We start from the raw sequence: 72,089 nt of genomic DNA on the forward strand, positions 1-72,089 counted from the left end.
CAAATGAGTGATTCCTTGTTGTGGGCATCTAGGTGGATGAGGCCAGTTTTGTAGAAAATTTTCTCTGCAGGTTAACCTGATAATGCAATATAGATCAAAGAAAAATACTATAATGTACTTATACTATCAATTTGCGGAAGCTTAAAGATCGAGCAAGATTGAGGTGAACACATATAACCATAAGAAGAAGAATCAATGCACAATACACATGAAAATACTTTGGGGAAATCCTCAGCTAAAAACTCCACTATTTGTATTATCATACAAGATGGAAATACATAGGAATCATACAAAGCCGTAGCTCTCACAGCTAGCCGGCTCTTAGTACAATCCTCACAGATGCTCACAGGCAATCTTGGCTTCTCTCAAGCTTTCTCCTCTGCCCTCCAAGCTCCTATTTCCTTGCTCTATTCCTCTGGGATGATTCTCCTTCAACCAAGTGGAAAACTCATCTACCTAGTGGATGATCACCTGATCTCACACACTGTCTGAACTACGCAATCCTCAAGGAATTGTTCCTTCTGCATGCATGAGTTTTCTTTGTAAGAAAACACATGCAACTAATAGTACACTGTCCTTGACTTTAATATCAACTGGGTCTTTCTCAGAATAGACATGCATGAGTTTCTGACGAGGGAATCTTCAGTTAACTGGAGTATACTAGTTGAGTGCATGCATGCATCAACTGACTGTTAACACTCTATTAGTTCCTCAAACAGTTTGGAACTAATTTCACTGGACTTAATTCAGTAAACTGAGTTAACTAATTACAACTCAAATATAACTCAATCTTATCTCCTTAATTTAAGGGATAACTCTTCCATGATTGCAGAAAGACTTCTAACTTGAATTTCTCTAAATAATTAAGTCAAAATAACTTAATTAATTATTTCCAAGTAGCTGTTAAGACTAAATTCAATTTTAATTCACAATTTAATTCAAGGACAAATTAAATTGGAATATTCTTGTTGCCACATTTCAACACTCCCTCTCAACAAGAAAGGGATTATTTGCCACCCCGATCCTGTCTTTATGGAACTCGAATTTACACTCTGACAATGCCTTTGTCAAAATGTCAGCATCTTGGTCCTCTATCGAAATATACTACAAAAACATGATCCTCCCATGAACAACAGCTTGCTTTACCTTGTAAAGCCAATAGGAACTCACAATTGACTTATTCTCCGGTCTTGGAACCACATCCCAAACACTGTTACGAACTATGGAGTCATACTCCTCCACCATAGCATCAACCCAAATCGGCTGCTACACTGCTTCCTCAAAGGAAGATGGCTCGGTCTCAACACATTCACCAACAAGGGCCATGTATCCAGTGTACCTCTCAGGTGACTTCCTCTGTCTGCGTTGAGAAGATGGTGCTCCCATATTCTCTCTCACATCCCGCAACAATCTGTCAGCTTCTCTTGTGCGCTTCCGTCCATCTATGGAAGACTCTACTTGAGTGGATGTCTCTACTCCTGGAACCTCTGCATGCGGCTGCTCCGCATCAGTCTGAGGCTCCTCCTCCTTAGGAACCAACAGTTCCTCCATAGCCTGTAGTTGGATCTCCCTCTCAAGGGAAACTTGCATGGCCTTCTGCTCATCAAACTTGAGATCTTTGCAAACCACTGTCCTCCAACTAGTAGGCAAGTACACCCGGTAGTTGTGAGGTGTATCAGTGTACCCCATAAGCATCCCCAACTCTGTTGTCAGCTCAAGCTTCTTCCGTGCATCATTTGTCACATGGTAATATACCGATGCGCCAAAGATCTTGAAGTGACCCACATCTGGTCTCTTACCGGAGAAAGCTTCCTCTGGTGTCTTCATCCCAAGTATGCGATGTGGGCTTCTATTCTGCAAATAGACCGTTGTGTTGCATGCCTCAACCCACAAGTGAAGTGCTAGGCCTTGGTCATGCAGCATCACCTGTGATGCCCCTACAATAGTTCTGTTCTTCCTCTCGGCCACCCCATTCTGCTGTGGGTTATGAGTGTTACAGGGAAAAGTGTCTATTTAGAACTGCTCTATCCCACTAAGGTGTGACAGCTGTCTTAGAAACAAAAAGAAAAAAACTACTTTTGTATTTCCTTTATGAATTATAGATAGAGAGGAATAGAAAGAACCAACCTGTGTCTTGCGCTAATCCTTTGATCCAATCCCTCTCTTCTTTGATAGTCTCCAGCTACCTGCTCCCTTGCATGCTCAGCTTCACAAAGTACCTGTAAGATCACATAAGAGGAGCACTATACAAAGACATGGATCTATATTCATAAACAAGTTAGGATCAGATTTAAGTTAACCATACAAATGTAACAAGCATCAATGATACAAAAGCATGGAGGAGAACTCAAATAGTTTTTTATTGATAAACAAGAAAAGATCCAGGAGGAGTTACAACCAGTGGTTCCGACCCAGCATCAACCTCCCAGCAAAGAAGCCCCTCTTCACCTCAAACAAAGCATAAATCACCCAACAATCTGATGTTTGTCTCTAGAAACCAACAACAATTCCTTACAATATGCAAAATTCCAGCCTCCAACCTCTGGATCTCTGGGATGAGAGATCTATATATAGATATTTGCAGAGGTGTGAGTCAGCTCTGGGTTTTTGATTAGTGTCTTCTCTCTGATAGTTCTTGATGCCACTTGGAGATCTCATTGATCTCTTACTCATCCTTGGGCGATTCTGAGAGGCAAGTGTCCCAGGAGAAGTTTCTGGAAGATTCCATGATCATCCACCTCGCAAACTGTCTCCGCCACTTGTCTTTTCTCGTCCATCGCACCCCATAGAAGGGCTTTTTGAAATGCAAAGCACTTCCCGTGTGTACAAGGTCCAATGCATCGCACTCTGGCCATGGAGCAAGTGCAATGATCTAGTTTTGACCAGTTCTGAGTAGTTTTTCATGGAGAACTTCTGGGAGAAGTTGTAATCTGTTGACCTTGTTCCTTTAGGGGTTAGAACAACACTTTTAGGGACTTAGGAGCCCTTGGTTTATGGACATTTCATGCTTGGGGTTGTAGGGCCCAAAAATGTCTATAACAGTTGCCCCCTAAAGCATGAGGTCGTTAATCTTTTGGTGTCGGGTGAAATGCTTTATTATGAGGATCCAAAGTTCTTTCAATGCTGGGAGGAGACCTGTAATAAGATACAATACAATACATTATCTTCATACTGTTTTCATGATCTAGCTGAGGCGGGCATTCCCATGCTCAACTTTATAAATTCATTTTAATGTACATAGGACAAACAATCGTCTAAGTGTAGACTGATGATTTTGATAGAGCCATCATCCTTTTGAGTGGATGATTATCTGTGCAGCAATGATGTACATTTAATGTCTTTATTTCCCTAAATATATATCGCAGCCCGGATGGATGAAACTAGATCAGGAGTCTTCAATCTCATCCGATCTTCACTCAAAGTACAAGTCGATCCATGTGAGAAATGTTCTGAAGTCGAACATGGAAAGACATCGCTTGATTACCAGTCGATTAACAAGCGCGAGAGGAATCACCGATAATGATAATGACCCTCAAGGTACTGCAGTATAATTCACGTGGTGTGAATAAAGGACTTGGCGTCGAACACCACGCAAAATCTTTCGGTCGAAGGCCATTGATGTAAACCTGTCGCCGGAAGTGAGAAACTTGCCATTGAGGCATGCAAGCTTCAAAGTACTGAATGGGGTGTTCCTAGACCAACTTCTTGAATAATGAGCTGATGTCGACAAGAAGTGATCCGTCGCAGGAGGGCCTTAATGAATCCCACATCAATGACACGGAATGGAGCAAATGATTTTAATGGAGGTGAAAACGATCTAGTGATATAAGGTTCAGGGTGGCGGTCATGAAAGAATGGAGTATAATGTATGGTAGTGGGTGAGACATAGGTGAATTCTCTGAATGACTTCTCTTAAACATATCGACGACACTGATGTGATGGATTGGTAGCATTAACCCCAAATGTGGATGGTATGGCGTGACCATGGTGATGTGACCGGTGAATGAAACAACCCAACCTGACTCGGACACGGAGCAGAAGTGTCATGTTCAAGAGCGACTTGCTACCAACAAAGTTTCTTTAAGTTTTCTTCCCAATTTTTCCCCAGTCATTGCTGACCAGTACCTCTTTATTTTTGTCAAGCTTGAGGAGGATAACATATGCTTGTTCTATAATTTTCCCTTCGGGCAAACCCATCGCTATGTTTTAACGAGCCTAGCGATAGTGAAACTCGTTCTCGTCTATAGACAAGTTTGTCGCTATTAATCTTTTTAACGAGTTTAATGACAAAGATAACTCGGTCCTTTTCAATTTTAGAAAGTCTGAAAAGGGACGTAAAGGTAACTCCAAAATTTCTTTTTCGTCATCTAATCCCTTAAGTCCGAAAAAGTATAAAACAATACAGATGGGATGAATTTTCGATAGTTTTAACGAGCCGAACAAAACAAGCGCTCGATCTTTTTGTGTAATAATCCCTCAGGTCCAAAAAGATTAAAATCTAGAGGAGGGATAGCACTTCCTGTCCCTTTAACGAGCTGGAGAGGCCAATGGCTTGGCAATCTTTTCATATTTTACGAGTCAGTTGAAAAGAGCTTAAAGGAGACTCGCCTTTTGAGGAACGAGTGATAAAACGGGTAGCAGCTAATTCCAGGTAAGGTTTGGAATTTTCCAATCACGGCAGTGTCACAAGGATGGCTAGTGAAATCACTCTTCGCAGCTGTTCCTCAAAATGGGTAAACAATCAAATGGAGGTGAATGATCGACCAATGAAAAGTGGAGGTGACGGTGCAAACACGACCAAGGCTTTAACGACTGAAGTACTACATTCACGATGGTTATTTACCGGGGAATAGTTCATTTTTTAATGAGCTTAAACGCGGGTGGAAACATTTGCTCATGGCTTATGTTTATTTTTTAATGAGCTTGAACTATGTGCTAAAACTGCTTGATGCGGGTTTATTTTTTAACGAGCTTGAACTCTACTATAACACTGCTCGTGATAAGTTTGCATGCCCCCAGCATAATAACGCAAATCGAGGTGCATGCCCCCAAGCTTCATTGCATTCAACTCGGTGGTTGGAATGAAGGTTTATCTTTGAGATTTGGAAAGGGGATTTGTTTCATTTTTTAATGAGGTTGACATGAGATAAGAATGATCCTCGAAATCCACTGTATTTACAGTATTTGATAGAAAATCAAAAACTGATGGATGATTAAGGTTGCTAGAATAATCTTCGTGGTAATCCGGAAGATGGGAGCGATGGTGGTAATCTTCCCATGGTGCCTCTCCTATCATCATTAATTGACTGATTCCTTCGTCTGTAGAATGTACATGCGACCAAGGATTTGAAGAGGTGCCATATTCCTTAGACCTATCTATCCAAACACTCGATGAGCGCTGATTTGGGTTTGCCCCCCAAGCCAAGAAAATTGATTGCTACAATATTTCTAAAATGGCGATGATCTATGCTGACAAAATGTTTAGGAATCTTTCGAATCCATTAGATATAGAAGATTTCATATTGTAGGTTTTCACTGTGGCCACTTCCGCCAAATTACTCGGAGGCGGTAGGGCAAAAGTACCCATTAAGGTAGGGTCTTTTAGGAGACCTACTCCAATATTTTGAAGCGCATGATTGCTTCCATGGATCATTGGAATGCTTCCCGTAACTTGTGAACTGTTGGGGAGAAATGTTTGTTGGTCGACGATTGTAATTCCTCCTTGAAAGGGAAATGCAATCTTTCTGAAGTAGGTCGACACAACTGCAGCCATGGCATATATCCAGGGCCTTCCCAGTAGGATGTTGTAATCGAGGTTTCCGTCGATTACTTCAACATCAATTTCTACTGTCCCCCCCCCCAGTTCAACTTGCAAGTTACTTAAAATCCCGTATGGAGTGTATGATCGTCCATCAAATGCTTTTAACGTCGTTGACGATCTCGACAAGGGTGGTGAGCCTAAATTTTTCCAGCAACTCATCGACATAATACATGTAGATGCCCCCTCATCAATAATTGTTCGATGAACAGTTTTGTTGAGGGATTTCACTTGAATAAGGAAAGCTAGTTGAGCTGGTAACTGTGGGTCATATCCTTTATGATCAAAGGCCACAAGATTGGAATCCATTGGGCCAATCCCACCTATCGCTGATAATAAAGCTTGCTTTTGGGAGGGGCAATTTTGCGGTACCTCAAGTGTCGACATAGCGGACGGAGATTGGGCAAGGTCCTCTACTATATTATAATTCTGTGCTACTTTTGCACGAGGGTTAAATTTCGATTTGTGTACTGCTCCCTTTGGCAACTTTACCATTGTTTCAGGAATGATGGGTGGCACAACTTCGGTCGAAGTTGTTGTCGAACTACTAGGTTGATCTTTATCCTTGTTGTTTGACAGCTGTGGATTCCCGTAATCTTTATTCCTTGTCAAAGCATCATTTTGCTGCTTTGAGATAGACAACATAAGCACTTGGGATCGGGAAGCATTTTGATTATCAACCAGTTTGGTGCCTGGGTTTGGAAACGGATCAGTCAATACTGCTGAGGTTTTTGAATTCTTAAAGAGTTTCTTAACTTCAGCTTTATGTGGACAATCTCTCGTCCGATGATCCTCATCGCATATATGACACCCCGTAGGGGGTTTCCTTTGCCCAGAAGGGTTTGCAGAAGGTTTTTCAGGAGATGAGTCATCTTGCTTCTTTTTTCTCCCTTTCTTTTTCTTCTTGCCCCCTGGTTGCTTCAGTTGTTTGCCCTTGTCGGTTGACATGGCATTTACTTCTGAGGCAAGAAGTTCCTCATTTGCATTTTGACTAGAAATCTTACGGGCCTTTTTAGATGTAGCCTTTGTCGATCTCGTGTCTGTTGCGCCAATCACGCCATCGCCGGCATGAGAGTCATTGTTTGATTTAGGAGGAGGTGGAACGGAAAATTCTGGTCTGGGAGCGTCAGGTATTTTATCGTAGAGCGTGCCGGACTGAGTGTAAATCAAGTCCAAATATTGCGCACAAGCGATAACTTGCTCTTCTGTTACAACTCCCCCCTTTGCCACATATTTCGTGATGGAAGGTAGTAATGACTTGATAAACCATTCAGCTAGGAGCTGATCGGGGACATACGTTTTTACCATTCTACGACGACGTTGCCACTCATGTATATGATCAGATATGTGAGTGGCCGTCGTTTGTTTGAAGTTGGTAAGAGGTTCTGTTCCCGTTTCGTACCTTATCGGTAACTGAAAATGGGTTAAAAAGGTTGTGGCTAGGGTACTGAAGTTGTCGAATGAAGCTCTAGGCAATTCGATATACCATTTTGCTGCCGAACCAGTTAACGTCCTCTGAAAAAGGCGAAGCCTAATCGAATCATCGTTTAAGGTGTTTGATGAACACCACAGATGAAAGGTCATCACATGAATCGACGGATCTTCACCCGGATTTCCATTAAATTTAGGAATATCTGACGGAAGTTTATGCGGAATCGTTGGCCACCAAGGGGCATAAGCAATTGTATCATTCATCAGCCGGTTTAGATCTGGTAATTCTAGAGTTGCTACAAAGGGCAACTGTTGATTCAGGTTAGGCGAAGCATACCCAGGATAAGATGGAATCGCCTGAGCAGTGGGTCTTTGCATACCAGCATAATATATATGATGCTGGCAACTTTGACAAGGTTGATGGGCATAACCATTATAATATGGTTGTTGATAACTGCTTTGGAAATGCGGTTGCCCATTACTTACAAAGACTTGTTGCTCAGGTCCTTGATATGATTGCTGGAATGGCGGTTGTTGAGATTGAATCAGCCATGGTTGTTGGACCATTTGCTATTGCCCAATACCGGATGATTGACCAAGATGAGAAGTCATAGTACTTATCTAGGGCTATGAGAAGTCATAGCCCTAGATAAGGAGGCACTAACCTGAGGTTGTGATTGAGTCGTTGAGACAAGAGGCTATTGTATTGCAACCTGAGAAACTTGGGGTTGACATACAACAGGTAGCGCTTGTACTTGCGACGCAGTCACCATAGCAGGTATAGTGGGAATATTCGACACAGGGTGGACTAGTTGCATTGAATATACAACCCTTGGTTGCTGAGGCAGTATTGGTACCCAACCGCTGGATGTAATTCCAGTTTGACCTGAACTTTGTTGTAAACTCCCACATGGTTGTTCTCCGGGAGGGAACAATGAAAAGGCATACTGCCCTCCATATGGTGGAAATCCAGTACTTAAAGGGTAAATTGGCCTTTGAAGACACATTGGATCAATTTGTTGAGTTTCAACATAAGAAATACCAGATGATAATCCGGATGAAGAAATAGGAACTGACCATGTCGTTGAAACAGTCCTTGATTGGACTCCGGCTTGTTGTTGATAACTTGCCGGGACAGATGGTATACCATCGAACATCGTTGGAGTAGCAGCAGGAGGTTCTGCTGCTGCTGTGTCGGATGACACAGTCCTAGATGTCGACTGTTGTTCAGACATATCTAGTCTATCCAAAATATTTCCTAGCGATTCTACAAGAACTTGCGGTGAAGGGAGACTAATTTCGAAGACCAACGAGGGAAAGGTGATGATTATTCCGTTTAAAATAAATTTTAGACGCTTTGACACAACTTGTTTTTTCAATTTTTAAGAGTCGAGAAAAAACAAAAGATGACTCTAGTCTCCTTCGATTTTTAATGAGCCTGAAGTGACAAGTGCTCAGATGGACCTTTTCTGTTAAGGAGTCTGAAAAGGAACGAAAGGGACTGCTCTGGAAATCTAGGTAGAGGGATTACCAAACCAATCGCAAAACTGCAGAATACTTTTTATGGTACGACAGTCAATCTTCCCGAATGCTGTGTTCAGTGCATTGCGATCGATAGGGCGGCAGACACGGCTTCCTATGGATAAAGAATTAAGCCTATTGGGGTCTCCCAAAATATACTCGATGGTACGTGGGAGCACAAGTCCGTACTGGCACTTATCGTCTCAAAGTGGAGGAATCACCCAACCATCAGTGAGAACAACAGTTACCAGGCTTTACGACGCCAGAATACGTCTCTAGCCTAGACTTCTAAATGTTGTGCGTTAAGTTCCAAAGCGTTGTTAGATTCATTGAATTTATTTTAAGTTGATCTTGTTTATGAAGTTTGCCTTTCAAGTTCACCGCGAGATGTAGATGTAATTCCTAAAATGCAATCTAAGATGATAAACAAACTTTTATCTCTTTTGTGCAATGAAAATCCTAGCTACTAGGGGAAAAGAAAGACAGAATCTTTTCACAAAGAGCAAAGAGCACACTGTAAATGCACTTTCCTAAATCAAGCCAAACAGACTGTCTATATGCAAATGCACATGCATGTATTTGTTTTCGACTTTCTTAGTATTGATGCTAAAAAGAAAGTTGATGTACAAATCTGAATTTCTTTTCAAGCAACAAATATAAACAAGCTCTTTTTCGAAATAAAAAACAGAGATGATTGTGACACCTTACGATTTTGAAATGAACACTCGTTCTTGACACTAGAAAATTACAAATTCAGACCAAAGGCAATAATAATAGGATAATCGACCATCAACAGCAATCAAACTTTCTCCTATGATCGAAATCGACACTTGCAACAGATTCAAATCAAAGGACGACAGTACGACTATGCTACTTTTGCAAAGGAAAACTGTAAACGACTCAACAAACACACAAAAACATTTACAATTCTTTTGTACAAAGGAGGCGGAATAACAACAAGGAAAAGAGGTTTCAAATAGACATATACTGATCACAGGCAGCAAAATTCAAGGATAGAACTGGAAAGAATGAAGCACAGGAACCACAGCTGCACAGAGCTAGTCTGATCAGCGCACCTGTAACACAGAGAATCTGAAATGCAGCGCAGGTTGCCCCTTCAGGAAGTGCGCTGAAATTCAGGTTCTCTGAGCAGTACCTGTGCTGGTCCAGAAACGAGACTCTGTCCGGGTTCCGGGTCACAGTTTGCAGTTCAGTCCTTGGTTTTTGGCCGAGTAAAAAGCAATCAGTAATGCAAAAATCAGGGGTAGATCTAAGGAGGATCTAAGAGCTATCACAAGGGCAATCAGATAGTTTGTGAATCAGCTGTTTAAATCATAAACAAATCCAGTGAATGGATTGAAGCAGCAGTTATCTACTTTGCATTTGTTATGGCAAATGCAGTTCGAAAGCTACTTATAAGTTTATGAAACAAACAACAAAGAATGATACACAAACAAACTAATTAGACACTCCCCAGCAGAGTCACCATTTTGTTACAGGGAAAAGTGTCTATTTAGAACTGCTCTATCCCACTAAGGTGTGACAGCTGCCTTAGAAACAAACAGAAAAAAACTACTTTTGTATTTCCTTTATGAATTATAGATAGAGAGGAATAGAAAGAACCAACCTGTGTCTTGCGCTAATCCTTTGATCCAATCCCTCTCTTCTTTGATAGTCTCCAGCTACCTGCTCCCTTGCATGCTCAGCTTCACAAAGTACCTGTAAGATCACAGAAGAGGAGCACTATACAAAGACATGGATCTATATTCATAAACAAGTTAGGATCAGATTTAAGTTAACCATACAAATGTAACAAGCATCGATGATACAAGAGCATGGAGGAGAACTCATAGTTTTTTATTGATAAACAAGAAAAGATCCAGGAGGAGTTACAACCAGTGGTTCGGACCCAGCATCAACCTCCCAGCAAAGAAGCCCCTCTTCACCTCAAACAAAGCATAAATCACCCAACAATCTGATGTTTGTCTCTAGAAACCAACAACAATTCCTTACAATATGCAAAATTCCAGCCTCCAACCTCTGGATCTCTGGGATGAGAGATCTATATATAGATATTTGCAGAGGTGTGAGTAAGCTCTGGGGTTTTGATTAGTGTCTTCTCTCTGATAGTTCTTGATGCCACTTGGAGATCTCATTGATCTCTTACTCATCCTTGGGCGATTCTGAGAGGCAAGTGTACCAGGAGAAGTTTCTGGAAGATTCCATGATCATCCACCTCGCAAACTGTCTCCGCCACTTGTCTTTTCTCGTCCATCGCACCCCATAGAAGGGATTTTTGAAATGCAACGCACTTCCCGTGTGTACAAGGTGCAATGCATCGCACTCTGGCCATGGAGCAAGTGCAATGATCCAATTTTGACCAGTTCTGAGTAGTTTTTCATGGAGAACTTCTGGGAGAAGTTGTAATCTGTTGACCTTGTTCCTTTAGGGGTTAGAACAACACTTTTAGGGACTTAGGAGCCCTTGGTTTATGGACATTTCATGCTTGGGGTTGTAGGGCCCAAAAATGTTTATAACAATGAGGTGCCGTCAACTCTCGTTTAATTCCTTATGCTGCACAGAAGTCCTTAAAATCTTGAGAGACATATTCTCCACCATTGTCGCTTCTCAAGGACTTGATCTTCTTCCCTGACTCCTTCTCGACCAAAGATTTGAACTCACAAAACTTTGTGAAGGTTTGATCCTTCTTCTGCATGAAATAAATCCAACATTTATGAGAATAATCATCAATGAAAATCACAAAATACCTTTGCTTTGTTGTGGATGCCGTCGAGAATGGTCCACACACATCAGTATGAACTTGTTCTAAGATAGCCTTTGCTCGAATGTCTCAATCATGAAAGGAAGACTTGGTGTACTTTCCCAAGGTACAACCTTTGCATGTGTCAACTTGCTCAAGTTTACCTTTGGGAAATCCTGTAGATATCTGCTGAATTATCTTCAAAGCCCCATGATGCAAATGGCCCAATCGCCTGTGCCACAACTCGCCAATGTCTTGGCTTTGCACCAATTGTTCTTTCGTACTCAATGCTGCACAATTGTCTACCTCTAGTTTATAGAGATTCTTCACCCGAATCCTTATCCTCTTGGTCTGACCCGTGACTATGTGTCTTAGGAACACCTTTCCTTTAGTGAAGACAACATCGTAGCCTTTGTCCTCCAACATCGCGACCGATACCAAGTTCTTCTTCAATCCAGGCACATACATCACATGTGTCAAGGTAAGAGGAGCTCCATGCTCCCTCTCAAAAGCAACCGTGCCCACTCTTGAAACACTATACCTTCCATCGTCACCCATATCTATGTGCATCTTGAGTTCTTTCTCCTCTAAGGCACTGAATAAAATTTTATCACTGGTCATGTGGAATGAGGCTCCACTATCAAGATACCAAACACAACCCATCATTGATGACACCATGCATGCGATGAGGGTAAAGTCCATTTCAAACTGAGAGACTAATGCCTCACCTTCCGATCCTTCTGAGGATCCCTTCTTGGACTTATTCAATGGGAAATTAGTCACATAATGTCCCATCTCGTGACAATTAAAGCATCTCACTTTAGACTTGTCACCCTTCTTCCCTCCATGAGAAGAATTCGATTTGGAATGGGAAGCCTTTCCCTTCCCTTTCCTTGCCTTACTCGCTAAGGCCAAATTTTCTTCATCATCATTCTTTGATGAAGAACCATCTCGTGCGCTCCTCCTGATCTCCTCCTGCATCAGATCCGACCACAGTCGTTCCCAATCCGGCAGTTTCTCTCTTCCATTCACAGAGTCTTGGTATCTATTCCAGCTCTTTGGAAGGCCAAGGAGAGTGAGGCTCACCATATCATCATTGGAAATAGTTATTCCCACACTGATAAGCTCATCTCTACAGGTGGTGAGCTTGTTCAGATACGTGGAAATAGTATCACTCTTCTCCATCTTGATTCTTCGAAGCTTATCCTTGAGCGCCAATTTCCTCTGGTCACTACTATTTTGGTAGAGGTCCTTCAATGTCTTCCACATTGAAAATGGAGTATCCTTCCCATGGATACTTGAGACAATATGGTCTCGAACTCCCTCAAGGATGATTTGTCTCGCCTTCTCCACACACTTATTCTACTTAGCCAACTCTTGTGCATTAGTTGAAGCTGGATTTTGGATTTCTTGATTAATGAATTCTTTCAAGCCGTTGTCTTCTAATACAACCCCGATTCTATCTTTCCATGCTATGTAATTAGATCTACCTTCCAAGGCATACTCGACACCATTGGCCAATCTTGAAGTATGATATGAATTCGATTTGCACCTGCAACCCCGAACTTCAAACTTCGAATTCTTTTCTCAGTATATTGTTCACAGCTACGATAAACTTGGCTCAGATACCATGTAGAAAATCTGCTCTGCAGGTTAACCCGATAATGCAATATAGATCAAAGAAAAATAATATAACCTACTTCTACTATCAATTTGCGGAAGCTTAAAGATCGAACAAGATCGAGCTGAACACATATAACCAGAAGAAGAAGAATCAATGCACAATACACATGAAAATAATTTGGGGAAAGCATTAGCTAAAAACCCCACTATCTGTATTATCATACAAGGTGGAAATACACAGGAATCATACAAAGCCTTAGCTCTCACAGCTAGCCAGCTCTTAGTACAATCCTCACAGATGCTCACAAGCAATCTTGACTTCTCTCAAGCCTTCTCCTCTACCTTCCAAGCTCCTATTTCCTTGTGCTGTTCCTCTGGGATGATTCTCCTTCAACCAAGTGGAAAACTCATCTACCCAGTGGATGATCACCTGATCTCACACACTGTCTGAACTACACAATCCTCAAGGAATTGTTCCTTCTTCATGCATGAGTTTTCTTTATAAGAAAACACATGCAACTGATAGTACATTGTCCTTGACTTTAATCTCAACTGGGTCTTTATTAGAATAGACATGCATGAGTTTCTGATGAGGGAATCTTTAGTTAACTGGAGTACACTAGTTGAGTGCATGCATGCATCAACTGACTGTTAACTCTCTATTAGTTCCTCAAATAGTTTGGAACCAATCTAACTAGACTTAACTCAGTAAACTGAGTTAACTAATTACAACTCAAATATAACTCAATCTTATCTCCTTAATTTAAGGGATAACTCTTGCATGACTGCAGAAAGACTTCTAACTTGAATTTCTCCAACTAATTAAGTCAAAATAACTTAATTAATTATTTCCAAGTAGCTATTGATACTAAATTCGATTTTAATTCACAATTTAATTCAAGGACAAATTAAATTGGAATATTCTTGTTGCCACATTTCAACAAATTTCTATGTAGTTTCTCACATAGTTCTCTCATTATATCCTTGCTAAGAGGAATTTGATATTTGTTTATCAAACACCACCAAGTATTCCCTCCTAGATATTTATTCAAGATGAGAGTGTCTCTAATTAAGCCTCCTTGATAGGTTAGCATGCTTTCTCCTAGGCCAATAGTGCCCATTTTTTCTTGATCCACTCCTCGCCATAGAAAATCTAACGGGAGTCCTTTGATGGAATTAATTATTTTCTTGGAGGTTGCTAGGGCTAAGAAGAGGTAGAGTAGTAAGGATAAAATGTAAAATTTGATAAGGGTGACTCTGCATACTAGAGAGGGGTATCTAAAATTTCAATTTTCAATGTGCTAATTCAACTTATGGAGAAGTTTCTCCTAATACGTGTGCACAAGGGTAGACTGAGGGAGGGGGATACCTAGGCATTTGGATGGGAGAGTCTCCTTTTGAAATCCTAGGTAAGTTTAGTGTTAAAAGAGAAGAATTGGGATTTGACATTGTTGATCGATCATCCCAATAATTGGAGGAAGTTGTCTAGGAATTTTTTAAAGGTTGATGTATCTTTAGAGGTGAAGGACCATATGATGGGAGAGGGCATCTCCATCCTTTGAGAATTTGAGACATTGGATAGCTTTTGGATGATAGCTTTGAAGACGATTTATATTTCCATCATGAGAAGGAAGAGGAAGGGGTAAGAGGGCCCCTTCTTGGAGATGAGGCTTAGTATCTCAACATTCCATTTAGAGGAGAAATTGAAGGAAAACAAAATGCTTTCCATAAATTTTCAATAAAGTATATTAAAATATTTTGACATAGCATGTTTGGGTAGCATACCTAGTCTTTTGTTTCTTTTGAGTGCGTGGATCGCTCATGGCTACAATTATTCCAATAAAGAAATTTACCATCAATGTATCTACCCTATTCCAGTGATATGATTTGTGGCATACATGGCTTAAGGTAGGTTGCTATGACTTTTGTGATTATCTTATAATTGTAGTGTGAGATGAGATGGAATTTTTCTATTGAGTTTGCCTTTGTCTTTAGGGATAAGAGTGAGGAATGTGGTGCTGAAGAATTTGAGGAGATCCCTTGTACATCATTATGTATTTATTACTTCATGTACTTCTTTTCATATTTTCTCCCAATTGGCTTGGAAAAATTTCATTGTGCCTCTCAACCAAGTACAAGGGAGATGTTGTAATGATGCGTTAGAAGAGATGTTTTAGTGAATCATTAGATCAAATGATAATAATAATTAAACATGGTGTTGACTCAATTAAAAAATATATATGAAGTAAAAAGTAATAATATAAATAATAAGTTGATTTGGTTCAACTTTATATTGTAAAAGTTTATTTTTATTAATAAAATTATAAACAATTTCTTTGAAGAAAAAAACATAATATGCATATCACATTAAAAGAAATTTAAATAACAATGATTCATATTTGTAACCATGCTATTTTAGAATTTCATCTTTAAATTTAATTAATCAACAAATAATTAAAAGTAAGAATATTTTGATATATAGATATGTGAAATATATATAAAAAATATAAATAGTAGCTATAAATTTAGATCCATTTTTACCATATAAAGTAGAATAATTATAATTCATATTAATAACCTTGATATTTTACAATTGCATATATAAATTTAATTAATAAATAGAGAAAAAAATTCTACTTATAATAAACTAATTTTCTAAGAGAGAGAGAGAGATCCATTTTTACCATATAAAGTAGAATAATTATAATCCATATCAATAACCATGATATTTTATAACTGCACATATAAATTTAATTAATAAACATATAAAAATTTAATACTTATTATAAACTAATTTTCTAAGCGATATATATATATATATATATATATATATATATATATATATATATATATATATATATATATATATATATATATACCATATACTATGCATGCCACAAAAAAATGCCAAGCACATATGTATGTAAATATATGCATTATCAAGATTTTAATAAAATAAAAAATAAGAATATTTCTAAATATAGAGATGTGAAATTTATATATAATATAAATAGTATTATTAAGGACTAGCATATATCCATCTTAACTCAGATCTACTAAGTGTTGTGAGGAATCAAATATTTTGAATTGCAAAAATCATTCTGAAGTTTTTCTTTCAAAAGAGGTTTGCATCTTGACAGATTTGATCCCTCCAGGAATTTGGTAGATTCAGAGTTAAAATGGATCTATGCTAGTTGTACATTTGTTTAGGCTTGGGCATTTTCCTATCACAATATCTTTCACTACCTCTGTGACCTCATAGGTTATTTCTTGCATGATTATGGTTTTTTTCTCTTCTATGACCAATAAAGAAATATTGTTGGTGATCTCCTACATGGAACTTTTCTTGTCCTCAAGAAATGTTGTAAGGAGATTCCTATCATATGTGGTTGATGTGTTTCCAAATTGTATCCCTAGGTGTTATGTAGGAAGTGAATTTGTTGTGGTTCCTTCTATGTAAGGTATTTTAGTGAAATAATCTTCTCTTTATAATGCCCTTTTTCATCCGTTGGACTATGTACTTCTACCTCCATATGAAATTTTTCCTTTTTGGTTATAGGATGCTATTTTGTCTTCGATGATGATTTCCTAGGGCTTGAGGTCCTGAGTCATCCAAGTACTCATGATTTCCTATTTTAATATTTTGATTTTCTACTCCAGTTTCCATTTAGCTTGAAAGATATTTCCAAAATGTTCTTTGTTCCATTGTTTGAGTCAAACCTTAATGTGTTCACTTGAAGCATTTGTCGTAGGGTATATATTTTCGTTCGTATGGATATATTATATTCCTTCCAATATGCCTTCATTTTTTCCTTGAGCTTGGGATGAATGAGCCAAAACTTTTCAAATTGGAAGGGAATCAGTTGTGGGCTGTCATCATTGTCCCATTGAAGTGAGATTGACAAGTGGTTCAAGTCTACAATGGGTAACACTTGGTGGAAATAGAATAACTTTTCTCCATAATTCTTTTGATATGCGGAATTGTCCAACCAAGTTGATATCATTAGATCCCCCCCTCTTTGATTATTACACGCATTAAGGAAATTTGTGGTTGATATGCTTATTAGCCCTACAATTTCAATGACATTCTTGAAATTATGCCTTCTTCTCCAAGTTTCCTATTTCCCCCATCTTCTTAGATAGAGATGTCGTGAGCTTGAAATCCACTCCATGATCCACAAATTTCCTTTGATATAATCCCAAAGTCTTGTATAGGGTCAAAAAATTCCCCTTTTAAGTGGCATATTGGTGGACCGTAGATGTTGGTTATCACATCCTTTTCCTTGGATCCTATTTCCGAGAAGGCTCTTGAGATTGAGTAGTTATTTATTGCCATAATTGTTAAGATAACCCTATTTGTACTATATATCCATTTAATTTCCATTCTTATTTTTATTTTGTTAAACATTTTGGCTAGCACATTGTTTCTTGGCTCACATCAATTTATTATATTTGCATGTTATTAGAGATGCACCTAGTTTCTTGTAATAACATAATAGCTAGATTTTCTTTGAGTATTTTTTTAAGAGGAACAATTTTAATTTTCTATTGACCCACCTTATATTCCATGATATGATTCACATAATTAACTAGGAGGGCGTTGGAGCATGCACTTGTCAAATAGTGCTTTGGTTTAGCCCGAATTTATCTAGAAGGAGTTCACTTCTTGCAACCTTGGGCCTAGTTGGACTTCTTTCTCCTCCTTACCTTTTTTGACACCTTGTTCTCTCTATATTTGGGGGTTATTGGAGTTTTATTGTAGGATATCCAAGAACTCTTGCTCAAATCCTCTTGAAGTTGGAGGGTTATCATGTCTTCCATTTTGGTTCTTTTTGGCTAGTCTTTGGAGTCCTCCTTAGTCTTACTTAGAACCAGTCATGCCTTTGGCTAAAGTCCTTGGCTCGATTTTGTTTGGAATGGCTTGCCCTTTTCTTTCCTTTCTTCTCCTCTTGTCCTAAAATATCACTAATTCCTAACTAAACATACCCCAAAATTGATAGAAATGAGATCACCCTCCACTTATTCAACTTTTTTTCATCCCATAAACTTCTTATGCATTGCTCCATTATTGTCCCCACTCATTTTCCCCTTATACATAAAAATTGTTTAATTTGTAGCCACAATGATTGACATAGAAGCAATTAGTAAGCATATGATCTATGTTTTCATTATTTTCCTTAGATAGGAAGTAGATATGTAGACCCCATTTTTTGCTTTTTTGCATTTAATTTGAATGACATGTGGGTGGGACCACTTATGTGTGCATAAGTCATGAGATAATTTAATATGGTGCTTTTTCATGTAACTACATGTTTTACCTCGAGGTGACCCGATGGATCTAGGACCAACCCTCATGATAATTGAACCTTGCAAAATGGAGAAAAACTCCTTGAACCTATAATCATGTTATTCATAATATTGTTGAAAATTGTTCTCTCAATTAGACTAAGCATGGAAAATCATTGTTAGTATACCAAGCCACTAGAACCAAAAGGAGAGTAAGTGAGATAATAACAAGTTTTCCATTGCCGTTGAATGACCTCTTTTCTTTTGTAAATTTGAATGTATTACATGTTAGGTTCTATGATGTTATCATTAGAATGGATTTCTTAGAGTCACATCATGTAGTGCTTGATTTACACAAAAAAAACCTTTGATCATATTGACGATGAAGGAAACACTAGGACAATAAAGGGTATTACAAGGCCATCTCCATAAGATATATTTAGTCCTTGTAGTTGAAAAAGTATCATACAAATAAATGCCAATCATATGTAGCACGTCTCAGATCCATCAAGGACAAAGGTCCCAAAAACAAATCATTTTATAGTCTTACAGAACACAAAGATGTATTTCTAGATGAACTACCTAGACTTTGTCTAACAAGAGACATTGATTTGTCAATTGAACTTGTCTGTAAAGCTAAATCTATGCCCAAAACTCCCTACTAAGTGTGTCCTTCAAAATTACAAGAGAAAAAAATTAAGTCATGGGACTTTTTGGCCAAGGGGATGTTGTAGCCACAACACCCTCCATGTTATATATATATATATATATATATATATATATATATATAGGCACCCTCCATGTAAATTTTGGTCAAATCATTATTTTAATGCTTTGATTTTGTTAATTTTGTGAAATTTTCACTTTTATTGGATTTTTGTTTTGATTACTCTATTGCATGCGTTTTGTTGCTAACTTTCCAATTGTTCAATTTTTGCTTCATTTGGATTTATAATTTGGAAATTATGTTGGGTCAAAATTTAGTTAATTTTGCTCCCTAAACATAAATATGTATTTTATTTTTTTTATAATTTATAATTTAAGGAAAAAATTAATTCAATATATTGATATATTTTAATTAATCTAACTTTCAATAATTAAATTAATTAGTTTGTAAATATTATACTTATCTTATTTAATTAATTATTATTATCTAAATTAATTAATAATTTAATTATCGTAAAAAATAAAAAACCAATAAATTTCAAACACTTTTTATATATGTATTATGATTATATATATATATATATATCAGAAATACTTCCCCCTTTTCCTCGACTCCCTGGAGGATTTTGCATTACTCTCATTCGAAATCACTTGGGGTTACTAGGCCGGGGTGACGTGAGAGGCTTCGAAAGATATTAGTGGAAGACCTGCATAGGATATTAGTGGGAGGCTTTAAATTATAATAGAGTGGGAGTAGGATTCCACATAGGTGCCCTCATACACTCCACGTGATATGTAATAGCCACGAGCCCATTAAAACGTTCACCCATTATACATTAACCCATTCCCTCTTTTGATTTTTATAATACTTCATCATATTTGTGGTTTTTTTTTTTTTTAATTTTGTTATATATATATTATTTGTATTTATTTTTAAAATATTTTTTAATTTTATTAAAATAAAATTTTATTAAAAAATTATTCGGTGTAATCTTAAGCGAGACATTATTTTTGAAACTCAAATTTTAATAGGTTATATTTTGAGTTCTATTTAACGAAATCGAGCAAATGAGGAATCGTTCGAAAAATGATTCTATAGAGAAGGATATGAAAATGGTTGTATAATTAGATATGGTCATTAACCATTCCCAAAAAATAGCAGAAGTTACAGCTCTGAAATTGTAAAAAAAATTCATTTTTCTGAGCTTTATTTTTTGGATTGCATTGGCTAGGAATATCTTGCTGTTGCAAATTGGTTTAATATTACTTATCTACCAGAGAAATCTACACAAGAAGCAATGAAAAGCACAAATACTTTTTTATTTTATTTATTAATTTTAATTTTAATTTGGGGATTTTTTTGTGACATTTTTGCAATTTAATTTTGTGGAAATATTTAATTGGTTTGAATTGTAATTTTGGTTGTTTTTTTGTAGAGTTGGTTGGAGTAGATGAGGCCCAAGAATTTTTGTATCAATGGAATTGCACCAACAAGAAGAAAAAATATCTATTTTTTGAGCTTAAAATCATAGGCCTAAAATTATCTTTAAACAACTCTCATTTTTGAGAATTTTGTTTGTAAATTATAAATAAGAGGCTATGTAACAGAGCAAGGGGTTCCAATTCTCTACAAAAAGGAGGGATCTTTGCACTACTATAGGGGACTCAATTACATAGAGGATTAGCTATCTTTTAGACTAGATTTAAAGAGATGTATCACAACTTTGAAAATTTCAAGCTATCATGAAATTTTCTGAGAATTTTATGTACTCAAAGAGCTTAGATCAGTTTGGCAACTTATGTACGCTATTGTAAAAGTTAAAAGTTGATTGATAGCCTACATTTTAATTCAATTGATTCAGTTTTTAATCTAGATAAGTATTTGCTGATTGGGTTTTGCACTATTGTAAATTCAATTTAATTATATGCTTATTTAAATCGTTGAAAAGTTACCTTTTCTTGATAGATCTAATTGATTTCAAGTTGAACAATGAATTCAAATAGATATGCATGTTATAACTATTAACTATTAACTATTTAGCAAATTATTGGCAAGTTTGTCTTTGTTTTAATCATGATTATCTCATGAGAATTATTTCCTTAATACAATTGTATTACTGAGTTTGAATTTAGAGATGCATGCAACAATGATCTAATAACTATTTATTGGATAGCTGAGTGTACATATTTGTTCGAACAAGTGATAGATCTTGGAACTCTTTCCTTGATATGTCAACTTCATTTTTAATTTGAATTGAAAGCTGGTCCAAAATCTCATTTTATCTTTGCTCTTGATTGGGAAGATATCTATATCTTTCCCAATTGAGATAAACTCTAGGTTTTATTTTATGTTACCTGCATTTTAGAGTAGGTTTGCAATTAGATTAATTCACTGCATTTTTAAAAGTCTCCTTTCGTAGGGGAAATCTCATCAGTGACTTGGTTGAGCCCTTATGTCAGCCTAAGGACTGCTTTTTTACAAGTGCAATGCATGAGAGTAAGTATGATTTCTCTTCTTGTTGATAATAGATTAGAAACACCACAAGTCAAAAAGAAGAGCAAGGGGTAAGTCAAAAAGAAGAGCAAGGGGTAACTAGACCTAATTGAACTAGTCAAAACCACAAACCTAAATGAAAAAGTGTCTAAATGGGGTTTGACCGAGTGGTATCCCAAATGTTGATGAAGGCCATTTTTGGCCATCAACATTTTTGACACTAGAAGGAGGGTCACTGACAAGTAGTCATTTTAAAGACTTGGATTTTAAAGTTTTATTTATTTACAATGGCTTCTTCTAAACTTCCTATTTGGATATGTTTTTCTGGACATGCACTTGCCACTACTCCAATGAAGGTAGTAAAGCACTTGTCAAAAACAAAGTTTAATGGTAAGTGAAACGTTTCTGCTTTTGACCATGTTCTTCAATTTATTTTAAATTGTTGTTATGCAACCAACTCACAAAATAGAAGAAAATATACATCAATGCCTTCAAAATCAACCTCTTTGAGGGGGCAACCTCCTTTACATTACACAAATGAACAATTCTTGGATGATACAAATGACAAAACCTCATTTCTATATATAGGAGTCTAAGGGGTCACAATATAATCAAAGCCGTCATAACAATAATAATATAAGGGCACAACAATAACAATATTGGGCTTCTATGGGGCACAAAAATAACAATATGGGGACAATAGGGGCACAATAATAACAATAAGGGCTACAATGACAATAGTAATGGGGGAATCACTGGTATTATAGGGACCTAACATGCCCATCTCCTTCAAAAAAGTATTGTCCTCAACGCTTGAGTAGTTCTGGATGCTTCTGTACAAAATTATCAACCTCCCTTGTGGAATCTTTAGCTGGTAAGTTCTTCCACTTGATGAGATACTATGAAATTGATCGATTTCGTAGCTATCAAGTTCTTGTTTCTGTGATTGCTTCAGGTTCCAATATGATTTTTCCTTCCTCGTCAAGTTCTGAAAATATTGTTTGAACTGTGATTTTGTCACCTATAACCTTCTTTAAGCATGAAACATGGAAAACTAGGTGCACTCGGGATGTTGCAGGAAGCTCCAATTTGTATGCCATAGTACCAATCTTTTGCAACGCCTTGTATGGACCATAATACTTTGGTGATAATTTATTATCCTTCTTAGCTTGCTCGAGGGACATTTGTTTATATGGTTGTAGCCGTAGGAATACCGAGTCACCTACATCAAGACTCCTTTCATTGTGATGTTGATTTCCTTGTTGTTTCATTCTATTCTACGCCAAAGTGAGGTTATCCTTTAAGAGTTGGAGAACATGTTATTGATGCTCGGTGTGATCTTCCACTGCTTAAACCTTAGAATTTTCTCTTAAATATGATGTGATGGAAAGTGGATGATATCCATAAAGTGCCATAAATGGGGTCATTTTTGCTGTAGTATGGAAGGAAGTGTTATAGCACCATTCAGCTAGAGGCAACCATTTGACCCACTGTGTCTGTTTATCAGATACAAAGCAATGAAGATATCCTTCCAAACATTTGTTTACTATCTTAGTTTTCCCATCAGATTGATGATGATAAGATGAGTTATGAGCTAACTGAGTACCGAGATAAGAAAATAATTCTATCCAAAAATTTCCAGTGAAAATGGGATCTCTTTCTCTTACAATAATCTTTGGGTTTCCATGTAGCTTTTGAATTGTTTCCATAAATGTGGTAGAAACTGTACTTTCTTTAAATGGATGTGATAATGCACAAAAGTGTGCATACTTGGTAAGTATGTCAACTACCACCATGATGACACTCTTTCCTTCGGACTTGGGTAAACCTGTGATAAAATCCATTGGAACCTCCTCCCAACATTGGCTTGGAATGGATAAAGGTTATAATAGACCTGGGGTCTTAATTGTTTCAACTTTATTTTGTTGGTAAACCAAACATTCCGCCACAAACTTTTGAATATCCGATTTAAGGCCATCCCAAAAAAATTCCTTCTTAACCCTGTGGTAAGTTTTTAAAGATCTTGAGTGCCCTCCTAAGGGAGAGGTGTGAAATTCCATAAGAATCTTTTGTTTGAGTTGGGAATTCTTACATAGGTATAAATGATCTTTGTACCATAACAAATCATTTTTCTAGCTAAATGCATTAGATGTATTGGGATCTTGTTGTAGCTTTTGAATAAGTGCCCACACTTCTTCGTCATTCTTCCATTCATCCCTTGCTTCTAGAAATGGAGAAAAGCAATGCTTCCACATCCTCATCCTTTCTTGAGAGTGCATCTGCCACAACCTTTTTCTTCCCTTTTTGTAGATGATTTCAAAGTCACAACCCAACATCTTTGTGACCCAGTTTTGATGCTATTCCGAAGATAATCTTTGTTCTAAAAAGTATTTAAGACTATCATGATCCATTTTTACCTTGAAGTGTCTTCCCATTAGGTAGGGTCGCCATTTCTTAAGTGCATGTAGTATTGCCAACATTTCCTTCTCATAAATAGCTTTGTGTAAATACTTTCCTTTGATTGGACGACTTTCGAAAGCAATGGGTCTTTCTTCTTGCATTAAAACAACACCAATTCCATTTCCTGAGGCATCACATTCCATAATCAAGGTTTTGGTGAAGTCCGGCATAGCTAAGACCGGTGCTTGGCACATTTCCTCTTTAAGATGTTCAAAGGCTTTCGCTGCTTCTGGAGTCCATGAAAAATGCATCTTTCTTCAATAATGTTGTTAGAGGTGCTGCTATTCTCCCATAATTCTTAACAAAATTGCGATACCCTATCAACCCAAGAAATCCTCGTAGATGGTTTATGGATGTGGGGATTTTCCATTCCTTAATGGCTTTAATTTTGCTAGTGTCTACCTTAACACCTTCATGAGATACAATATGACCCAGATATTCCACCTCTTGTACTCCAAAGAAACATTTGGAGCTTTTTGCATATAATTTTTTCTCCTCCAATAGTTTGAGCACCCTGTCAACATGTTGAACATGATCCTTCCAAGACTTGATGTAGATTAGTATATCGTCAAAAAATACTAACAAAAATTTTCTAAGGGTGGGTTTGAAAATGGAATTCATCAAACCTTGAAATGTAGAAGGTGCATTGATAAGGCCAAAAGGCATGACCAAAAATTCATAATGACCCTCATGAGTTCTAAATGCTTTTTTCAGAATGTCTTCAATCTTCATTATGATTTGATGATATCCTGAACGAAGATCCACCTTGGTGAAGTAAATTGATCCATGCAATTCATCCAATAATTTATCAATGACAGGAATGGGAAATTTATCTTTAATAGTGAGCTTTTTGAGCTCCCTATAATTCAGAGACATGCGCCATGACCCATCCTTCTTGTGCACCAATACCACTGGAGTAGAGAAAGAAATTTGAATAGGTTGAACTGTACCAGCCTCTAGCATTTCTGCAATCATACGTTCAATTTCACTCTTTTGGGCATAAGGATATCTGTAAGGCCTGATGTTTGGAGGAACACTTCCTGGAATCAAATGAATAACATGATCATGATCACGAATAGGTGGGAGGCCTTTGGGAGTCTCAAATACCTTGGAATGATTATCCAAGGATTTATGGAGATCTCGATAAATAAATGATTTCGATGTGGGAACCTCTAGCGAACATAATTGGGCAATTACACCTCGTTGTTCTTTCTTTAGAAGATTTGTCATTTCGTTAGAGATGATTATCTTTCCTGGTTTCCCTGCGATACTGTTTTGGGAATATTTAGTGTTCTTGGACAAATTCCTAACCCTCTAGATTTAGTAGCAGATTTAGAAATAACAGACAAAGTAATCTCTAGCTTTCCTATAAACAACAAATAAAATAAGAGAACAAAGAGCCTACTTGTAGCTTTCGCTTGTTCCTTATCTTCCTTGACCAATTCCATTGCTCCTTCCCATACTTAAGTCGCTTGAGAAGTACCTGCACATAGACAGAAACAAGAACCCATTAAAGCAAATGATAATGATCTATTGCTTATAAGTAACATGGAATCGAGAACATGATATACATATGAAAACGTCAACATATAACACAAGCATAAGGGAATTTTTTTTGAAGACTTTATTGATAAGAGGAAGAATTAAAACCCATATGTGCTCGATCCAATGACACTCTTCCAATTCAATCCCATCCTCTTCACCTCATGACAAGAAAGACACTTCAACACTATAACAATACTTGCACTCAATTCTAATCTCATATCACCAGCATCTCCTTACAATTCAATAATTTCCAGCCCCTAATATCTTAGATGAGTGATCTTTTTATAGGTGAATGAAGGAGGTTATGCCATCAATGGTGATAATGAATGCCTTTCTAAATTTAGAAATTAGTTCCATGGAAGAAGGGATAGGGGATTGATATTTCCTAACTCCCTTCCTCATCCAAATGCGAACTCAAAGGAGTAGGTGGCATTGAGAAACTTCTAGAGGCTTCCAATGGATAAGGAATCTTCAAACCCTCACGGAAGTTCGCTCAAATTCGCTCAGCGCAGGCCAAAGAGGGACAAAGTGTGCTGCATAACACCATGTCAGTGTATGGTTTGCACTACAGTTCACCCTAATGAAGGCCTACCTGCGTTGATCTTCTTAGAGGTAGTTTTTGGATGTTTTCAGTGATGGAACTTCTTGGGAAGTGAGGCATTCTGATGACTAACTTATTTAGGGCATGTAACAACTGCACTAGGGGTTGATGAGCCCTAATAGTATCGATCTGTAAGTTGGGGTTGATGTGCCCAAATGGATCTGTAACAGTTGCCCCCTAAAGCATGAAGTCGAAAATATATATGTCGAGTGAAATGCTCTATCATGAGGAGAGGAGGTCTTGAAACGAAAATGACCTGCATCAATTACAATACATATATCATGATAATTTGATTTTTCTCATGAACTAGCTGAGGGAAGGCATACCCATGCTCAGCTTATAAACTTTCATTACATGTACAAATATAATTGTCTACAGATATAGACCCATGAATGGTTGACCATGAATGTAAGGCCATTGTACATTTGATTTAGTACTCCTGAAAAATATCGCAGCCCAGATGGATGGAACTAGATTTGGGGTCTTCAATCTCGTTCAATCTTTTGCTCAAGTACAAGTCTAACCATGTGAATAATGTTTTGAAGTCGAACATGGAAATACATCATTTGATTACTAGCCAATGATGTATGCCGTTAACAGACGCGAGAGGAATCACCGAAAATGATAATGACCCTCAAGGTACTATAGTACATTTCGCATGGTGTGAATAAATGATTTGATGTTGAACACCATACAAAGTCTTTCGGTCGAAGGCCATTGATTTCAACCTATTGCTAGAAGCGAGAAACTTGCCATTGATATATGCAAGCTTCAAGGTACTGAAGGGGTGTTTCTAAGTCAACTTCTTGGATGATGTGCTGATGTCAACAAGAAGTGAATCGTCACAGGAGGGCCTTGATGCATCCCACATGTATGACACCAAACGAGGTAAATGATTTTGGAGATGAAAAATCGACTGACGACACAAAGTTCGGGAATGGCGGTCATGAAAATGAAGGTTCACGGTATTGCAAAGGATGAAGTTTGAACTGAATGAATTCTCTTGAACATATCGGTGACACTGAATGAATTGGTAGCATTGACCCAAAACCAAGTAATGGATGGTATGAAAGACCAACGGTGTGATAACCATCAAGTAGATAACCCAACCCAAATGGTCATGGAGATGAAGTGAAAGTGTCATGTTCAAGAGTGACTTCGTACCATAAATTTTTCTCGACTTTTTCCCTTTTTCCCAAGTCATTGCTGACCAATACCTCTTTATTTCTATCAAGCTTGAGGAGGATAACATATGATTGTTCTATAATTTCACCCTTCAGGTGAATCCATTGCTATTTGATGCTTTAACGAGTCTAACGAAGGTGAAACTCGGCCTTGTCTAGATGGACAAGCTTGTCACTATTTGATGTTTTTAACGAGTTTAACGATAAAGACAACTCGGTCCTTTTCATATTTAGAGAGTTTGAAAAGGGACAAAAAGGAAACTCCATAAGTTCTTTTTCATAAAATAATCTCTCAAGTCCGAAAAACGTAAAATAATACAAGAGAGATATCATTTCCAATCTTTTAACGAGTTGGAATAGACAAGCACTCGACAATATTTTCATATTTAGAGAGTCTGAAAAGAGTTTAAAGAGGACACCATTTTGAGGAACGAGTGGTGTCTAAGGATAGCAACTAGTTCCGGTGATGTTGGAACTTCTCAAAACATGTTGATTTATGTGAAGAGCTTGGCTAATAAGACCACTCATTGCAACTGTTCCTCAAAAAAGGTAAAACAACAACTAAGTGAAAGCGTATGATTAGCCAAAGGGAAGGTGGCGATGGGATGAAAACAACCAAAGCTCATTTGACGAAAAGGCTGATAGAATGGCAATCACGAGGGTTAAAAATGGAAATGGGTTCATTTTTACACAAGCTTGAACCATAGGGAACTATGCTTGGGTTCAGTTTCATTTTTACACAAGCTTAAAACAAAAAACTATGCTTGGAACTAGTTTCATTTTTACACAAGCTTGAAACGATAAAAAACTTTGCTTGAAACTGGTTTCATTTTTACATAAGCTCGAAACAAGGAAAAACTATGCTTGAAATTGGTTTACATGCCCCCATCATGATGAAAGGGAGAGTCTCCTGTACCCAAATGGAAATCGCTGTGGTGAAGCAGGACGGTTATCCAACACTTTGTGGCTTCGTCCAGATAGGGACAAAGGTGAATGGGATGATTCCCTTCACATAACCTACAGGGAAACTTAATTTTACCATTAGGTGCATGCCCCCTAATGAAGGAGAGATCTGGTTCCAATGCCCCTAGTACATGATGTACAACATCACTGAATTGATCGTCAGTTGATGTAGGTGTGGAACAAGTTGCCACATAATTAACCCATAGCGGGGATGATACCATTGGTATAAAAGGACCATTTAGGGAAGATGGTTGACTAGAAGCCATATTTGGACCGTGAAATGAAAGTTGTTCAATGGTGACAATTCTGCCTTCATGCGGGAAACAAATCACTCGAAAGAGTGTTGAAACAATAGCTCCCTTGTCATAAACTTAGTCACGCCCAAGTAGTAAGTTATAATCTAAAGGGCCTGGGACTACCATCACGTTCAGATAAACGATTTTTCCTCCCAAAGTAATGGGTAACTGAGGGAGGATCCCTAATGGTTGACTGGTTCCTCTGTTAAAAGCCAACAGATTCTGTGTAACTGGTACAAGAGGCGGTGAACCAAGCACTTGCCAAGCAGTTGAGGAAAGGATACTCACTAATGCACCTGCATCTATAATAGTGCCAGATACAATCATATTACAAACCTGTACTATGATTTGGAAAGGCACATAAGAAGGAAGACAGAATCTTGCTAGTCGATTCCAATCAAAGGAAGTGACCAGACTACTTGGAGGGGGTACCTTATTGGGGTATCCCACCATATACTCGACGGTACAGGGAGCACAAGTCCGTACTAGCACTTATCAAATTAGAGAGGAGGAATCACCCAAACTCAGTGAAAACGACAACCACTAGGTTTAAAGACGCCGGAACACGTCTCTAGCCTAGACCTCTAGACATTTTTCGTTAAGTTCCAATGCGTTATTAGATAAATTGATGTTCATTTTAAGTTGATATTGCTTAGGAATTTGCCTTTCAAGTTCACCATGTGATGTATTCTAGAATTCCTAGGAATACAACTATCATGATAAGCATTCTTTCCATTCAGTTTTAACAATGAAAATCCTAACTACTTAGGGACAGAGCAATCAGATTTCTTTTGATCATGGAGCAAAGAGCACAATATAAATGCAAATTCCCTACACTATTCCATCTAGCACACACAAACTCTTTTCAATGCAAGATGCATGTATTTCTTTTCAATTTCCCTTAATGTGAATGATTCAAAAAGGAAAACTAATGCACAAACGATCAACAAACTCTTTTCATAAAAATGACGATTTTGCGAAAATTTATTTTTAAGGAAAGGAAGACTCTATGACACTTTCATTTTCAAAGAAATGAGGAATTACGACACTTTCAATGAAAAAAGTAATCAAATGCACATATCAACCAATTGATCTTTCATGAATGAAGATTTGATGACAATTCAACTTTCGAAGGAAAAGACGATTTTACGACACTTTCTTTCGCTAAAGATCAATTGACTAAAACTAACTTTCGACTATAGATTGAAAATGATAAAGCAAATACATAAGAAACATTTATCAATCCTAGTCTAAGTAGGGCCAAATTAAGGATATGAAAGACTGTTTCAAGAGACAAAACATCATTGACATTCAACAACTAATTCAAACAAGAGAAAATTGGAAAAAACTTTTAGTTCCTAGATGGGAAACTGACCCTCAATGGATCAGCATAGGCTGCAGTTAGAGACAATGCGCTGAATCGATCTGTACCTATGTGGGAAGTGCACTGCAGTGCAGGCAGCAGTTAGAGACTATGCGCTGATGACAGTGAGCAATTCTGAAGGCAATTTTGACACAGTTTTGACTCAATTTTCAATGAAAGAGGACTGAAATTCAATGAACGACCACAAGTACAGTATGTAAAAATGTCTTAAGAGGCTGATAAGCTACTAAGATGGATAATCTGGTTCCCCATAGGAGTCGCCAATTTGTTTTGGGACTATTTAGTGTTCTTGGACAAACGTCTAACCCTCTAGATTTAATAGCAGATCTAGAAACAACAGACAAAGTAATCTCTACCTTTCCTATAAACAATAGATAAAATAAGAGAACATAGAACCTACTTGTAGCTTCCGCTTGTTCCTTATCTCCCTTGACCGATTCCATTGCTCCTTCCTGTACTTAAGTCGCTTGAGAAGTACCTGCACATAGACAGAAACAAGAACCCATCAAAGCAAATGATAATGATCTATTGCTTATAAATAACATGGAATCGAGAACATGATATACATATGAAAACATCAACATATAACACAAGCATAAGGGAATTTTTTTTGAAGACTTTATTGATAAGAGGAAGAATTACAACCCATATGTGCTCGATCCAGCAACACTCTTCCAATTCAATCCCATCCTCTTCACCTCATGACAAGCAAGACACTTCAACACTATAACAATACTTGCACTCAATTCTAATCTCATATCACCAGCATCTCCTTACAATTCAATAATTTCCAGCCCCCGATCTCTTAGATGAGTGATCTTTTTATAGGTGAATGAAGGAGGTTATGCCATCAATGGTGATAATGAATGCCTTTCTAAATTTAGAAATAAGTTCCATGGAAGAAGGGATAGGGGATTGATGTTTCCTAACTCCCTTCCTCATCCAAATGCGAACTCAAAGGAGTAGGTGGCATTGAGAAACTTCTAGAGGCTTCCAATGGATAAGGAATCTTCAAACCCTCATGGAAGTTCGCTCAAATTCGCTCAGCGCAGGCCAAAGAGGGACCAAGTGCACTGCATAGCACCCTATCAGTGTATGGTTTACATTGCAATGCACCCTAATGAAGGCCTACTTGTGCTGATCTTCTTAGAGGTAGTTTTTGGATGTTTTCAGTGATGGAACTTCTTGGGAAGTGAGGCATTCTGATGACTAACTTCTTTAGGGCATATAACAACTACACTAGGGGATGATCCCTAATAGTATCGATCTATACATTGGGGTTGATGTGCCCAAATGGATCTGTAATAGATACCCCTTAATTCAACTTCCTTTCCTTTCGAAGAAAATTTCATGAAAGGTTTTTGAAAATTAAAAGCTATTGTACCCAAGGATTGTAGCCAGTGGACTCCTAGTACAACATCAAAACCACCCATTGGAATGGAAAGCATCGGGCTATTCAATACATATTCTCCCATGGATAGCTTGATATTGTGGCACTTTCCAGAGAAATTTATGGTTCCTCCACTTGCAACCATCACTTGACACTCTGGTGCTGGATATAGGAAGCAATTCAATTCCTTGGCTATCTTACAATGAATAAAATTATGGCTACTTCCTGAATCAATCAACACTATTAGCTTTTTCTTCTTGATATGTTCTTCTATCTTGATAGTTTGAGGAGTGGTAAATTTGGCCAATGCATTACAAGATATGGTCAGATTCATTTCTTCTTTCTCTAGGGTTTGTTCCTGGTGTATATCCTCTTCTTTTGACGTTTCATGTTCTTTTTCTTCCTCCTCTTCACAATCTATGTACAATAATTTCTTCTCGGCACACTTATGACCTTTAATGTATTTTCTATCACAACTGTAACAAAGCCCTTTTTCTATTTTTTCTTCCAATTGTTGTGGTGTCAACCTTATAGGTTGTGGAAGGCTAGGAGCAACAAAACTTCCATCTTTATAGTTGTGAGTGGTAGGCTTCCTTGTTGCCATAATTTTTCTTTCCATTTTTCTTGCCAACCTGGATGCCTTCTCCAATGAATCAGGTTCCCAAAGGCGAATCTCATGATGGATGTTATCCTTTAAAGTCCCTATGAACACATCAATTCTATGCTCCTCTGAAATATCTGTTGGAAATAATACTGAGAGGTGGGGTGAATCAATATTATCAAACTCTTTTCAATTTATACAAATATTTGCAGTTCTGACTAATGAAACTTGTGTATACCTTCCAGAGTTATAATTTAATATATTCTTTAGATGTGGATCATTAATCTGAGTGTCAGAACCATATAATAGTAAATAGGAACAAGAAAAATAGAGCAACCAATCACACCAAAGAACACAAGATATAAGGTGGAAACCCAATGTGGGTGAAAACCACCTGCTGCAATATGTCTCTATCTTCTTTCAATTAGAAACTTATTTTTACAATGCTTCTGTACTGGTGCAGTCTTATACCAGCACACAGGCTTCAACCTGCAGAAGGCTACAACCTTCTCTTTTCTCTCAAGGACCAGGTTTCATGAATTTTCAGACTGGATCCATGAATATCAATCAAAATTCAAATAGATATGAAATTAATCAACTTCCTTGTGCAACTACGGAATCAATAACTTCTCAGAACACAGTACCAGTAACCAGACACCAATTCAAAACCCAGAACACAGTAGTAACAGAAAGAAGCAGTTAAAACATATTTCAAGAAAAGTCCGCAACTTCACCAATAGAAACCTGCGCACATCCGCGGCTTCTCTGAGTCTAATCTGCGGGTCTCCGTGCCCACACTGTGTCAGTCCTGTGAACTTCGCACCTGCGGTGTGCAAAACCTGCGAACCTCCGCACCTGCGGTGTGCAAAACCTGCGAACCTCCGCACCTTTTCCTTGATAGACCTGCGGATCTCCGCACTTTCTCCTTCACTGGCCTGCGGATCTCCGCACCTGCACTGTGTCGCACCTGTGGTTATAGAGTTTTTCAGACTTCAAGTATACCCCAGACTATCAGATTTACAGATCTGATCATGCACCAAGGAGATCTCAACCCATCAGTAGATCCACCTTATAAAGCTCAGGTTTCTCCTTGATTCAGATCCAGCTATCACTCACCAACCGATCACCAGAATTTCAGATCTTGCTCTCCTTAAGATATTCAACACATGAGTGCCCAGCCAAATGATCTCCTTTCCTTTTTATAGACAAGCCCTTACTCAAACCATGGACCAAAACCATAGAAAGCCAATACAAGGGACCCAAAACCGGGGTTCAATACTTTAGAAACAAAAACCACGGACCAAAACCATAGGATCAAAAACGTCGGACTAAATACCATGGATCAATCATAAAATTTCCCACATGCACGCGCTTCTCTGCATGAAAGTGTGTGAATTTGACGTCCGCACTTTTTGTTCGGAGAACCTGCGGGTATGTCCGCACCTCTTGTTCGGAGCACCTGCAGGTCCGCGACTTTTGTTTGGCGCACCTGCGGGTATCTCATTTTCTATCATTTTGAGAGCCTGAACTGTGATTTGCCACTTGAGTTTGTTGCCATCAAGGACAAAACTTATGCCATAGCGCCACACCTGTGTCATAATGCCAACAACTTGATGGCAACCCCAAGATCCTCAAAGTGATTCTCCCCCTTTGTCATCAAGGGCAAAGGGTTATGCTCCCCCTGAGAACATGCTGAAAACTCTGTTCTGCTGTGCTGATCGTGCTCCCCCTGACTGTAGGCTAGATCTGCAAAAAAATGTTCTTCAAGAAGAACCATAATCCATCATGAATGACCTTCATATCACCAAAAGACTCTATACATACGTTCATCACCCAACCAAGTGAGGATCATCCAGAAACAACCAAGAACATTATATCATTCATCCCAGGCATAGTGGGGAAACCAAAATAGGCCGTTACATGACCTTGACAGAAGAAATATAAGACATAGAGAAAAAACATTAGCAGAATTATTCAGATCAACATCCATGTTCTTCTTCTGTACTTGCTCCTCCAAGATCTTCTACCATAATGCCAACAATGCATATTTAGAAGAATATATGCTCCCCCTGAACCTGTGCCAACTGGTCTCTGACCAATCCATGTACGTGTATACCCCATATGAAATTTGCATACAACAGACAAGATTCAATAGCAAGATGATGCATCAACTACTCCCAGCTTTTGTCTGAGGTATTCAAATGTTTCCCTGGGTAGTGGTTTGGTGAGTATATCAGCAACTTGTTCCTTAGAGGGAACATACTCCAACTTGACCTTTTGTTCAAGCACTTTTTCCTGAAGAAAATGATATTTGATAGGTATGTGCTTGGTCTTTGAATGCATGACTGGGTTCTTTGAAACACTGATTGCACTTGTATTATCACATAGGATGGAGATAAGTGGAGTACAAGTGATTTGAAAATCCTGCAAAGTTTGCATCATCCAAAGAAGTTGTGTGCAACAAGATGCAGCAGCCACATACTCTGCTTCAGCTGTAGATAATGCTATTGAACTCTGTTTCTTGTTGAACCAAGATACTAATCTGGAACCCATAAAGAATGCACCACCACTAGTGATTTTTCTGTCATCCATGCTTCCGGCCCAATCTGCATCCGTATAAGCATGAAGTGTGAGATCTGTATCTCTAGGATACAATAAGCCATAGTTTTGAGTTCCTTGAAGACACCTGAAGATTCTCTTAATTTCCTGAAGATGAGTTTCCTTTGGATTTTCCTGAAATCTTCCAACTATTCCCACTGCATGCATGATGTCTGGTCAAGTACATGTCAAATAAAGCAGACTTTCAATCATGGATCTATAGGTTGGTTGATGCACTACTGCTGATTCATCATTTGCACTGAGGCTACATCCTGTAACCATAGGGGTACATACTGGTTTCGAATCTTCCATGCCATATTTCTTCAAGATCTGCTTGAGGTACTTGGTTTGAGATAAAAAGATACCACCTTCATTTTGTTGGATTTGTAGACCAAGAAAATATGTCAGTTCTCCAAGCAATGACATTTCGAATTCTTTCTGCATTACCAAGGAAAAGTTTTGACTCATAGCTTCTTCATTGTTGCCAAAGATAATATCATCTACATACGCAACAAGTATTAGCAATTTGTCATTTTCAATTTTTATATAAAGATTGCTATCTGCTGATCCTTTTGAAAAACCTTGTTGATGAAGTTATTTGTCCAAACGATAGTACCAAGCCCTTGGAGTCTATTTAAGACCATAGAGAGCCTTTTTTAGTCTGCATAAAAGATTTGGATCATTCCCAAGGATGAAACCATCTGGTTGCTCAATGTACCCTTCTTCTTCTAAGTCTCCATTCAGAAAGGCTGATTTCACGTCCATTTGAAATACTTTGAACTTTTGAAAGCCAGAGAGAGCAAGGAACATTCTGATGGCCTCAAGTCTAGCAACGGGAGAAAAAGTTTCTTCAAAGTCGATTCCTTCTTGTTGATCATATCCTTTGCAAACAAGTCTGGCTTTGTTTCGAATAACTTCCCCATTTTCATTCAACTTGTTTTTGAATATCCATTTTGTCCCTATGACATTCTTGTCTTTTGGTCTAGGAACCAACTCCCAAGTGTTGTTCTTTTCAATCTGCCCAAGTTCTTCATCCATTGCCTTGACCCAACATTCATCCTTACATGCCTCTCTTACATTTTGTGGTTCAGTGGAGGAGAGTAATTCCAGATAGCTTGAAGCTTCTGCAATTGTTCTTCTTGTTTGTATACCGGCCTCTTTCTGCCCCAGAATTTGAGTTTCTAGATGATTCTTCTGAATGTATCTGGATGGAGTCTTCTCTTCTATCCTTGTCTGTTCTTCTGGTGCCTCTTGAGCTTCTTCTTCATCATAAGTCTGATTGGATGTTGAAGGATAATGCTCATCATCTTCAAAATCTTCGGACTTTACTTGCCTAGGAATGTTTCCTTCTTCATCCACCACTACATCAATGCTGTCAACAATTCTTCCAATTTTTTTATTGTAACACTTGTATGCTTTGCTGTGGGGAGAATATCCAAGGAGAATGCCTTCATCTGCTCTAGGTTCAAACTTGCCAAGATTTTCATCAGTATTTTTAATATAGCATTTGCTTCCAAAAATTTTGAAATGTTTTACCGTAGGAGTCTTACCCTACCAGAGCTCATGAGGAGTTTGAGTTCTCTTCACCCGGACATTTGTCTTGTTGAGAATAACAACTGCAGCAAATACAGCTTCACCCCAGAAAGTTGCGGGAGTTCCAGACTCATCCATCATAGCACGAGCCATTTGTTGAACTATTCTGTTCATCCTTTCCACTACTCCATTTTGCTGAGGAGTCCTTGCAGTAGAGAATTCCATTCTTATTCCATGTTCTTCACAAAAATCGAAAAATTCATTTGAGGTAAACTCCCCACCTCTGTCAGACTTGAGGCATTTAATTTTGTGATCTGATTCGTTTTCAACCAAGGCTTTGAAAGATTTGAATTTTTCGAAGGCTTTCTCTTTGTTCTTCATAAGTCCTATCCAACACATCCTGGAAAAGTCGTCAATGAATAATATAAAGTATTCTTCTCCTCGAGGTGACCTTTTCATAGATGGACCACATACATCAGTATGGACTAGTTGAAGCGGCCTGTTAGCTGATCCTTCCTTCTCAGGGAAGTTAGTTCTGGTTTGCTTACCAAACTGACATGATTTTCATATTGTATTGTCTGGAATTTTGATGTCTGGAAGACCACGAACTGTCTGGTATTTGCATGCTTTCCTTATCTGTGAGAAGCTTAGATGCCCCAATCTTCTGTGCCATAGCCAGTGTTCATCATTCTTGCTTAGATAGCATTGATGTTGTCATTCTTTGAATATGTATAAATTATTTGGAGTTCTTATGCCTTTGATCACTGTTTTTCCTGTATCAAGATCACGAACACTACATCAATTTGATCGAAATATTACCTCAGTTCCTTGATCGCACATCTGACTGACACTCAATAGATTATGCTTTAAGCCATCAACATACATGACATTTCCAGCTTTGAACTTTTCCTTTAACTGAACAGAACCTTTACCTTTTATGAGAGCAGGGGTGTCATTTCCAAAGGAGACCTTCTTCTCCTTCTCTAAGGCACTATATGACTGAAGTTTTTCTTTATCACCCGTCATATGTTTCGAACATCCACTGTCGATGTACCATTGATTTTCTTTCCCTTCCGCATATAAAGCTATACCACATCTCTATGGTTGTGGTTCCTTCATTCTCCATGTTTTGGCACTTGAGGCTTGCTCCTTCTGAGTTGTCTGCCGAAACCTGCTCCTGCATTCAGAATCTTCATGATCGAAATTGTTACAAATAGAACATTCTATTTCATTTTCAAGAGCAGATGTTATGAAACCAGCTCACAAAAAGATAGAAAAGAGAGATCCACGACTTAGAATTCAGCCTCTTCGAGGGGGCAACCTCCTTTACATTACATAAATGAACAATTCTTGGATGATACAAATGAAAATACCTCCTTTCTATATATAGGAGTGTAAGTGGTCCCAATACAATCAAAGCCTACATAACAATAATATTGTAGGGCACAACAATAACAATAGTGGGCTTCTATGTGGCACAATAGTAACAAGATGGGCACTACATGGGTACATCAATATAAATAAGGGGTATAACTACAATAGTAATGGGGTAATCACTAGTATTATAGGGACCCAACATGCCCCTCTCCTTCAAAAAAGTGTTGTCCTCAACGCTTGAGTAGTTCAGGATACTTCTGCATAAAATTCTCGTCCTCCCATGTGGAATCTTCAGCGGATAAGTTCTTCCACTTGATAAGGTACTCTGAAATTGATCGATTTCGTAGCTGTCGAGTTCTTGTTTCTATAACTGCTTCGGGTTCCAATATAAATTTTCCTTCTTCGTCAAGTTCTGGCAATATTGTTTGAACCGGGAGCTTGTCGCCTATAACCTTCTTTAAGCATGAAACATGGAAAACTGGGTGCAATCGAGAAGCTGCAGGAAGCTCCAATTTGTATGCCATAGTACAATCTTTTGCAACACCTTGTACGGACCATAATACTTTGGTGATAATTTATTATCCTTCTTAGCTTGCTTGAGGGACATTTGCTTATATGGTTGTAGCCGTAGGAATACCCAATCACCTACATCAAAACTTCTTTCACTGCGATGCTGATCTGCCTGTTGTTTCATTCTATTCTGTGCCAACACAAGGTTATCCTTTAAGAGTTGGAGGACTTGTTGTTGATGTTCGATGTGATGTTCCACTGCCTAAACCTTAGAATTTTCTCTTAAATATGATGTGATGGATGGTGGTTGATACCCATAAAGTGCCATAAATGGGGTCATTTTTGTTGCTGTATGAAAGGAAGTGTTATACCACCATTCAGCCAGAGGCAACCATTTGACCCATTGTGTCTGTTTATCAGATACAAAGCAACGAAGGTATCCTTCCAAACATTTGTTTACTATCTCAGTTTGCCCATCAGATTGAGGATGATAAGATGAGCTATGAGCTAACTGAGTACCAAGACAAGAAAATAATTCTGTCCAAAAATTTCCAGTGAAAATGGGATCTCTGTCACTTACAATAATCTTTGGGTTTCCATGTAGCTTTTGAATTGTTTCCATAAATGCAGTAGAAACTGTACTGGCTTTAAATGGATGTGATAATGCACAAAAGTTTGCATACTTGGTAAGTCTGTCAACTACCACCATGATGACACTCTTTCCCTCAGACTTGGGTAAACCTGTGATAAAATCCATTGATACCTCCTCCCAACGTTGGCTTGGAATGGGTAAAGGTTGTAATAGACCCGGTGTCTTAATTGTTTCAACTTTATTTTGCTGGCAAACCAAACATTCTGCCACAAACTTTTGAATATCTGATTTAAGGCCATCCAAAAAAAATTCTTCTTAACCCTGTGGTAAGTTTTTAAAAATCCTGAGTGCCCTCCTAAGGGAGAAGTGTGCAATTCCATAAGAATCTTTTGTTTTAGCTGGGAATTCTTACAGAGGTATAAGCGATCTTTGTACCATAACGAATCATTTTTCCAGCTAAATGTATCAAACGTACTGGAATCTTGTTGTAGCTTTCGAATAAGTGCCCATACTTCTTCGTCATTCTTCCATTCCTCCCTTGCTTCATTTATCCAATCTGGTTGGATGATAGAAATAACGCACAACAATGCTTCCACATCCTCATCCTTCCTTGAGAGTGCATCTGCCACCACATTTTGCTTCCCCTTTTTGTAGATGATTTCAAAGTCATAACCCAACATCTTTGTGACCCACTTTTGTTGCTCTTCAGAGGATAATCTTTGTTCTAAAAAGTATTTAAGGCTATCATGATCTGTTTTTACCTTGAAGTGTCTTCCCATTAGGTAGGGTCGCCATTTCTTAAGTGCATGGAGTATTGCCAACATTTCCTTCTCATAAATAGCTTTTCTTAGAAACTTTCCCTTGATTGGATGACTTTCAAAAGCAATGGGTCTTTCATCTTGCATTAGAACAGCACCAATTCCATTTCCTGAAGCATCACATTCCACAGTAAAGGTTTTTGTGAAGTCTGGTGTAGCTAAGACCGGTGCTTGGCACATTGCCTCTTTAAGATGTTCAAAGGCCTTTGTTGCTTCCGGAGTCCATGAAAATGCATCTTTCTTCAATAATGTTGTTAGAGGTGCTGCTATTCTCCCATAATTCTTAACAAACTTGCGATAATACCCTGTCAACCCAAGAAATCCGCGCAAATGCTTTATGGATGTGGGGATTTTCCATTCCTTAATGGCTTTAATTTTGGTAGGGTCTACCTTAACTCCTTCATGAGATACAATATGACCCAAATATTCCACCTCCTGGACTCCAAAGAAACATTTGGATCTTTTGGCATATAATTGTTTCTCTTCCAATAGTTGTAGCACCCTGTCGACATGTTCAACATGATCCTTCCAAGACTTGCTGTAGATAAGTATATCATCAAAAAATACTAACACAAATTTTCTAAGGAATGGTTTGAAAATTGAATTCATCAAACCTTGAAATGTTGAAGGTGCATTGTAAGGCCAAAAGGCATGACCAAAAATTCATAATGACCCTCATGAGTTCTAAATGCCGTTTTCGGAATGTCTTCAATCTTCATTCTGATTTGATGATATCCTAAATGAAGATCCAACTTGGTGAAGTAAATTGATCCATGCAATTCATCCAGTAATTCATCAATGACAGGAATGGGGAACTTATCTTTAATAGTGAGCTTGTTGAGCTCCCTATAATCTGGACACATGCGCCATGATCCATCCTTCTTGTGCACCAATACTACTGGAGCAGAGAAAGAACTTTGACTCGGTTGAATTATACCAGCCTCTAGCATTTCTGCAACCATACGTTCAATTTCACTTTTTTGGACATAGGGATATCTGTACGGCCTGATGTTTGGAGGAACACTTCCTGGAATCAGATGAATAGCATGATCATGATCACGCATAGGTGGGAGACCTTTGGGAGTCTCAAATACCTTGGAATGATTGTCCAGGACTTTTTGGAGATCTGGAGAAATAGATGATTCTAATGTGGAAACATCTAGCGAACATAATTGTGCAATTACACCCCTTTGCTCCTTTTTTAGAAGCTTTGTCATACCATTAGAGCTGATTATCTTTCCTGGTTTCCCTGCAATACCCCTTAATTCAACTTCCTTTCCTTCCACAGAAAATTTGATGAAAAGTTCTTGAAAATTAAAAGCTATTGTACCCAAGGATTGTAGCCATTGGACTCCTAGTACAACATCAGCACCTCCCATTGGAATGGAAAGCATTGGGCTAGTCAATACATATTCTCCCATGGATAGCTTGATATTATGGCACTTTCCAGAGCAATTTATTGTTCCTCCATTTGCAATCATCACTTGACACTCTGGTGCTGGATATAGGAAGCAATTCAATTCTTTTGCTACCCTACAATGAATAAAATTGTGGGTGCTTCCTGAATCAATCAACACTATCACCTTTTTCTTCTTGATTTGTCCTTCTATCTTGATGGTTTGAGGAGTGGTAATTCCCGCCAATGCATTACAAGATATGGTTGGATTTATTTGTTCTTCATATAGGCTTTGTTCCTGGAATATATCCTCTTCTTTTGACCTTTCTTGCTCCTTTTCTTCTTCCTCTTCACAATCTATGTAGAATAATTTCTTCTCAGCACACTTATGACCTTTTGTGTATTTGCTATCACAATTGTAACAAAGCCCTTTTGCTCTTTTTTCTTCCAATTGTTGCGGTGTCAACCTTGTAGGTTGTGGAAGACTATGGGCAACAACACTTCCATCTTTATAGTTGTGAATGGTATGCTTCCTAGTTGCCATAATTTTGCTTTCCATTTTTCTTGCTAACCTGAATGCCTTCTCTAATGAATCAGGTTCCCAAAGGCGCACATCGTGTTGGATATTATCCTTTAAAGACCCTATGAACACATCAATCCTATGCTACTCTGGAATATCTTTTATCCTTATGTTCAATTTTTGGAACTCCTCAATGTGCTCCATTATTGAACCCTTTTGTTTGAGATTCATCAATTGGCTAAAAAAAGTGTTGCTTTTTGTATCCTCATAATGTGCTATCAATTCTTCCGTAAAAATTGCCCAAGTGATAAATTGTTTACGAGAACAAAGCCATTGATACCATACAAACTGATTTGGTTCCAAATATAAAGTTGCCATACGTACCTTTTGTGTGTTTTGCACATTATTGAGATCGAAGAATTGCTCCATCTGTAATATCCATGTGGCGGGATCCTTGCCATCAAACTTCCTCACATCGATTTTTGGAACATGGTGAGTCTTCGATCCAACATTAGAGTCTATGGAATCATGATTAACATTTCTTTTATTCTCATCATGAGTTTCCTTTACTACCTTTTCACCATTAGTGACCCTTTCTTGTAGCAACTTCTTCAATTCATCCATCTTATCATCCATGCCATCAAATTTAGCGTCAATCTTAGCTTCCATGCCATCCATCTTAGCTTCCATGCCCTTTATCTTAGATTCCACGCCATTTATCTTAGATTCCACGCCACTTATCTTAGTTTCTGTTAGCTTTTGTGAGCGTGACATTTGTTGCACTTGTTCTTGTAATTTTGATATATCATGTAGCATTTCTTCCTCTTCTTCATGAGTCATGCTAGAGCTTTCAGGTTCCTTACTAGGTGTTTGCATTTTCTTTCCTCGGGGCATCGGTTATCAATAATAATGCGTTACTATGCCCTTTGAATTCCGTTAAACCAAGCTTACACAAAAATTTAAAAAAAACTACACACCTTTTTTTTACTTTATAGAAGCCTGATATTGAATCTGATGTATCTCTGTGATTTCGGATCATCCAGTTCTGAAATTGCTATCTGTAGTAGCCTTCTGCGTCCTCTTTCCAATGCCACAAGTCTGAGCCAAATTGGATTCTCCAAGGAAGAGTTATGTGAAATCTCCCACAGTGACTTGCTTTTAGACTGGTTCAGTAGAGCGAACTTGTACGACGTGCCACGAGTCACTGTTTCAACCTTTGAATCTGAAACTCACCCACACGAAACTACAGTCCATCCTCTTTATGTACCTTTTTACGAAATTTCAATCCGATCCTCAGAGAGAGAGTTATGACGATTTTTCCCAGGTCACCTGTTTTGAATGTAATTCAGGAGTCTGCTAAAAGACCAACTTCCTCAGATCATATCTCCGAAAATATCATGAGAAAAGTTCTGAAATTCGGACCCAAGGTTCAGCGCAAATTCTTCTCAAATGGGTTTTTTTTGCGACTTCTGAAACGTTACAGAAAAAAATTTATAGCGAAAATGCCACGATGACCTGTTTGGAGCAGCGAAACCCTAGAATCCAAAGCTCTGATACCAAATGTTATGAAACCAGCTCACAAAAAGATAGAAAAGAGAGATCCACGACTTAGAATTCAGCCTCTTCGAGGGGGCAACCTCCTTTACATTACATAAATGAAAAATTCTTGGATGATACAAATGAAAATACCTCCTTTCTATATATAGGAGTGTAAGTGGTCCCAATACAATCAAAGCCTACATAACAATAATATTGTAGGGCACAACAATAACAATAGTGGGCTTCTATGTGGCACAATAGTAACAAGATGGGCACTACATGGGTACATCAATATAAATAAGGGGTATAACTACAATAGTAATGGGGTAATCACTAGTATTATAGGGACCCAACAGCAGAAAAGTTATTGTAGGTTATTTTCATGATCCCAGTCATACTCCTCTGTTTTTGAGCTTCTCTAGTCATGATTGTCTTATAGGAAACACATTGAGCTGCTTTGTGACAAAAGTTATGACAAGAGAAACATTGGCCATTGAAGAAACTCCTATGATTATCAAATCTACCAGCCAAATGATTGTAGTTTCTATTGACATCCATTCTTGAGGCAAATTGAGAAGGTTTTACCTGAGGCTGGTTGTAGCTTCTGTTTGTCCTTAAAGTAGATTGCCCCCGATTTACCTGGTAGTCTTTGTTCATTCTTGAGGTAAATTGTCCCTGATTTACCTGGTGATTTCCATTGGGTCTTTGTTCACTTCTCCTTGCTGCATCAAGATAACTTTTGGAGGTAGATGGTTTCTGCGCTTGGGTTGTTTCTTCATTATATCCTAGACCTGTCTTGATTAGTGGAGAACGCTGCACTTTGATAATCTCATCTAATGTTTCAGATCCTTTAACAAATATAAGATTAAGAGCTTTAGTTTTCTCAATCTCTTTTCTAAGTCCCATAATTTCACATTCTAACTTTTCATGATGTTTTTCCCTTTCAGCCAGTTGACATTGTAGAGTATCAATAATCATATTTTTCTCTTCTAAACAAATTTTGAGTTTAGAAATCTCTTCATAAAGAATTTCTTCATCTATAACATCCATGAAATTCTTCAAAAGCCATTAAAAGTCTATAATTATTACCTTGTTCATCTTCATCACTATTTGAAAGTCCATCACTGTCTTCATGAGTGTAATAGCTTTTCTTATTTACATTTTGTTTCTTGTTCCATATAACAGGTTCCTTACCTTTGTCAAGCTTATCTTTATGAGGACACTTGGTAGCATAGTCACCGACTCTTCCACAAGCAAAGCATTTGAAAGGAAACTTACCTCTGAATCTTCCAGCACCCCGTTGAAGGTTCTTAACAAAATTTGATTCTTCCTCTTCTTCTGACATATGTCCCGACTCATAGTAATCTCCTTTGCCTGAAGCCTTGAATGCAGCTTCTCTCCTGTCTGATGGTCCTCCTTTCTTCATTTCGTAAGCAGTTAGAATTCCGTACAGCTGTGACATGGTAAGGTTTTGTAGATTCTGTTTTTCTTCTATTGCAGAAACTTTTGATTCAAACTTAGAGGACAAAGATCTTAGAACCTTTTCAACCACAACAACCTCTTTTATTTCTTCACCCAAGTTTTTCATACAATTAACAATCTCATCTATACGTAGGAAATAGTTAGCCACACTTTCATCATTGTACATTCTGAAATTTTCATACTGAATTCTGAGGGTTTGAAGTTTTGCTCGTTTTACCTGTTCATCTCCTTCATAGCTCAGAACGATATTATCCCATATTTCTTTTGTGGATTTGTACTGCATAACCTTGACTAATTCTGATTGAGATAGACATCCTAATAGAGTATTGACAGCCTTTGCATTTGTTTCATATTGCTTCTTACCAGCCGAATCTGTAGGAGTTGCTGAAGGAAAAGTGTACCCTGTATCTATGATATCCTAGACTTCTGTACCAAGAGATTCAAGATAGGCTGTGACTCTTACCTTCCAATAGACGAAGTTGGTCCCATCAAAAATTGGTAGCCTGATTGATGCTTCTCTCTCGTAGTTGCTCATAATGATAGATCTTCCTTCAAGCGATCAAGCTTCTTCTGAAGGACCACTCTGATATCAATTGTTGGAAATAATACTGAGATGGGGGGTGAATTAGTATTATCAAACTCTTTTCAATTTATACAAATATTAGCAGTTCTGACTAATGAAACTTGTGTATACCTTCCAGAGTTATAATTTAATATATTCTTCAGATGTGGATCATTAATCTGAGTGTCAGAACCATATAACAGTAAACAGGAACAAGAAAAATAGAGCAACCAATCACACCAAAGAACACAAGATATAAGGTGGAAACCCAATGTGGGTGAAAACCACCTGCTGCAATATGTCTCTATCTTCTTTCAATTAGAAACTTCTTTTTACAATGCTTCTGTACTGGTGCAGTCTTATACCAGCACGCAGGCTTCAACCTGCAGAAGGCTACAACCTTCTCTTTTCTCTCAAGGACCACGTTTCATGAATTTTCAGACTGGATCCATGAATATCAATCAAACTTCAAATAGATCTGCAATTAATCAACTTCCTTGTGCAACTACGGAATCAATAACTTCTCAGAACACAGTACCAGTAACCAGACACCAATTCAAAACCCAGAACACAATAGTAATAGAAAGAAGCAGTTAAAACATATTTCAAGAAAAGTCCGCAACTTCACCAATAGAAACCCGCGCACATCCACGGCTTCTCTGAGTCTAATCTGCGGGTCTCTGCGCTCACACAGTGTCAGTCCTGCGAACTTCGCACCTGCGGTGTGTAAAACCTGCGAACCTCCGCACCTGCAGTGTGAAAAACCTGTGAACCTCTGCACCTTTTCCTTGATAGACCTGCGGATCTCCGCACTTTCTCCTTCACTAGCCTGCGAATCTCCGCACCTGCACTGTGTCACACCTATGGTCCTGCGGTTATAGAGTTTTTCAGACTTCAAGTATACCCCAGACTATCAGATTTACAGATCTGATCATGCGCCAAGGAGATCTCGACCCATCAGTAGATCCGCCTTATAAAGCTCAGGTTTCTCCTTGATTCAGATCCAGCTATCACTCACCAACCGATCACCAGAATTTTAGATCTTGCTCTCCTTAAGATATTCAACACATGAGTGCCCAGCCAAATGATCTCCTTTCCTTTTTATAGACAAGCCCTTACTCAAACCATGGACCAAAACCATAGAAAGCCAATACAAGGGACCCAAAACCGGGGTTCAATACTTTAGAAACAAAAACCACAGACCAAAACCATAGGATCAAAAACGTCGGACTAAATACCATGGATCAATCATAAAATTTCCCACGTGCGCGCGCTTCTCTGCATGAAAGTGTGTGAATTTGACGTCCGCACTTTTTGTTCGGAGAACCTGCGGGTATGTCCGCACCTCTTGTTTGGAGCACCTGCGGGTCCGCGACTTTTGTTCGGCGCACCTGCAGGTATCTCATTTTCTATCATTTTGAGAGCCTGAACTGTGATTTGCCACTTGAGTGAGTTGCCATCAAGGACAAAACTTATGCCATAGCGCCACACCTGTGTCATAATGCCAACAATATCTTTTTCCCTTATATTCAATTTTTGGAAGTCCTCAATGTGTTCCATCATTGAACCCTTTTGTTTGAGATTTATCAATTGGCTAAAAAAGGTGTTTATTTTTATACCCTCATAATGTGTTATCGTTTCTTCCGTAAAAATTTCCCAAGCGACAATTTGTTTACGAGAGAAAAACCATCGATGCCATAGAAAATGAATATAAAGTTGCAATGTGTACCTTTTGTGTGTTTTGCACATTATGGAGATCGAAATATTGTTCCATCTGTAGAATCCATGTTACGAGATCCTTACCATCAAACTTCCTCATATCGATCTTTGGAACATGGTGGGTCTTTGTTCCAACATTAGAGTCTATGAAATCATGATTAAAATTTCTTTTATTTTCATCATGAGTTTCTTCTACTACCTTTTCACCATTAGGAAGCCTTTCTTGTAGAAAATTTGTCAAACCTTCCTTCAAACCTTCCACGTCTTTCTTCAAATCTTCAATTTTGTCATTCTTTGAATCATGATTAACATTTCTTTTGGTCTCATTATGAGCTTCCTTTACTACCTTTTCGCCATTAGGAAGCCTTTCTTGTAGCAAATTTGTCAAACCTTCCTTCCAACCTTCCATGTATTTCTTCCAATCTTCAATGTTGTCTTTCATACCATATATCTTAGCTTCCATGCTTTTCTTTAAACCATCCATCTTAGCTTCTGTTACTTTTGTGAGAGTGAAATTTGTTGTACTTGGTCTAGTAATTTTGATATATCATGTTTCATTTCTTCCTCTTCTTCATAAGTCATGCTAGAGATTTCAGGTTGCTTACTAGGTGTTTCCATTTTCTTTCTTTGGGGCATCAATTAATGTTAATAATGCTTCACGATACCCTTTGAATTCCTTCAAGCTAAATTTTCAAACCAAACTTATGCACAATTTTTAAAAAAACTAGATACCTTTTTTTCATTTTGTAGGAGCTCGACATTGAATCTGTTGTATCTCTATAATTTCGGATTTCCAAGGTCTGAAATTGCGTCTCGCGGTAGCCCTGTGAGTCCTCTTTCTAACCCCACAAGTATGATCAAGATTGGATTCTCCAAGGAATAGTTATGCCAAATATACCATGATGACTTTATTATATACTAGTTCAGTAGAGAGAAATTGTACAAAGTTCCACGTGTCACTATTTCTACCTTTGGACCTAAAACCAGTATATAGAAAACTACAGGCTGTCCTCTTTCTGTAACTTCTTACGAAATTTCAATCTGGTTCTCAGAAAGCAAGTTATGACGATTATTCCCAGGTCACCTATTTGATATATAATTCAGGATCCTGCACAAATCCTAACTTCCTTGGATCATATCTCCGAAAATATAGCGATACAAGATCTAAAATTTGGACACGAGGTTCAGAGATATTTCGACTCAAATGGGTCTTTTTTTAGCTTCTGAAATGTCACAGAAGAAATGTATAGCGAAAATTCCACGATGACCTGTTTGGAGCAGCGAAACCCTTGAATCCAAACCTCTGATACCAAATGTTATGCAACCAGCGCAAACAATAGAAGAAAAGATACATCAACACCTTCAAAATAAAACTCTTCAAGGGGGACAAAACCTCATTTCTATATATAGGAGTCTAAGGGGTCACAATATAATCAAAGCTGACATAACAATAATAATATAAGGGTACAACAATAACAATATTGGACTTCTATGGGGCACAATAATAACAATATGGGGACAATAGGGGAAAAACAATAAAAATAAGGGCTACAATGGCAATAGAAATGGGGGAATCACTAGTATTATAGGGACCTAACAATTGTAATGATTATGTTATTGATGAAAGAGTGATTTGCAATATCTTTAATGTTACCTTAACTGGCCAAGCCAAACACTAGTGTCGATCATTACCAGTTGCCTTTGTACATACTTGGGACCAATTTACAAGAATTTTCTTGTACACATTTCAAGAGTATTATTACAATTAGGTATGCCAGGAGCTTGAAAGTCTTCACAGATTTGAAGAGGAATATTTTGAAATTTTTCTTATCATATTTGAATGAATTTGTTTACAATTTAAATATGAAGATTTACCTTCTGAAATTTAATTAATAGGATGGTTTCAACATATTTTCTCTCTTACTTATATTCCATATAATCACAATGAACAAAAAAATATTATTTTGATGAGTATATTTACTACTGTTGATGAACCTGTTGCTGATTCCGTCCAAACTCAAAATGTAGAAATTACAAGTGAACAACCTCTAGAAAACATGAACACATCTAATAAAATTAGCACTAGTATTGAAGTTGTTTTAAATTATGACAATTTTGTTAAAGAAGAAAATAATCAACCCATTATTCAAAGAGGAAATATCAGTAGTAATAACTCTTTTAACGTCATGCTTCTTACAACTAATTCCTTTGATTTTCTTAATGCTGTCAATGACTTTCAACCACATAATTCAAACCTTCTAAATTTTAATTCTCCAGAATATAATATTTAGTCAAATAAAAGACATTCCTGAGATTATTTCAAGTAATTTTAAATATGGTCAAGTCACACTAGCACAATTGGTTGAGGATGGGCCTCGTTAGCAAGGCGACCCAGGATCAAACCTCATGGAGGCTGTTGCACTCGTGCTAGGAGGAGGAGACATGCTAAAATCCAATCATCTTAGGGCTGGTGTGGCCCCAGCCAGGTGTGATCCCCGAGTGACTTTGATGGCTTAGATGCCCCTAGGTCATGGTTTCTCAAGCCACGGGTCAAGACTGGAGGAACACAGACAACTTGACAAAAAAAAGTAATTTTAAATATGATTTATGTACTAAATATAATAATGATGAAATAGATTTAAAAACTCATAAATCAATTCATGATTTTAATGACCATTTTAATAAAAGGGTGACATTTCATCTCATCTAATCGAATAGTAATTATGCCTCATACCATGATCTTTTCTCTTACTCGTTTAATGATCATCTAATAGTCCCTCTATCAAAAAATGTTTTTTTAGAAAACAATGGAGCTATTATAAATTTATTAAATGACAAATTTCCTTCCAGATTCGATCAAAGTAATGAATTATTACATAATGATTCATTTAACAACTTCAAGGATTTTCATTATTCTGCATTTGAATATTCTTCTTGTTCCAATTCATCTTTTACAAAAGATGTTGAATACATGTACATTGGTGAATTGAAGGTTGAGAATGTCGAGACACTTTACCCTCTATTGATGGTTATGTTAGGTTATGATATTATTAATCTTTCAAGTCAATCTATATTTGAAGATGAGAAAGTCTCTAATTCAATAATTCTTCCAATAAATTCTCATTTTCAAACTTCTAATAATTTTATGATTTCAATTTTAAAAAATCCATTCCAATTTATGATTCTTATGATGATCAAGTTCCAAATGGTAGTAAATTTCTTTAACTTCATATAGAAGCTAATGCTAAAATTAATCATGATCATACTATCTTAGTCACTACTTGTGAAAATAAAACACCTCTAAATAGATCATGTAAATAGCAATGAAAATTTATTTTTAGATACTAAGAGTTTTCCACATACCATAGTATTCAAAAATACATCATTCAAACATGGCTTGTCATCTTTTCCTCTTTTGGATCCTCTCTAATCATTAACAAAGATCCATCCAAAATTTTACGATCCAATTAAAACATGGTTGGAGAACTCCTTTCAAGGGAGGAATATTGTAAATAAATTTATTTTTCTGAATTTATTAAAAATTAATGTATATATTAGGATTAAATTTTCTTTTAATAATTTAATGGTAGTTTTATTTATGTTACTAATTCTTGATATTTACATAGGTGCAGAAATAAAATCTAATCGAATGTCTCCATTGGAAGTATGATTTCACGTAGTTTTAATCATGCCCTGTTAGATTAGATAGGAATATGAGTAATTTAGTTTGGATTTCTTTTCTTTTTATAATGCAGGTGTAAAATAAGAGAACAATGACCTTTTTAATTTTATAGAGAAGAATGGTTCAAATCCATCCCAATAAAATTTGCTTATAGATATGCTCAGGGAAGTTTACACTCATTCTTCAGAATTTCAATTTTGACAACCAATACAACTTAACTTTGATCATCAATGGTGGAAGAATAATCACAGAGATAAAGACTTCGATCACTACTCATTCTATTAAGCAATAAGGCATATAATTGAGCTACAAGCTATGTGGGCAAACAAATGAAGTAGGGAAAAATTTGCAACAATGGAAAAGGTTGAAAAGTCGCAATAGAAAGACATTAGTTAGAAAAATAAGCATGGTTCATTACTAAATCCTTATCCATTTTCATTCTAACATTATTTGTTTGCAAATATGCTGGGTGGAGATATAATTTTTTCATCACAACTATTGCTGATTTTGAGTCACCTTTTCCCATTCCTAGTCATCACCCTTAAGGTTTTAGTGGGAAATTTCTTTGGTTTATGTCGAGATCTTATCTTGGGATGAATCATCCCTCCACGCACATTATTTCGTCTGTTCCTATTTATCCCTCTCATGCGTAGATGTTCACTTCTTCCACGTCCTCCTAAGATTTCTAATATCGAGTTTTTAGCAAATGAACCTTTGATTTTTCTTCGATATTGAAATAACAGGTTGATTCGGCCAACCAACATGTCATTACTCATGTTTTCAGCCTTTCCCATTCGCACTTCGTTCCATTATCCCGCCACGTCCACCCACTTTCTCTTCCCTGACATTATCTTTCAAAGCCCATCTTTTTTTTTCCACAATTTTGTCCTTCCAGGATGACGCGTGCATTACAAAATATCACTAATAGTTTATCCTGCCACATAATACCAGCTACATTACCCCTACAAGATCATAAATCCACTCCGTTTGTTTCTTATGGGCTTTCCCTTCCGAGGTGACGTAGGCATCCATTTGGACTTGCATGGCCATTGTTGAAAAGTGTGCAACAAGAAATGCTTGTTGAGAATGCAACAAGATGATGGAGCTTAGTGGAAAGGAGTCGCCTTCACTAAGTGTGCCCGCAGGCAAATTATGGCGCAAGTTCTATTTTTGATCACAGTGTGGATGATCACAGTGTGGATGATCACAGTGTGAGTGATCACAGTGTGGGTGACCACAGTGTGAGTGATCACAGTGTGAGTGATCACAATGTGAGTGATCAAATTCTATTTTTAGACTGGCTGTCAAAAATAGAAAAGTCAAATATTATTGTCTCATAATAATATTTGGACTATAAACTTGATCTTATTCTCTTGGAGCACTTCAGGATGAGCTACGGATGTGGTACATGCAGATCCCAGAGGGAAATATGTGGTTACCTATGGGATGACTAATATTTGCATGCAGGACTTCAGTTAGAACTCAAGTGAGTTGAGTTTAGTGGACTGGAGGTGCAGTTGATGGAGTTGTGTTCAGTTTAGCTTTGTTAAACTAGTTTTATTTAGTCTAATTGATCAATAGACTAGAGATGAGTTGGGTGAATTAGTTATTAATTAATTCACAAGTTATTAACTCATAATGCAACTATAGAATACATCAGTTAACTCAGTTGCATGTCAGTGCATGTTCAGTTCAGCAGGGACAGGTGTTAGAGGATCAGATTGCTATCAGTTGTGACTATAGCTGTGCATGATGATTTGCACAATCAGAGGGATTGAGTATGCCAATGAATTGGCCAATATCAAGAATTGTAGCCTATGCTCACGTCCAACAGAGTGTGAGTGATTATTTGCAGGTCAAATACGAGTTTGGTAAGCCATTCTCATCAGTTCTTGAGCAGGTATTGAGCTGTGGAGGCAGGCAAGCAGCGGGGGAGATTTGGAGATCAGATCTGAGCTGTATTGTGTGTAGCATGTGGAGATAGTACTGAGTACTTGTGAGGAGTATTGTACTATGTATTGTTACATGATTCAATCACTATAATATACAGATAGTTGGGGTTTTTAGCGAGATTCTTTCCCCGGGATACATACTGTGTTAATGAGTTTGATTGATGCTTCTATGTGCGCCTGTGAATGTTTCTGCTTCTGTAAATTGATGATCAACGTAGAGGAGGTTATGTATTACTCATGTTTTGCTTATAATTGTATGATCAAGATAATCTCTGTGAATATGTTTTAAATTATTCAAAATTTCTACATGGTATCAGAGCTGCTTGATTTGTAGAAGAGATTTTTACAGGATATCAAGCGAGGATTGATCATCGGATCTATTATTCAGAAAGTGTTTACATTTTATTTCTTCAGGCAGAGTCTGTAATTGGGCTAGGTAGCCTCTGGATTCATCCTTCTTTTGGAAGGTGAGATATCCAGTGAATGCCCAGACAGTCAATCTCTGTACAAGAAATACTTTGTTCTCACGAATTCTAGATCGAAAGTGGTTGAGTTTTTGAGCTGGTGGAATTCGAATTTAATTCCAAAGCAAGAGATAAAACTCAGAAACATTTAGTGTGAGAATGGAGACAATATTCCCAGGTATCTCACGAAGTTCACCCAATGCCGGGATGAGCTGGGAAGTGTGGGGGTGACTGTCGGATGAGGACGGTGAGTCTAGCACTCCTTGGCTTGACATAGCTACCAGGACTCGGTGAATGGAAGGGAGAAACTGTCAATTTGGGAACGACTATGGTCAGATTTGATGCAGGAGGAGATTAGATGGCGCACTAGAGATAGTTCTTCATCTATGCATGATGAGGAGAACTGTGCCTTAGCGAGTAAGGCGAAGAAGGGGAAGGGGAAGGTTTCTCTTTCCGAATCCAGTTCTTCCAGTGGTGGGAAGAAGGTTGACAAATCGAAAGTGCGATGCTTTCGTTGTCATGAGATTGGTTCACGGGTCAGGAACCTATATGCTCTTGAGGTTCAAGATGCATGCAAAGCCTTGAGTAGTGAGGCAACTGATGGAGACTTGGTGGTTGAGAGGGAGTGTATATTACCTCTCAACATGTAGAGCTAGAAGAAGTCTCAGACGATTGTGGAGGAGCCACGATTGGTGCAGCAGCTTCAGGAGGTTGTGGAGGATCCACAATAGGGGAAGCTGAGAGGAGATAGAATAGAGACATCTACTAATCTAAAGACCTCCAATAGGGGGAAACTTCGAGCCAGGTGGGCAGAGGGATCGCATGCAGCCATACCTCCAGGTAGGAGGTGGGGTGATGTGGATTGATCGTCCCAAGGAGGAGGGGTAGGATCCTTGAGGTACCCAACCTCTTGGATGAGACCTTGCTACAAGAGCCCCAATGTGTAGTAGCAGGAACTAATTGATTGGGTAGAGACAGATGCGGATGGAGCGGCAGAGAGAGCGACAGTGCAGGGAATCCCAGGACAACGCATAGCCAGCAGGCTGCAACAATGCGAGAGGCGCAAGTATTTTGCACAGTGCTAGGTGGCACAGAGAGGTGTGCAATGGTGTGAGATGCATGGAGATGTTGCAGTAGCGCAGATGTCAGAGAGGGAGCACTTGTCAGTAGCAGGTAGAGCTTCAGCATCAGAGGATGTTTCTAGCCCAACAGGGAGGTTAGTTGGGAGGTGTAGCGCAGATGCAATGCTGGGAGATAGAACTAGCAGCAGCACGGATGCAGTCAGAGATCAAAGTGACAGAGGCTAGAGCAGTCAAATACTGAAGAGCACAGAGATGCAGAGTCTTTAGTCGACAGAGGCAATAGCAGTCAGAGACTTTGATGACAGAGCAAGTGGACCGGCCAGATGTGTTGCATGGAGAACATTCCAGAGTTACAGGATCGAGATTGAGAGGAAGCCTTTCTTGTTGAGAGGGAGTGTTGAAAAGTGTGCAACAAGAAATGCTTGTTGAGAATGCAACAAGATGATGGAGCTTAGTGGAAAGGAGTCGCCTTCACTAAGTGGGCCCGCAGGCAAATTATGGCGCAAGTTCTATTTTTGATCACAGTGTGGATGATCATAGTGTGGGTGATCACAGTATGAGTGATCACAGTGTGGGTGACCACAGTGTGAGTGATCACAGTGTGAGTGATCAAAGTCTATTTTTAGACTGGCTGTCAAAAATAGAAAAGTCAAATATTATTGTCTCATAATAATATTTGGACTATAAACTTGATCTTATTCTCTTGGAGCACTTCAGGATGAGCTACGGATGTGGTACATGCAGATCCCAGAGGGAAATACGTGGTTACCTATGGGATGACTAACATTTTCATGCAGGACTTCAGTTAGAACTCAAGTGAGTTGAGTTTAGTGGACTAGAGGTGCAGTTGATGGAGTTGTGTTCAGTTTAGCTTTGTTAAACTAGTTGTATTTAGTCTAACTGATCAATAGACTAGAGATGAGTTGGGTGAATTAGTTATTAATTAATTCAGAAGTTATTAACTCATAATGCAACTATAGAATACATCAGTTAACTCAGTTTCATGTCAGTGCATGTTCAGTTCAGTAGGGACAGGTGTTAGAGGATTAGATTGCTATCAGTTGTGACTATAGCTGTGCATGATGATTTGCACAATCAGAGGGATTGAGTATGCCAATGAATTGGCCAATATCAAGAATTGTAGCCTGTGCTCACATCCAACAGAGTGTGAGTGATTATTTGCAGGTCAAATATGAGTTTGGTAAGCCATTCTCATCAGTTCTTGAGCAGGTATTGAGCTGTGGAGGCAGGCAAGTAGCGGGGGAGATTTGGAGATAAGATCTAAGCTGTATTGTGTGTAGCATGTGGAGATAGTACTGAGTACTTGTGAGGAGTATTGTACTATGTATTGTTACATGATTCAATCACTATAATATACAGATAGTTGGGGTTTTTAGCGAGATGCTTTCCCCGGGATACATACTGTGTTAATGAGTTTGATTGATGCTTCTATGTGCACCTGTGAATGTTTCTGCTTCTGTCAATTGATGATCAACGTAGAGGAGGTTATGTATTATGCATGTTCCGCTTATAATTGTATGATCAAGATAATCTCTATGAATATGTGTTAAATTATTCAAAATTTCTACAACCATATCTCCACTCTTCTTCCTCATCCATTTAGTATTACTCCTCTACGATTGGTTAACCTTATACCTCATGGGTCATGCCTCCGCTCCATGTCACATTCGAGATGACATACCCAAAAGGAATTTAGAAGCTCCTTAATCTATTCATGCAAAGAACTTTCCATCGAGGCAATTTTTTTTATGATAGTTTCCTCAGATTATTCAAGTCATGATTTTTGTCCCAAGATATTTAGATCCTACATATTTATGAAGGAATGCCTCCTGTGTTCTTTGAGAATCTCTAACATTGAGATGACATGATATAGGCCTATTAAATCACCATGCCATTCCCACATATCTTTTATCCATCAACATGACTACATAGGTTATATTGATTGATGTCAATTTATATAGGATTTGGGATTCTCTTATGATTTGATTATATATATGTTGTTTCATTCTAACTCCAACAATGAAAAGGTCCGAGTCATATATATATATATATATATATATATATATATAAACCACTACATAGGTTGGGACTTTAACTTTGTTTAATTGGATTTTTAAGAATGTTTTGGGGCCAATTGGTAATCAACAAGCTCTTATTCTCACTTGCATCATGAAAAGAGCACCACACAAATAAGGATTCACAAGAAAGGTTATCAACAAGTGCAATACAAAGCAATGTCCGCTACAATCAATTTTCAATATTTTTCAATCACTATTCAAAGTGAAAATTGGGAATTTTTGACGAATATTAAGCTACTTTTCTCCTGGTAAATATTTTTATATAGGTTTGAGGTTTTCCTTAGTTTAGATTTAATAAACTGATGATCTTGGGCATATGCAGACTTCATTAAAGATGAAACTTATTCATGTTTTTTATTTTGATCATAAGAAGAGGTTACTTGTTTGATATGGAGAAAATCAACATCTATAAGGTAAATCATCACAACATTCTTCAAGTCAAGTTTCATACACTTATTTTCATCCTTTACTATTTTCTTTATGTTCTTAACTCCAATCTTGTTTTCGTATTTGTTGATCTAAGCTCTATTTTTGTAGGTCTTAACGATTGTTTTTGAAAATTTAGCTTTGTTGCAAGCTAAGATTTGGAATTCACTCGCCTTGTTCTACTTGTTGTCAAGGTCGGAAAAGTAGGTGTGCTGATGATCAATGGAAAATAAGTTACATCAGGGAGTCTCTCCACCTTACACTATTTTTATTAAGTATCTTGTTCTTTGTTTTTAATGACTTGATTTTGAAAACAAGATATTTGAAAGGGAAGGGAAATTTGATGCAACTTCACCTCATAATCATAATTGCTCCCTAGACTTAGGATTTTTGTTTGAATAAAAAGCCTAATTATTCATAACTTGCCAAGACATAATTAATTGATATCTCAACTTAAGTAAATCACATATTCTTTCCTCATTTTCTCTCTTTTGTTGAGATATACTTTCATAAGTTGTATCGTTGAAGTTTACTTTCAATTATGGTTTTCATTTATCTTTTCTCTCGGGTTTACATTTTCTTTCCTCCAGTGTTTTGATTTCATTTTTTTGCTTCTGATTAGATTTCGTGATATTTCCAAAATCTATATGGAATTGTTTATTAAGCAATATCAGTTGGTTTACTTTGGGAAATATTTTACTCTATCTTTGCAATAGGATTTCATTTATCATAAGGTCATATGTGACAAGTTTTCATTTTTCTTGTGCATTGACCATTATCTACGGGGAATGCTGATATTCGATTCATGTGGTATAAATTCATCCTTTATAAAGGAACGAATTTTCTACAATGTTTTCTTTCAATCCCTCCCTTACCCTTCCACATTTTAAACCTATATATTGGTAGATGAAGAGAAGACTTGTGGGGCCAAACTTAACTAGTATCACATCTATTTATTTAAATAGAAAACCTCTCTTACCACCCCACTCTCTTCACCTAATTGCGAGAATAAATTCTTTAAATATGTTAATCAAAAGGGTGACATAAGAGAGTTGAAAGCACATATATGTGGAAAGTGTATGCAAACTCATTAGGGTACTAAATAGGTTCGCTGGTAGTCTGTCAATGCATACATGGTACTGTGAAATATTCATCGAGCACTGAACATGCATGCTAGCAGTGAAGCAATGTCTGAAAAAAGAGGTAATTTCATATCAAATCGATGCACACTAATCTTTAAAACCTCCTAACTATATTTGTTTCCAAAAGTAGAGAGAAGATTTGAAAATAATTACTCCTTAAATTTGGATTCGCTATCGTAAAATTGGACATCAAGTACTTTCATATTTATGAGATTATCTTGCTTTGATTCTATATCATATGAGACATTTGGGAATGGTTTCATATAAAAGAATATTTTGAAAACTTTTATTTCGACCTTTGGTAAATTTAAACATATTATTCTAAACCAAAGAAAATTTCTTCGTCCCTGTGTGTCGCCAATTGTTGTGGCCACAACACCCCTCATTATTTTTATAAAAAAATTATGGGGAAATTCCATCTAAATTTCGGTAAAATCACTTATTTAATTTGTTAATTTGTCGAGATTTCACTTTTCTTGGATTTTGATTTTGATTACTCCATTTCATGTGTTTTGTTTCTAACTTTCCAATGGTTCAAGTTTCGCTTCATTTGGATTGACGGTTTAAAAATTATGCTTGGTCAAAGTTTGGTCAATTTCGCTACCCATGCATAAAATATATAAATGTGTTTTATATGTTTTTTATAAATTGTAATTGTAAATAAAATTAATTTAATATATTAATATATTTTAATTAATTTTAATTTCATTAATTAAATTAATTATATTATTTTGTTTATATATATTATTTTTATTATTTTTAATTAATTTTCATTATTTAAATTAAATATTAATATAATTTTTATAAAATTTAAAAACCAACCACAAGATTTGATTTGATATATATATAGAGCAAAGAAAAATGGTAACTTTCATTAATAGATTGAAAATTATATGCTGTAAATGGTTGTGAGAAACATATGCAAAATTGGTAGCAATGCCACATTACTAATATGACTATATCTTACACAACTGTAACTGAAATACTAAAAATAAATACAATACATACACATGTCTGAAAAAAATAAACAAAAAACTAACGTCTGCAAAATGATCTATAAAAAAGAGTCGTAGAAAAATCACGGTATATATATATATATATATATATATATATATAACACTTTTAAATTTAAAAAAACATATAATATAAATAAATTATATTTAAAAATAAAGTAGAGGAATATTCTCCCCTCATCCCACGACTCCCTAGAGGATTTTGCATTATTCTTATTAGAAATCACGTGGAGTGACTATGCCCAGAGTGACGTGGGAGGCTTTGTTAGATGTTAATGTGAAGCCTAAAATGACATGGGAGATTTTAAATTATAATAGAGTGGAAGGAGGGTCCCACATGGGTCCCTTTCTCCACTCCCTCTCTCCTCATACACTTTACATAATATGTAATAGCCATGACCCCATTAAAACATTCACCCATTATACATTAACCCATTCCCCTCTTTTGATTTTTACAAAAGTTTATTATATTTGTCTTTTTATTTTTATTTTGTCTCATATATATATTTTTAATTTAATTTCTAAATATTTTTCAATTTTATTAAAACAAAATGTTATTACAAAATTTCTCAGAATGGTTGTAACTTATAGTAAAACACTATTTTTGAAAATCAGATTTTAACAGGTCATATTTTGAGTTCTATTCAACAAAATTGAGAAAATGAGTGCTCATTTGAAATTTGATTCCACGGAGAAGGATTGGGAAGTGGTTGAATAACCATATTTGGTCATTAACCATTCTAAAAAATTAGTAAAAGTTACAACTCCAATTTTGCAATAAAAAACCATTTTCTAAGTTTTGTTTTGAGAATTCCATTGGCTAGAATATCTTCTTGTTGCAAATTTGTTCAAGATATTACTTATATACAATAGAAATCTCCACAAGGAGCAACCGAAAGCATGAGTCCCATTTTATTTTATTTATTAATTTTAATTTAGGGAATTTGTTGTGACAATTTTGCATTTTAATTTTGTGGGAAAATTTAATTGGTTGAATTTTAATTTTAGTTGGTTTTTTTGCAGAGATGGTTGAAGTAGATAAAACCCAATACTTTTTGGAGCAATGAAATTGCATCGACAAGATGAAAAGATGGATTTTTCTGAGCTTAAAATTAGAGATCTAAACTAATCTTTTGACAACTCTCCTTTTTGGGAATTTTGTTTGTAAATGATAAATAAGAGACTCTGTAGCAAAGCAAGGGGTTCCAATTCTTTGCAAAAGGAGGGATTTTTGCACTACTCTAGGGGAATGAATTTTATAGAGGATTAGCTATCTTTTGGACCAAATTTAAAGAGATGTATCACAACCCTGAAAGTTCATGCTATCATGATTTTTTTTGCAAATTTTATGTACTTAGATATCTTAGATCATATATGAAAATTTTGTATGCTATCAACAAAGTTAAAGGCTAATTGATAGCTTGCATTTTAATTCAATTTGATTCGATTTTTGATCTAGATAAAGATTTGGTGATTGGGATTTGCATTATTGTAAATTCAATTTAATTATATGCTTATTTGAATTATTGAAAAGCTATCTTTTCTTGATGGATATAATTGATATCAAGTTGAACAATGAATTTGAATAGATATAAATGTCATCACTGCTAACTATTTAGCAGATTAATGACAAGTTTGTCTTTGTTTTAATCAAAATTGTCTCATGAAAAGTATTTCCTTAATACAATTTTACAGCTAAATTTGAATTCATTTTATTTGAATTTAGAGATGTGTGCAATAGATATTTGATAACTATTTATCAAAGACTGTACATATTTGTTCAAATAGGTAATAGATCCTAGAACTCTTTCCTTGATCTGTCAACTTAATTTTTATTTTGAATTCAAAGTTGTTTATAAATTCTATTTCCAAAGATTGATCTTTTCCTTTTGGATTGAGGGGAAGCCAATTGTGCATGCGGTCTACAGGAAAAACCAACCACTCGTCCATAAGAAACTCTTGCAAACTACAATGATGGTGGATCATAAAAACCCTTTGCTAATTGTTCCACTAGATGTAGATAATTGCACCATCGAATCGATCGATGTCCAAATGAATGCAAGGGATTGTGTAATCACTCCTTCGCATGCCATTGAACCGTTTTGCAGCCTTTTGATCACCCAGAAAGGAACTAAAGAGATACAAAATTGTAGCACAACTTATTGTCTCCATATCACCTCTATCAAGAATCAACTTAGAGAGAGAAATAGTAATTACAAATTACAACAAAAACTATAACAAAGACACAGGCAGAAACACCAGCAAAACGTGAGACAAAGCTCACACAACTTCATTGAAAACATTTGCTCAATTACATCACACTTATATAGGAAACTCACAACTAATTCTGGCAACCAATTCCTAACCACTCACAACTAATTCTGTTCAACCAATTCACAACTAATTCTATTTCTGCATTATTCTCACATCCTCCCTTAATGGAGAAATGGATTTTCTACAATACCTAACTGACTTCTAAAAACTTCAAATTTGATTTTACCAAGGGGCTTAGTAAATATATCAGCCACATTATCCTTGGTGTTACAAAATATCAATCCAATTTCATTTGACTCAATTTTCTCACGTACAAAGTGGTACTGTAACTCAACGTGTTTTGTTCTAGCATGGTAAACTGGATTATGTGCTAATTTGATAGCACTCTGATTATCACAATTGATACATGTTGCACCACTTTGCGCTTCTTCAAGATCTGCAAGAATTCTCCGCAACCAAATAGCTTCACAGGTGGCATTGGTCAAAGCTTTGTACTCTGATTCTGTTGATGATAAAGAAACAGTTGGCTGTTTCTTACTACTCCAAGATACGACCCCTGATCCAATATGAAATGCATAGCCAGAGGTAGATCGTCTGTCATCTGGATTTCCTGCCCAATCTGAATCAGAAAAACCTATCAGTGCAACATCAGATTCATCAGTATACATAATACCAAGATTCACTGTTCCCTTTAAGTATCAGAGAACTTTCTTTGCAGCATTCCAGTGATTTCCTGAAGGCTTAGCCATGAATTGACTAAGGATACTGACTGAGTATGCAATGTCTGGTCTGGTAGTGGTGAGATAGTTCAAACTTCCCACTAACTGACGATATAATGTTCCATCTGCCTCTTTCGATCCATCTTCTTTGTACAACTTTGCATTCTGTTCTAAGGGAGTTGACATAGCTTTGCAATCTGTCATATTGAACTTTTTAAGAATCTCCTTTGTATATTTGCTTTGAGTGATCAAAGTTTTACTAGATTCTCTCCATACCTCAATTCCTAAACAGTAATGCATTTCACCCAAATCTTTCATTTCAAATTCCTGTGACAACTGAACTTTAATTTCTTCAATTAACTTGTGAGCACTGCCTGTTATAATGAGATCATCCACATACAAAGATATTAAAGCAACATTTCCTTTTTCATCTTTCTTAACATACAAGTTAGGATCATTTTTGCTTTTTACAAATCCATTCTGAAGAAAGAAGGTATCAATCTTTACATACCATGATCTTGGTGCCTGTTTCAAACCATACAATGCCTTTCTTAACCTGCAAACCAGATGCTCCTGTCCCTATTTGACAAACCCTTCAGGTTGAACCAAATAAACTTCTTCCTTTAAATCACCATTTAGAAAAGCAGATTTGACATCCAATTGATGTATATTCCAATTATGTTTTGTGGCTAAGGCAATCAGTAATCTAATTGTATTCAACTTAGCTACTGGTGCAAAAGTGTCTTCATAATCAATTCCCTCCTTTTGAGCATATCCTTTTGCTACTAATCTTGCCTTAAATTTATCAAGGGTACCATCTGCGTTAAATTTCGATTTGTACAACCATTTGCTTCCAATTGGAACTTTATTTTCAGGAAGTTCCACTAATTCCCATGTTTGATTTTTCATAAGAGAAGCATACTCATCATTCATAGCATTAATCCATGGTTCATGTTGTTTAGCCTGTTCATAATCAATTGGTTCTTCAACATTCATTATATTAGACATTAAGGCATAGTCTCTATACCTTGCAGGAAGCTGAGTCTGTCGGGACGACCTTCTTGGTGCTTCAATGCCTGTGGGTGTTCCATCCATGATTCGTCGGCTTTGAGGTGAATCACCCCCTTGTGATGACTCACTGCTGCTAGATGTGCTCGTACTGCTGCTATCATCCTGATCCTGTACCTGTACCTGGACCGGTTCCTGTTCCTGCTTAATCAAAGTATCAAGCTTGATATGTGCATCATTAGATATATGCCATGTATCATTCTTTGTATTACTTTTATCAGTCTGCTCATGAAACAATACATCACGACTTGCAAATAATTTATGGGAACTTGGATCAAACAATTTATAGGCTTTCTGATCCGTACAATATCCAATGAAAACACACTTGATGGACTTGGCATCAAGTTTTCTTCTGTTAGCCTTAGGAATATGAGCAAAAGCAGTACATCCAAAGACTTTGAAATGACTCACATCAGGTTTATAACCATGAAGAGCCTCAAAAGGAGTTTGAAAAACTAATTGCTTAGTGGGACATCGATTCTTCAGATAAACAGCAATATTAATGGCTTCTGCCCAGAAACCATTAGAGATGTTCTTACCTTGCAGCATACTACGAGCAGATTCCACCAAGGTTCTATTCCATCGCTCAGCAACCCCATTTTGCTGAGGGGTATGTGGCACTATGAACTGTTGTTGAATTCCATTAGATTTACAATAGGTGTTAAATGCTTTTGATTTATATTCACCCCCTTGATCAGATCTGAGTATTTTAATGCACTTTCCTGTTTGTTTTTCAACCATATTTCGAAACTCTTTAAAATACTCAAATATGTCACTTTTCCTTCTAATGAAATAGACCCAGGTATACCTAGATCTATCATCAATAAAAATAACAAAGTATGAAGCACCACCAAGAGACCTAGTTTGCATAGGGCCACATACATCAGTGTGAATTAATTCAAGTATATCATACTTTCGTTTCTCAGTATGAACAGGAAACTCTTCTCTATGCTGCTTACCAAGTGCACAAGCTTCACATGGTAAATGTTCACACGTTATAACAGGAAGACCTCCAACCATTGATTTCCTTTGTAACAACGATAAATCATTGTAATTTAAGTGCCCATACCTGTGATGCCATAATTCTGCTGTCGATGTCTCGTTGGATGTCAATGCAACATGGCGCTTCACTGTCACATCCAATCTGTATAATCCTCCAACCCTGGTACCTGTAGAAACAACCCTGTAGTGGTCCTGAACATCTTTCACTATACACCCCAATTTACCAAATTCTACTTTTAAATGATTATCAGTGATAGTGGAAACATATAGCAAATTCTTTTTGAGAGCAGGTACATACATCACATTATGAATCTGTCGCATTTGTCCATTAGGTAAGTACATATTTATTATGCCATAGCCTTGAACTCTAAGTGACCTGTCATCTCCTAGGTAAATGTGTGTACCATCAGATTTCTCATAATATTTATCATACCATTCTTTATTACAAGTCATGTGTGCCGATGCACCAGAATCTATAAACCAAGCATTCTCATCATCAGTTTCAGCAGACAATGCAGCATCAGAAAGAAATAACTTAAGATTTTTAAATCCATCATTCACTGAGGTGTCTCTGTTTATGTAATTTCCATTATGCCTGCTATGTCTTTGATTTGATTCATTATTCTTTCTCCTATAGCAATCTTTAGCCAGATGTCCAGGTTTTCCACAATAATCACATTCAATGTTCCTTTTAACATAAGAATCAGGAGGTGTCATACCTTTTTGCTTTGCTTGAAAACGGCCTCTGTTCCTGTCCCATGGTCTCCCTCGGAATGGTCTTTTGCCTCTTGCAGTCAAAGCCAAATCAGAACCATTTGACTCCAGTTCAAAAGTTTTCATGCGCTCTTCTTCTTGAAGAAGAATTCCAGCCAATTCTTCAAATGTAGGAGGTGTCGGTCTAGCTGAGAGAGCTGAAATAAAGACTTTATAGTCTGGGACTAACCCCTTTAAAGCAACAGTTACCAAGTCTGTACTAGAAACCTTTTCACCAATATCACCAAGCTTATCACTGAAATCTTTAATTCGGGAAAGAAAGTTACTAATGCTTTCATTGGCATCCATTTTGATAGATAGCAGCTTTGTTTTTAAAAATAAAATACGGTTTGCATTAGTAGTCTCATACAAACCTTTGAGAGTGTCCCATGTCGCCTTTGAAGTTTCACAGTCCCGAATGTGAGGAATAATATTGTCCTTCACTGACATGCGTAGCAGCACCCTTGCTTTCATTTCACGCTTCTCCCAATCTTGAGTGGCAGTAGGAGGTTGAGGTTTGGTCTCGTCACCTTTGACAATCGGCCAGAGATTGTATGCCTCCAGTACTGTTATGATCTTAAATTTCCAATTGACATAATTGTCTCCATCAAGTTTTGTAGACTCATTTAAATATGAATCTGCAAGGGGATTAGCCATTTCTCCACCAATGACCAAATTCAAAAAAAAAATTGCAAGCTTCTTACACACGCTATTTCAAAAAAAACTTCAAACAAAACTTGCAAACTTGCTCCAGGAAAACTGGTTAATACATAAAACGCTGCACACGATCTTAAAAATGCACCACAAAAACACCTTTAATAATATGCTGCCACTGTTTTAAAAAAAAAACTGATAATCCGCTGCCACCGTGTTAAACAAAAAACTGTTTTCAAAACTCAGTTCAGCCGAGGACATACGAGAGCAAGAACAAGAAGTATCTTCTTGCTGTTAAGATCAAGAAAGTAAAGATCAAGAAAGTATGCAGGGCTTACGATACAGTAGTTCTGCCGATTCCAATACCTTATTCACTCAGCCGATCCACACAACATACTGTCACTGCGCACACTCTAATGGCAGAGTCATTCACTGCCCGTGAAGAGGAGAGAGGCGCAGACAGAAGGATGGCTCTGATACCAAATTACAAATTACAACAAAAACTATAACAAAGACACAGGCAGAAACACCAGCAAAACGTGAGACAAAGCTCACACAACTTCATTGAAAACATTTGCTCAATTACATCACACTTATATAGGAAACTCACAACTAATTCTGGCAACCAATTCCTAACCACTCACAACTAATTCTGTTCAACCAATTCACAACTAATTCTATTTCTGCATTATTCTCACAATAGTTATATACCAAATTAATAAAGAGTGATTTTGATTAAAAAAAGATTTAGCATTTAAAACATGCAATTTCGAAGAAAGGAATAACTATGGATCTATAGAATATTAAGGAAAAAATAGATTGGCCCACTCCGAAGAGTGTTTCTGAAATTAAACTATTTATCATTCTTGTCAGGTATTACAAAAGGTTCATATAAATGTTTTCTCAAATTTCATATCTAATTGCCTCCCTTTATAAAAAGGTGAAGAAGTTTAATGGATACAATAGTGAGGAAAATTTTCAATTGCTAAATAAGCTCCATACGAGTGCACTAATCCGGAAAATAGCACATTTGAATGAATATATTATCATATGCATGGATGCTTTCATATAATAAATTTATGGCATCCTCACACATATGATCATGTATAGTTTGCTACGAATCTTGAAAACTAAAAGAGAATGAGAAAATCATTCCACTCGTGGATTAGAACTTTCTATTTTTGTGCATGATTTGAAGATGTGGAGGAAGTACTTGATGGGTGGAATATTTGTAGATCATAATGGTTTGAAATTTCTTTGTGAATTTTATTTTGATATCAAGGACATAAAGGAAAAGATGCACTAGGTAGAATAGGTAGAATGATGATGCACTGCAAAATTGAACAATCAATACATGGAAATTAGATTTAAGGAAGATAATTACTAAAGCCCTTACATTAGATGAGTATTATGTTTATGTCAAGAAGGGTTGGGCTATGAAAAAGTACAACACATATACGAGGGCTATCATATAGAAAATAATGCCATTTTCCTTTAGAAGGGTTGACTATATGTTTTGACGTATATAAAGTCGAAGATCATTATGTATGAGATGCATAATGCACCATACTTTTGTCATTTAGGATATCAAAAAGCAATAAGAATAAAAATATAGATTGGATAATTATAATATTTTTCATCCATCTTGATGCTTTTAGAGTGGAAAAAGTAGAGGAATAAACTCATAGGACCATTTTTACCAATGGTCCTAGTTTAGAAAATTGGGGTCTGAAACTTTCTGGAAGTAGTTTGAATCATTTGGAATTTTTTTGGTTTAAACTTTTCCACACAAGTGTTGCATCCCCTGGCACAATTAGAGACATATATACCTTTCGAAGGGTGCAAGAGTCACCTCAATTAGAGTCCATATGCAAATGTTATGGCACCCTAAAGTTGACCCTCTTATTTTGTCCACCATGATTCTGGATAATGCTACATTTCCCCCATTATTGATGGAAAAGGGGCTAACCACATGATCATGATGAAGAAAAATATGGGAGAGTTGATACTGTAGCTATAGTGAAGAGTGTCAAACTTAACCACTAGTAGGCTATTGAGCTGTATTATAATTGGGCCACTAGGAGGAAAAGAGGTTCCATTCTATTTGAGTGCATTTTATTCCATAGATGATTAGAGAAGATAAAAGTGGATAGAGAGAGACAAAATAGATATGGTTTGAATATTATATCAACCCATGGGCCATAGGTCTCACTACTTTGTACTTGTATCTATTTCAATTTAGAGAAAGAGAGAGAAAAGCAACCTCACCTTCTGGTTAGGTTTTCTCCCGAAAGGGTTTCCTAGGTCATATCTTATGTTATTATGGTTTGCAAGTAATTGTTATATTGATCTATGTTCTGCATATATACATTTTGCATGCATACACAATAAAAAATAGCTTAACAATTCCATAAATCTAAGAAAAGAATATCCCTCATAGTATTGATTTCAAATTTTAGATATAATATTATCAGATCTGTTGTGACAAAATGTCCAGTGGAATATCCATGATAATTTATGGATCATAGGCATTAGATTAAGTTTCTTTGGGTATATTGTGGGGAGTTTCATGGGATCCATATTGGTTAAGATGGAAGTGATAAAACCCTTTCCATGGACAATAAATCTATTAATAAGAGGAGAGGTTTGCACTGCCACAAGCACAAGTCAGAGATATTGTTAAACATACATGGAATGTAAACAACGAATGTGAAAGATAAGCATTGAATTGCATATATTATTGACATGATATAAATTTATAGTACATTGATGTGACCCTTGGATTCGTATTCCAAGTGGTCTCTTGGACTGCGGTGGTTGTTCACATTCCACACCAACCCATAGAGGATTAGGTGTCCAACATTCCCCCCCTTAATCCGTTGGGTATGTATGAGTCCAAGAAGAGAGCTAGGTTGAATGTGCTCTCTGAAATATTTGGCATGAGGGGGGTGGTTTAAGGATGACAACTAACACTGGAACACTTAGTGCAGTTTCGGGAACTCTTCCATGTCTGGAAAGAAGCTGAAATCTTCTGTAAGAGGAAGTGTCCCTAATGCTTTAGAGAGGGAGACCTTCAACCTGGAAAAGGGAGGTCTACAACTTGCAGTGGTTTAAGGATGACCACCAACTCTGGAATGCTTAATGCAATTCCTGTAACTCTTCCAAAACTAGAAAGAAGATGAAGTCTTCTGCTAGAGGAGGTGTCCCCAATTCTTTGAAGGGAAGTCTCAACCCCACATAGATGGTTTAAGGCTGACCACCAACCGAAGGCATGCTTAGTGGCATCTCTGTCTCTGGCTACAACTTTGAATCTGGTATGGTAGGTTGTGGCTCAGGCTCACTTGATGTGGCTTTGAAACTTGTAGATGACCATCACTTCCCCCCATGTTAGATATAAGGTGAGACGATGAAGAGATCTCAACTGCAAGAGTTTTCAATATTCGAGAAAAAATCCTGTTGTATGAGAAAAATACCTTCTTGGTTGTTGAAGCCCATTGCCAAGAAGCGATCCATCCAAGATAAATCTTTGTTCTTGTAGGAGGCTTGTTTTTGAAGCATTTGTGTGAAGAATGAGTATGCTAACCACAATGCTTGCACGAATGAAGATCAAAACAATGATCTTTCATATGGCCAACTTAGTCACATCGTTGGCATTTAACAACTTTTAACTGTGAATGTGGAGGAGAAGAATCTGGAACAAGTGAAGGTGAATCGCCATGAATAAACCCAATACTTTGAAATTAAATGGGCTTGGAATACTCTGGAATATGAAAGGATGCCTCCTTATGATATACAATACCTGTTCTGTGCTTGTTGTGGACAAGCTCTTCCCAAGGTCTGATGATTTTCTTGGGAAGTGCAGGCTGAATTTATGCTTCTGCTGCTTCATTGGGTACTGGATCTGAATCAACCTCAATCTTACTAATTTCATCACTTGCTAGCTGTTGATGGGTGTTTATTTTAAATTTGAACAAAGGATTGTTTTGAGAAAAAAACAATTTAGAATGACATATTTGCTGAAGCTCATCTCGTTGGAACTGAGAGTCTAGTTACAAAAAATCAATCTTTTCCTGTGCATTATGCAGGTAGGTCTGAATGTCGCAGAGATAGTCTTTACTGATGTTTACTTTCCCTTCAATAGTGGAAAGTATTAGGGTGTTAAGTAGCTCTAATATATCATCAAATTTGGCCATTTTATTAGCAAAAATAAACTCCTCTCAACGATCTCTTCTGTAAACTTATGGATTCAAAACTTTAAAACATTATATCTTCATGTAGTTCAATGTATACAACCAACATATAATAAACAAAAACCATGCCCATGGTCTTCATAGATTTTTTTCCACATTCACCATAAAAATTTAACATATTTAAAAATATATTCCATGTTGTCAATGCATACCTCAATCTGGCTTTAATCAAGAGGTATAACCAACGCACAAAGGTCCTTGAGTCGATGTAGCATACCACGACCTTCCACAACGGTCTTCCAACAAAGACAACCAACAATCATTGACCAGGAGACAATTTACACTCACTACACCATTGCTCGGTCATTTCAACATCATGACTTTCAAAACTATTCAACACATTCAAATGCACCACTGTATATGGAATTCAATGCACAACACCGCACTGTAAGTAGGTCAGCTCCATCCTGGCATTCGAATTCCAGTGCACAGTCACGATTTGTTTCCACCAATGTTCAGAACACAATGTTTCCACCAGCGTTAAGTCACAGTCTTCATACTCAGGTGCCAGGATCTCACATTGAACACAATATTTTAATCATGTACACAATCTCCAACGCAACTTCAACACAACTTCATACACTCAGTCCTACCATCTGTCAAGTTTCCTTTCCTCTGTCGTGAGCAGACCTATGCTCCACACGGAAAACACCAAATTCTGTAGAGTTTCCTGATTGCTATGGCCACACTGCTTCTTCCTCTTTATAGGTATCATACATGTCTAGATTCTCCAACAATGCACCGAACAACATACGATTCACCATATCAACCATCAATCAATGACTTATCAAAGACTCAACCAATGCTAGCATAAGACATCGAAAAACATACACAGAATAACATCACGTATCAACTTCACTGTATGTCATTAACTCATCAACTAGCTCACGGACTTCAAGACTGAGCAGATCTTCAAAACTATTTAACGCTAAGATAAATGTAGAACACACCTCCATAGATAAATGCATAGAGAAGCTCACAATAACTTTTACCTCAAAAAAAAATTTCAGAAGTGTTCATTGCTGCTTCAACACAAAATTTCAACACTGTGAATTCTACACCAGTGTACAATCCAACGAACTGTCTTCAAATATGTGTAGATCGACATAATTAATGCAAGGAAGCAAGAATCTCTAATTTACAACCAAGAATTAAACAATGAACAACATAATTACTCCATGAACCAGCGCACATTTCGGTCTTCAATACATCGATACCTCCTTATGCCAACAAGGGAAAGGTTCAACCTTCAGATAGCAGGCAACCTCAATGTTATTGATTTCTTCCATGAATGATTCATTCAAAAGTGATTCATTCAATGATTAAACTGCTCACAGAGACCATGGTTGTTGCATTCTCATGCTGATATCAATGTTTCTCTCAATGACAGAGAATAGAGAAACAATGTTATCCTTCGATCTTCAAATCACAAATGTATTAATTAACGTTGCCTTCCAACACACATAACAAGATTTTAACGCATAGAAACTGTTGGATATGGTTCAACGTTTTGTATTCCCTTCAACCAACTATGAAAATGCTTCCATTACAACCTTCAGTATCACCTATGAGACTCCAATGGTAGCCAAACATAATTATTTTTGTGGATATATCTTTGAAAATTCTCCCATTGCATAGAGAATTGGCCGCACATCACATTCTTTGTTTAACGGACAGGGATGAATGCACCACCCGTTACAATATAATATGCAAAGCTCAATGTTCAACACACCAATCACCCTTTCACTGCAACATACACATATAATTTGTAGGAGAGCAGTGTACACCAGAGAAAGCTTTGTCCAAACACAAAAAATAGAGAAAATAGGGACAGAGAATATCACAGAGAATTGCAGGAGCAGAAAGAGGTTAAAAATAGGGGTTGGTAGAGCTTCAAGTGTGCAAGAGCGTTAGGTTGCCAAGAAAGATAAAACGCCCAAGCTGAGCATCTTCAACGCATTTACGCAGTATGGTTATTAGTCCAATGCAGAGGACAAAGTATAATGGCTTTTGTCAGACAACAAATTTTAGTGGAGCGTTAGGACAGGCACACAATGAGAATTCTCAAGTTTTGGCATTAAAGATAGAGGAAATAGGGCAGAACTGATAAGCACAAAGATGCCATCAAACCACTGGCTCAAACAAGATTGGCTCAAACCAGGTTGAGCAGGTTAGGAACATACTAGCTCTGATACCATGTTAAACATACATGGAATGTAAATAATGAATGTGAAGGATAAGCATTGAATTTCATATATTATTGACATGATATACATTTATAATACATTGATGTGACCCTTGGATTCTTATTCCAAGTGGTCTCTTAGACTCTGGTCGCTGTTCACATTCCACACCAACCCATAGAGAATTAGGTGTCCAACATATATAAATCATAATGTGAGCCTCCTCATGGAAGCCATAACCAAGAAGCTTGGATTGTTCAAAAAAGTTGAAGGCTCTAGCACAAAAGGGGAGATCAAGGGATTGAGAAGAATTCACGAGGGAGTCTAAGAAAGAACCAAAAAATGATCAACATAGTTCAAGTTCCATGAACCATTAACAATCTCTATTTAATGTGGAAGTGGGGCTTGAAATCAAGCCATATCAGGGTGAGATTAATGCTTTGAAGTTAAGTCATTAGTTGCAATAATTAATTTTTTTTTAGCATTCATCATATAGAGGAATAACATATAATTTTTTATTATTATTTAGAACTAGAGGGCCATGCCCTAACCTAGTGGGAAATCCACACAGAGACCACGAGGTTGGAAGAAGATACTCTAGTGATTAAGTAGGAAGATCTAAAACTCTCATTAATTCACATTTTTACCCTATGGAG

Source organism: Pinus tabuliformis, chromosome X (assembly GCF_031772625.1).
Source record: "Pinus tabuliformis cultivar Carrire ecotype Pingquan chromosome X, CPIR1, whole genome shotgun sequence".
Taxonomy (NCBI): Eukaryota; Viridiplantae; Streptophyta; class Pinopsida; order Pinales; family Pinaceae; genus Pinus; species Pinus tabuliformis.